Source organism: Ruditapes philippinarum, unplaced genomic scaffold (genome assembly GCF_026571515.1).
Source record: "Ruditapes philippinarum isolate M1 unplaced genomic scaffold, ASM2657151v2 ctg1595_1_1_1_1, whole genome shotgun sequence".
Lineage (NCBI taxonomy): Eukaryota > Metazoa > Mollusca > Bivalvia > Venerida > Veneridae > Ruditapes > Ruditapes philippinarum.
The window spans coordinates 88,462-145,207 of record NW_026854134.1 but is presented as its reverse complement, the minus strand read 5'-3'; the positions used below and the strand labels follow the sequence as shown (position 1 = coordinate 145,207).

Sequence of the window (56,746 nt, the reverse complement as noted above, 5' to 3'; positions counted from 1 at the left end):
CCCACAGTCTTCATATTTGGAATGGCGGTAAGTCATGATTATTAGACGACCCTTTTGATATTGAGGTCACTAGGTCAAAGGTCAAGATCACGGGAGCCTTGACTTCAAAAATTTGTCAGCCAAATAACTTAAGAATCAGTTGACCTACAGACTTCATTTTTTGCAAGGAGTTTGACCATGACCATTAGATGATCTCTATTGATTTTGAAGTCACCGGGTCAAAGGTCAAGGTCACAGGAGCGTTTGGTTAAAAAAGCTTGTCGGCTCAATTGCTTAAGAATGCCATGGTCAACAGTCTTCATATTTGGTATTGAGGTTGGTTATGACTAGTAGATGATCCCTATTGATTTTTAGGTGACTGTGTCAAATGTCAAGGTCACAGAGGCTTTTACTACAATAAGCTTGTCTGATCAAATGCTTAAGAATGCCCGCCCACAGTGTATTGACAGATCCCTACTCTGACCTTTCATTTGAATTACAGAAGATTTAACCACAAACATTGACATGTGCACAAATATGTTGTAGTGAAATTCTTATTGTATCCACTAATCCGATAATTAGAAATGGACAGGTCAGGGATCTATGCATTGATTTTGACATTTTCACATTTGTAACATATAATTATGTTCTCATATATTCATCATAAAACACCACAGGCAAAGCTACATGTATAGGGGGAGTGGGTATTCAAGACATGCAGTGGTAGTTTCAGTTTTGAGGTCAGTAGGTCAAAGGTAAAGGTCACTTTGATCTTTGCAACTAAAAACATGTAGAATACATAACTTAGCAATGCACTGGCTTACTACCCTCAGATTTAGCAGGGAGGTTGTCCTAGAACTCTAAATGACCACTGTTGATTCTTGCAAAGTGGTATGCGGGGGTTTTCACGCCTCTAGTTTCAATTGTCCCTTTAATGGGTCAACAGAACTATAAAAAAAAACTTATTCTACTGAACTAATTGATGGGTTATCACCAAACTTTGTTTGCAACATTTTATGGTAGTCTTTTATCAAGTTTGCTTATATTAATTTGATTGGCCCCTCTTAAGGGTCTTTAGAGCTAAATTAGAAAAAAACCTTCAAACATCTACTGAACTAATTGATGGATGATCACCAAACTTTGTCTGCAGCTATTTATATAATCTTTTCAAATTTGTTAATATTTATTTGATTGGCCCCTTGTAGAGGCTGCTAAAGCTAAAATAGAGAAAAAACTTCAAACATTTTCTACTGAATTAATTGATGGATGATCACCAGCTTTGTCTGTAACACTCTCATGTAGTGTTTTATCAAATTTGCACATATTAATTTGACTGGCCCGTGCTAAAGCTAGAAATAAAGAAAAATAAACATTTGATTTGCCTTTTTTAGTGACATGAAGAGTTGAAAATAGAAAAAAACCTTAAAACAAGTTCTTCAACTGAACATTTTGATGGATGATCACCAGCTTTGCTTGTAGCATTCTTATGTAGTCTTTTTATTAAAATTGCTCAAATTAATTTGATTGGCTCCTTTTAAGGGTCGCTAAAGCTAAAAAATTGGAAAAAATCTTCTACTGAACAAAATGATGGATGATCGCCAAACTTTGTCTGTAGCATTCTTAGACAGTCTTTTATCAAATTTGCTCATATTTATTTAATTGGCCCCTTTTTGGGGCCGATTAAGCTAAAAATGGAAAAACTCTTAACATCTACTTCTACTGAACTAATTGATGCAAGATTACCAAACTTCGTCTGTAGCATTCTTAGGTCTGTAGCATTCCAAAATTAACAAGTTATAATGGAGGGGGCGCGAAGCGAAAACATCTCCCTCGCTAATTAGCATGCTTTCGCTCTTTTATTTATATAAACTTCGCCCCGTGCTCCCGCTAATATGTGTGTTTTTGCTCCGCGTCACCGCCGTTTTATTTCTAAAATCTCGTCCCGCGACCCCTCGTGGGATATTTTATTCATTTAACTTTGCACCGTGCCCCTGATTATAAGCGTGTTTTCGCTCCGCGCCCCGCCATTTTAACTTGTTAATTCTCAACTCTTCGCTTGGCGGGGTCGCTGGGCGAAAACACGCTAATTAGCGGGGCGCGGGGCGAAGTTTTATTTAAAACTTCGCCCCGCGCCCTCGCTAATTAGCGTGTTTTCCCTTCGCTACCTTAGAGGTCAAGGTCACAGCATGACCATGCAGCAAAATCGTGTCCGACCCATAACTTCGTTAGTTGAAGTCAGATTTTCAACAATTTCACATAAACATCACCATATTAAGACGACGTGTCGCGGGCAGCATTTGGGTCGCTACCTTGAATGTTCACAGCATGACCTTGCAGCAAAATCCTGTCCGGCCTATAACTTCGTTATTTGAAGTTGAATTTTACAACAATTTCACAGAGCCATCACCATATTAGGACGACTTGTCGCGCGCACCATTTTGGTCCCTACCTTAAAGGTCAAGGTCACAGCATGACCTTGCAGCAAAACCGTGTCCGGCCCATAACTTCGTTATTTGAAGTCGGAATTTACAATCATTTTAACAGAAAAGATCACCATATTAAGATGACGTGTCGCGCGCAACTTTTAGGTCGCTACCTTGAAGGTAAAGTTCACAGCATGACCTTGCAGCAAAATCGTGTCCGGCCCGTAACTTCGTTATTTGAAGTCGGATTTTACAACAATTTCACAGAAACATCACCATATTAAGACGACTTGTCGCGCGCAACATTTATGTCGCTACTTTGAAGGTCAAGGTCACAGCATGACCTTGCAGCAAAATCGTGTCCGGCCCATAATTTTGTTATTTGAAATCGGATTTTAAAAATATTTCACAGAAATGATCAACATATTGAGACTTCGTGTCGCGGACAACATTTGGGTCGCTACTTTCGAGGTCAAGGTCACAGGATGACCTTGCAGGAAAATCGTGTCCGGCCCATAACTTCGTTATTTGAAGTCGGATTTTACAACAATTTCACAGAAACATCACGATATTAAGACGACTTGTCGCGCGCAACATTTGGGTCGCTACCTTGAAGGTCAAGGTCACAGCATGACCTTGCAGCAAAATCGTGTCCGGCCCATAACTTCGTTATTTGAAATCGGATTTTAAAAATATTTCACAGAAATGATCACCATATTGAGACTTTGTGTCGCGGACAACATTTGGGTCGCTACTTTCAAGGTCAAGGTCACAGCATGACCTTGCAGCAAAATCGTGTCCGGCCCATAACTTCGTTATTTGATGTCGGATTTTACAAAAATTTCATAGAAACATCACCATATTAAGACGACGTGTCGCGCGCAACATTTGGGTCGCTACTTTGAAGGTCAATGTCACAGCATGACCTTGCAGCAAAATCGTGTCCGGTCCATAACTTCGTTATTTGAAGTTGGATTTTAAAACTATTTCACAGAAATGACCACCATATTGAGACTACGTATCTGGGGCAGCATTTGGGTCACTACCTTGAATGTCAAGGTCACAGCATGAACTTGCAGCAAAATCGTGTCATGCCCATAACTTCGTTATTTGAAGTCGGATTTTACATCTATTTCACAGAAATGATCACCATATTAAGACGACTTGTTGCGCGCAACATTTGGGTCGCTACCTTAAAGGTCAAGGTCACAGCATGACCTTGCAGCAAAATCGTGTCCGGTCCATTACTTCGTTATTTGAAGTTGGATTTTACAACTATTTCACAGTAATGATCACCATATTAAGACGACGTGTCGCGCACAAAATTTTGGTCCCTACCTTAAAGGTCAAGGTCACAGCATGACCTTGCAGCAAAATCGTGTCCGGTCCATTACTTCGTTATTTGAAGTTGGATTTTACAACTATTTCACAGTAATGATCACCATATTAGGACGACGTGTCGCGCGCAACATTTGGGTCGCTACTTTGAAGGTCAAGGTCACAGGATGACCTTGCAACAAATTCGTGTCCGGCCCATAACTTCGTTTTTGAATTCGGATTTGACAACAATTTCATAGAAACATCACCATATTAAGACGACGTGTCGCGCGCAACATTTGGGTCGCTACCTTGAATGTCAAGGTCACAGCATGACCTTGCAGCAAAATCGTGTCCGGCCCATAACTTCGTTATTTGAAGTCGGATTTTACAACTATTTCACAGAAATGATCACCATATTAAGACGACGTGTCGCGCGCAAAATTTTGGTCGCTACCTTGAAGGTCAAGGTCACAGCATGAACGTGCAGAAAAATCGTGTTCGGCCCATAACTTTGTTATTTAAAGTCGGATTTTACAACTATTTCACAGTAATGATCACCATTTTGAGACGACGTGTTGCGCGCAACATTTGGGTCACTATCTTGAAGGTCAAGGTCACAGAATGACCTTGAAGCAAAATTGTGTCCGACCCAAAAACTTCGTTATTTTAGGTCGGATTTTACAACTATTTCATAGAAACATCACCATATTAAGACGACGTGTCGCGCGCAACCTTTTCGGTCGCTACCTTGAAGGTCAATATCACAGCATGACCTTGCAGCAAAATCGTGTCCGGTCCATAACTTCGTTATTTGAAGTCGGATTTTACAACAATTTCACAGTAACATCACCATATTGAGACAACGTGTCGCGCGCAAAATTTGGGTGGCTATCTTGAATGTCAAGGTCACAGCATGACCTTGCAGCAAAATCCTGTCCGGCCCATAACTTCGTTATTTGAAGTTGGATTTAACAAATATTTCACAGAAATGATAACCATATTAAGACGACGTGTCGCGCTCAAAATTTTGGTCCCTACCTGAAAGGTCAAGGTCACAGCATGACCTTGCAGCAAAATCGTGTCCGGTCCATTACTTCGTTATTTGAAGTTGGATTTTACAACAATTTCACAGAAATGATCACTATATTAAGACGACGTGTCGCGCGCAACATTTGGGTCGCTACTTTGAAGGTCAAGGTCACAGGATGACTTTGCAGCAAATTCGTGTCCGGCCCATAACTTCATTATTTGAAGTCGGATTTTACAACAATTTCATAGAAACATCACGATATTAAGACGACGTGTCGCGCGCAACATTTGGGTCGCTACCTTGAAGGTCAATGTCACAGCATGACCTTGCAGCAAAATCGTGTCCGGTCCATAACTTCGTTATATATTAAGACTACGTGTCGCGGACAGCATTTGGGTCGCTACCTTGAATGTCAATGTCACAGCATACCCTTGCAGCAAAATCGTGTCCGGCCCATAACTTCGTTATTTGGAATTCGGATTTTACAACTATTTCACAGAAATGATCACCATATTAAGACGACGTGTCGCGCGCAAAATTTGGGTCGCTACCTTAAAGGTCAAGGTCACAGCATGACCTTGCAGCAAAATAGTGTCCGGTCCATAACTTCGTTATTTGAAGTTGGATTTTACAACAATTTCACAGAAATGATGACCATATTGAGGCGACGTGTCGCGCGCAACATTTGGGTCGCTACCTTGAATGTCAAGGTCACAGCATGACCTTGCAGCAAAATCGTGTCCGGTCCATTACTTCTTTATTTGAAGTTGGATTTTACAACTATTTCACAGTAATGATCACCATATTAAGACGACGTGTCGCGCGCAACATTTGGGTCGCTACCTTAAAGGTCAATGTCACAGCATGACCTTGCAGCAAATTCGTGTCCGGTCCATAACTTCGTTATTTAAAGTTGGATTTTAAAACTTTTTCACAAAAATGACCAACATATTGAGACTACGTGTCGCGGGCAGCATTTGGGTCGCTACCTTGAAGGACAAGGTCACAGCATGACCTTGCAGCAAATTCGTGTCCGGCCCATAACTTCGTTATTTGAAGTCGGATTTTACAACTATTTCACAGAAATGATCAGCATATTGAGACGACGTGTCGAACTTTGTGACATTATTCTGACAATACACGAGGTATACCTACATCTGTTTCAAAAACCTATTCGGGGAGCATCACCCGGTTCAACCGGCTCTTGCTTATTATACTTCGCCCCGCGCCCCTGCTAATTATCGTGATTTTGCTCCGCGCACCCGCCATTTAAACTTTTTAATCGACTTTTTGCTTGGCGGGGTGGCGGTGCGAAAACATGAATGGCACAAATCAGACACCATCGTAAAGGGCTGAGGCATCAGAATTGCACTCGCCGTTATTGTGAGAGGCAACTAATTTAGTTCGAATAACTGAAGTCTATGCACTTCTTAGCTGAAACAGATTTGGTGCTTTTGACCCCTGGTGTTGCTTGAAATTTGTAACATCCGAGGTTAGCGAAAATCATCTTTCCTGTTTCGGCGCTATATGACCTAAATTGGTTGGTGCCTGAAAAATCAAACAACAATCATACAAATCTTCAAAAAAGGGCATTATAAATGGTGTCACGGTCCTACGTTTTGAGTTATAAGCCCTTAAAATTTCCGAAAACTAAAACGATTGAAATATCAATAAGCGGCCAAGAAAAAGAGCTTAATTTGACTTGTAGCATTGCCTTGTGGACCTCTAGAATATTTATTTAAATCATGCTCTTTAAGAAAAATGGTCCTGCCCAGCTGGGGATCATTTAATTACTTTTGATAGATTTATTTAGGATCATTTAATTACTTTACATAGATTTATATTTAGGAAAACGCATGTTTGAAATTATTTTCATTGACAAGCAGCATCATTTTGTGCTCCTGTACAAAAGTTGCACAAACCATACTTAGTTCCAAAATTAGCCCCGTCCACAAACCTTTGCATGGACTAAGTAGGAAAACGCATTCAAGTCTTTTTCTGAAATCAATGGTATTGGTTTTGCTCTCTGGTAACATTGACTTGTACACGAAACAGACTTAAAATGCCTTTTCTCAGAAACTTCAATGCCAAGAAAAGTTTAGATATTTTGCCTGAAGTATAACCTTATGGCCTTTACAAAACATATAATTTATACACCATGTCACAGGGTGAAAATTTGCCCCGCCCAGGTGTCATTTACTTTACATAGAATTATGAAGGATACTACATGTGAATCATATTCTTTGAAACTTCATGCCCTAGAACAGACATTTTTCGCTCAGACACTGGCTTATACATTTGGTATATTGATTCATATTTTCGCCCTCAAGTTATATGAAACCCATACTCTTGTCAAAATTGGTTCCGGCCTGGGGTCACTTGGTTTACGAGGCTTATGTAGGAAACACATTTAAATACTTTTCCTGTGAAATACATGGCAGTGAGCTTAGCTACCATTGTCTTGTGGACTTCTACAATAAAAGCGCAGAAGGCGCTGAATTTGTTTGGGTCTCAGAGTGTCAGAAAGGTGAAGGTTGTGAGATTATAAACCAATTTGTTTTTGTATAGTGCCACAAATGCTTTCCAATGTTTTAACTGTATTAAATTGGCTATAAGACTACTTGCAACACTGATATTCAATTCAATGTTTATTTGATTTAAACAATTTTAAAAAAACTGAGTTGCACTAATTTGGATTTGAATTCCAGACCACTCGATTCCTAAGAGAGTGTGCAAACCCCTCGGCCACGATGAAGTTATATGATAACGGCCTGAAGAAAACCATATTATTCTAAATTATGGTTTATTATTTCGACGCTAAACCTGTTGTTTAACACAGATGTAAATAATCATGGAGCTTACTATTAGCATATTTATAAAGAATAAAACAACATTAGAAATCTTCGACCATTCGGGAACTATGTTGCTTGAAAATTAATGCGCCTGTCATTTGACAATCTTTACGCAGTGATCGCCCCAGAATTTTTCGGCGTTAGTGTACGTATAAAGGGAAGTAACCGCTTCAAAAAAGCCGACTACTTTCGGCATTTGCAATTAACAGCACCAGGGTCTGAAATTTCGCTACCATTATTTGTTTGGTCTGACGACCCAAACAAATAAAAATGATATAAATCATGGCCCAAGGTCAAAAATGGAATTGCCAAAAATAGAATCCAACGAGTTATTGATTTTTTTTTCAGACCCCCCCCCCCCCCCAAAAAAAAAAAGTCAACACAATTCATTCCAAATAGATATAAATATTTTTATTTATTTATTTTTTTTGGGGGGGGGGGAGGGTGGTGTCATTCTGCACAATACAAATTATAATGGGGTGAGGGAATGACCTGCAAATTTTGACCCAAGTTATTGGTCTAGACTTACTTAAATTGATACACAAATCTCGGAAAAATAATTTAAGTCTCATCATGTCAAAAAAGTTAGTTAGGACCCTTTATGATAAACACTTGCAAAGGTACTTAGTGAAAATAAAATAGACAATAACACTCATATAATTATATAACATTATATGTACAAAATAGTTTACTTGTATTTGATTTTTGCCATATTAATCATCATTTGAATAAACTCAAAAACAACGAATATGTCATCGCGTATTCAATTCTTATAACACACAAAACATTACATTATTCAATTTCCAAAAACACTATATTTTGTGATCAAAATACTTTATCTAATATAAAAAAAAGATATTGATAGCATGTGATATATTGTATAAAAATAGATAATTTAACGTTTGACCCCCATATTATTCTCTGCAAAACTTGTTTTATTTACATTAATAAATTATGAGCGCCCTTGAAAACACTTTAAAGGGTATAAATCTGTATCTAATGAAATATTTTTATGAAATGTATTAACAGAATTATTATATTGTTACTATTATCTTATGGTAGATTCTCGAAGATTTTGTTACTCATGAATGTTATGCGTAAAAAGAATAAAATGTTCCGAAAAAAAATTATATGCTATGATTTCGTGCGTGAGCCATTCGCTTTTAATGCAATATAATACCATATCATTTTTAATACAAGCATTTTTGAAGTATTTTTTCGACAATTAAAAAAAATTTTGTTTTTTTCCTGCAAATATATAGTTTTATATACTTAAATCAATTTATGATAAAATAATAAAATAAGCGTTGCACATTATGAAAATGAAATGTTACTTGTTTTGGTAACATGACTGATATATCTAATGAAATTTAAACAAAATCTGATATCATTTACGAATTTACGAATCAATCGTATGGTATAGAGTTAGGATTTGGAAATTGACATATCAAGCATTTTAGCGATGGCTTCCATTTAGTAATTCTATCAAAATGATATCTTGCGCATTTAGTTCTTGTTCGTGAAAAAATGTTTGCCGTAAATGTCATTTTATATCTATCTCTTAACCTCTATTATCCATGGCATCGGTAAAGTAACTTTTCCATTTTTTTCATTTCAACTAATTTTTTACTGCATTCACCAAATTCATCCCTTATTAGATAAAAAAAAATCTAACTTTTCTAATCATCTGACAATTACAACTCAATGCACCCAATTTATAGCTTTACAATAATATCAAGAATTAAAGTTAATTTCCTCGTGCACTATACTTATGTTCACAGTTTAATTGAACTTTGATATCAGCTGACCTAGATTTTGATGAATTGGTCTACTTTCTTGTCCTTTGATGTACAACTATGAAATTTGGACCACGTGCACAGTTGTAGCTGGAAAAGTGAACTTTGGTATCAGGTGACCTAGATAAATTGATGGATGACCTACCTTCTTGTGTATAAAATTTGGAACATGTGCGCAGTTTCAGATATATAATTATATATTTGAATATCCCTCGTACATTTAGTACTTGCACTCTTTTCATATTTTTGTCTGTATCAAGGTCCACCTCAAACGTCTATATAGGAAAAGGGACAAAGCCTACAAACAGTACAAGGGCCATAACTCAAAAAAATCTAGAGAAAAATGTCTCAGCATTAAACATCTCTGCAGAAAAGAAACTAAGTTAGCCTATCAAAATTACTTAGAAGATATACTAAACATTAACAACATCTCTCAAGAACATGAACAAACACAAACCAGACCAAACACCAAAAAGCTATATTCGCTATTAAAACACTCAAAACAAGATTCTTTTGTCATTGACTCACCGAAAAAACACAATAAACTGTATACGTCAGATCAAGACAAGGCAACAGTACTAAATAAACAATTTCAATCAGTTTTCACTCCTAAATCCCCTGTTTCTCTTAAATTCCTGGCTGATATGAAGGTACAGAATCAGGCAGATACAGGTAGAGAGGTTCCCCACACATCATTTAGCCCCAATAACCCCATGCGTGATATTGATATCTCTGTAAAAGGTGTTGAGAAGCTTTTAAAAAAACCTCAACCCCCATAAGGCTGCAGTCCTGACCTAATCAAATTAGACCCATTGTGCTCAAAAATATCAGTAAAGATTTAGCCCCTATAGTGTCCAAACTTTTCCAGAAATCACTACAGTCCAGCACTCTACCAGACATCTGGAAAACGGCAAATGTCGCCCCTGTCTTTAAAGAAGGTAGCAAGTCAGACCCAGCCAACTATCGCCCTATCTCTCTTACCTGTATCTTGTGTAAAATCCTGTAACACATATATAGTCTCCTCCAGTATAACAAAGCACTTTACTAGATCAAACTTGTTCTATGAATTGCAGCATGGTTTCCGAGAAAAAAGGTCATGTCAATCCAAATTATTAATGCTTATAGATGATATCCTACAGTCATTAAATCAGAGAAGCCAAGTAAACTTAATCCTTCTTGACTAATCTAAGGCCTTTGATATGGTCAACCATGAAAAACGTCTGTATAAGCTGCATTTCTACGGTATTAGGGGTCAAACTCTTCAATGGATCAAAGGTTTTCTTAATAACAGGTCACAGTCCGTGGTGGTAAATGGCTCCACATCCAGCTCCATACCAGTCTCCTCCGGTGTTCCACAGGGCTCGGTCCTCGGACCTCTCTTATTTCTTATATACATCAATGACCTTCCTGAATATGTCCAGCCTATTTGCCGATGACACGGCCATCTATCTATCTCTGACTGTCGCTTCTCATTCTAGCTTACTGCAACATGACTTACACCAACTTGAACAATGGGAGACAAAATGGGACATTCAATTTAATCCATCAAAATGCCAGGTTATCCAAATCACAAAACGAAAAACAGTCATTCCAACACAATACCTCCTACATAACACCACATTAGAAACAGTTCCATCTGCAAAATACCTTGGCATTACAATATCAAATGATCTAACTAGGAACAAACACATAAACAACACCACAACAAAGGCGAATCAAACACTTGGTTTTCTACGCCGAAACATCAAAGTTCACCCAGAAAGGTTAAAGACAACCGCATACAAGATACTTGTCAGGCCCCAGCTCGAGTACAGCTCCACGGTCTGGTCCCCCTACACAGGAACTCTCATTGACCAGATAAAGTCTGTCCAGAGAAGGGCTGCTAGGTGGGCCAAATATGACTTCGGCCGTATGTCAAGTGTCACTGACATGCCTTGACCTTCGCCTGGTCATGTTTCACAACATCTTGCATGACCAGGTGGCTATCCCTTTCCCAAAGTATATCATCCCTCTTACAAGATCATCTAGAACATCCCATCTCTATGCATTCCAGCAAGTCCAAACTAAAACCAGAGACATAGATAATCTATATCTCTGCTAAAACTGATTACTATTAATATTCATTTTTCCCCAAGAACAATAGTCCACTGGAATGCTTTACCACCTGTTATCATAAACTTGTCTGGCCCTGAGTTCAGTCTGGCTGTAAGCCGGACTGAACATACGTCTCCCTAAAATACCTATTCTGTTTTAACCTGTCTTTAACAATATACTCATTTAATTCCATTACTTTTATATTCTTTTATTTCAACTCTTTAAATAATTAACATTCTTGTCAGTTGACGCGCGTCAAGACTATGTCCCCAGCAGGGGTTTGACGACAGATAGATATCCTTTTATTTATCAGGAATATCAAGATAGATTTCAAAGTAGATTGCCATTCTTAACCATGTATGGTCCGATTGCCCAATTAACGGCGCCTAATTGATAACAAGTTCTTTTGTTTTGTTTTGTTTTCTTTCTTTTGGACTGTATTTTCCTCACGTTGGGGTAGAAAGTCGAGTAATGTCCCTTTGCCGGTATTCTCCAGTAGGACAAGAAAAAGAAAAACAATTTATTTCGACTTTTAAAATGTAAGAATAACAATTCTAAATAAAAAAATTAACATTTTAATGTATATGAATAATTCTTTTTATCAAAGCACAAATCATGATGTGTCATTTTACTTGTTATACGATGGTAATAAATTAGATATTTGTCACATGTTTTCACGACTTAAAATATTTCTTAAAAAATTTATGCGCTTATATTCAACTATTTTACATAAGCTACAGTAAAACTCGCTTTTCTACCACCCGGATTTTGAGACCATCCCCATATAGGCCATAATAACATTTTTTTTTCAGACCCTAATATTGTCGGTCAAAAACGATACATAGCTTATGTATTGTGAAAGGAAGTGGCTAGCCATTTGTGAGTAACGTACGGCTAGCTAGGACACACTGTATTGGCTAGATGTACGGCACTTTTCAAAATTATATGAAAGTCGAAAATGCATATTTTATTTTATGAATTTTAGGGAGGATTTTAACAAAGAAACAGCAATTAGTGCCAGCCCTTAGTATGTTTACTTTCTAGAGATTAATTTGCCATGTTGGCTACAGTAAAGAAAGTACGAATATCGATCTTTGTCATCGCCAGATGGCGAGAAAAAAAGAGCGTTTGGTTGCAGTTGAATATCAAAATTGTGATAATTGTGATTATGGAAAGGAATTAATATAAGTGTTATGCTTGTTTTCCAATCCATATATATTGTGATGTAAAAATGTTACATGCTTGTAAAAATTGATGAATAAAATATGTTTAAACTAAAATTGTGATAATAATCCTGTTTTGTTTCAATAAGTTTAATTTTCAACTCATTTAAAAATGAAAAGCTTCGAAAATAATAGTTGCTGGGCTCTGATAATTGTGTCGGTAGCAAGACACTTCACCCCCAGACACTTCACCCCTTAAATTTTGGAAGACACTTTACCCCTCAAGACACTTCACCCCCCCCCCCCCCCCCCCCCCCCCCCCCCCCCCCCCCAAAAAAAATCAGTGAGACACTTCACCCCTCATTCAAACAACAGTGTGTCCTGGCTAGTCCTACGTGAGTCAAGTACGGCTAGAACTTTTGGCTAGCCGTACGGGCCTGTACGGCTAGCCACTTCCTTTGTGAAATGTTATATATATATATATACTGACAATAAATAAATTTTGATTTGATTTGATTTTGTGTTTCAATGATGGTAAATCCCAATAACCAAACTATCCTGTTATTTTAAGGGAAGTTGTGGCCTAGTGGTAAAGGTGTCTGCCTCTCTACCTAGGGATCATGGGTTTGAGCCCTAATCAGTTCACAATCATGTTTCTTCATAAGACACCAGTACTGGATGGTTCCAGGAAGTGGACACAAAAGTGATTAATATTAGTTGCAAGAACTTGTTTAGCAATCAAGCTTAAACCTAGTTCATTTAGTCTCGTTTTGTACATCATGTACATTTGTTAACAACTAAATACGACTTCAGGCTCTTTCTCATCTTGTTATGGATGTGCATGTGTATTGCTGAACGTGATGTAAACAGTTGTCCTATTATGACATTGTACCACATCCACTTTACATTTAAAATGAAGGTTAGTTTGTATAAAACGCGGGAATTGGTCGCTAATTGCTAATTGTTGTATTTCACGCCTTTAAATTCTTGATTGTTGGATTAGAATGATATATTAGTAATAGTCTAGAACGATGCTGAAATGATATTTTTATCTGATAATGCACAAGAATAAATTAGGAAAAGGATTATTGCAAATTAAAACAAGGCTTTACCAACATGTCTTAATCTTGTTAGGTTGCATAACATGTCTGATCCACAACTTTAATGCCGCATCAGATGAAAGTTATAAAGTTTTGGAAGACAAAACTATTAAACAATATTCCTGTTTGTTTAAACAAAATGACATATAACTGAACATAAACAATATAATTGTGCCGCGTCACAACAAAACCAACATAGTGCGTTTGCGACCAGCATGGATCCAGACCAGCCTGCGCATCCGCGCAGTCTGATCAGGATCCATGCTGTTCGCTTACCAACCCTATTACAAGTAGAGAAACTGATAGCAAACAGCATGGATCCTGATCAGACTGCACGGACGCACTATGTTGGTTTTGTTGTGACGCGGGACAATTATATCTGTAAAAATGAATTTTATCAAATCTTATTGACTTATATCTCCTGAAATACAGTTATGAAAATTCTTTTTTCCCCTAGTGATATCTCCAGTTTCTACTTGTTCAGGCCATAATCTAATTTATGTTTTAAGCAGTGGACATTACAAATATTGTTGTCAATCATATTATTGAGGGAAACAGGATTCTATTTTAGAATTTCAGATGCAGATTTACACCTAAAAGGCCATGGATAGGAGAAATCCAGAATGTCATCCACTATTTACACTAGAAGAGGTGTTGTCATGGCAACAAAATGAGGATAAATTATGTGTAGCTAGAATACCTAAAAGACAGAGAAAACCCCAAGACAAGCCAAAGTTACTTGTGTGTCATGACTTCAAAGGAGGTTATTTAGAAGACAGGTCTGTTTTATTTTCTCATGACTTCTGTTAATAATTTTAAATGACTCGTATCTGAAATTTACTATCTAGATATGCATTTTGATGGTTTCCTGAAAAGAAAAAACAACAACTTTTTTGAAGGTTAACTAAAACAAAAGTAACAACATCATTTAACTTGCATGTCACATGTTTGCCAGAAGAGAGTGACATAAAGAATGGTTGATGATCACTCTGCTTACAAGTAGTAGAGAGAGTTTTCATGTGTCTTATTGAAAGCAGCACGCCTCCAGATTTATGCCAATTTTCATGAAAATTTTGAAATGTGTTTAAAAGTATTATTTAGTGAAATAAGCAAAAGGAAGCAATTTACACATTATAAGTAAAGTGGCACTTACAACCCATGTAAATTACTAAAAAGAGGACGAAATATGCAAAAATAGCCCTTACTGCGTTAGTAACGCAGTGGAAATATAGTTATAAATACTGAAAAATCAGTCATTTATCGCACATAAGTTAACATGTAAATTATCACTTGAATCTTGAATTTTTTTACTTTTCCTTAAAAGTACATATTTCTCAAGTTTGATTTTATTGAAATATTTTTGCTCATCTGGAGGCATGCAGCTTTGAAACAATTGCTTCATGTCAAAAGTGATTAAATAACCTCAATAACATGATTATGAAATTTTTTAAATATTTATCAAGTTACAAGAAGTTAGTATAGTTATTTTTAGATCTTATAGATGTTATATTTTCTATATTATCTCCTTAGACTTGTACAAGGCTGTGGTAGACCTAATGCATATCGTTTCTATCACTGGCATCTGGTGGATACATTTGTGTACTTTAGTCATTACTTTGTAACAATACCTCCTCCAGCATGGACTAATGCCGGTCATCGACATGGTGTCACTGTACTAGGTTAGTTTATGTCATAACTTTTTGTCCCCCGCCTTTTCGAAGAAAAAAGGGGGATATAGAAATAGGCTCCGTCCGTCTGTCTGTCCGCACTCACAGGAGAGTAATTATGTGGCTAGAGGGACAATAGGTAACTGTTCTTTCTCTTTGATGTCATTCATTCCGTAATGCTTTTATGTGGCTATTTTCTTTTGTGTGGCTAAAAAGAACAATAGAGAGAACAATAGAGTAGCCACATAATTACTGTCCTGTGAGAACGTCCGTCTGTCCGTCCGTCCGTCACACTTTCGTGTCCGGTCCATAACTTTGTCATTTATGAAAGGAATTTGAAATAACTTGGCACAAATGTTTATTATAATAAGACGATGTGTCATGCGCAACAACCAGACCCCTACCTCCAGGGTCAAGGTCACACTTGCTCATTCAAGGTCAACATTGCCTATTTGAGTGTATATGTCGTGTCCGGTCCATAACTTTTTTATCTATGAAGGGATTTTGTAAATACTTGCCATAATTGTTCACAATAATCAGATGATGTGTCATGCGCAAAAACCAGTCACCTACCTTTAAGGTCAAGGTCACACTTGGAGGTCAAATATTAACATAGTCTGTTACAGGGTATATTTCGTGTCCGGTCTATAACTTTGTCATTTATGAAAGGAATTTGAAATAACTTGGCACAAATGTTTATTATAATAAGACGATGTGTCATGCGCAACAACCAGACCCCTACCTCCAGGGTCAAGGTCACACTTGCTCATTCAAGGTCAACATTGCCTATTTGAGGGTATATGTCGTGTCCGGTCCATAACTTTCTTATCTATGAAGGGATTTTGTAAATACTTGCCATAATTGTTCACAATAATCAGATGATGTGTCATGCGCAAAAACCAGTCACCTACCTTCAAGGTCAAGGTCACACTTGGAGGTTAAATATTAACATAGTCTGTTACAGGGTATATTTCGTGTCCGGTCCATAACTTTGTCATCAAAGGAATTTGAAATTACTTGGCACAAATGTTTGTTATAATAAGAGGATGTGTCATGCGCAACAACCAGATCCGTACCTTCAGGGTCAAGGTCGTACTTGCTCATTCAAGGTCAACATTGTCTATTTGAGGGTATATGTCGTGTCCAGTCCATAACTTTCTTATCAATGAAGGACTTTTGTAAATACTTGCCATAATTGTTCACAATAATCAGATGATGTGTCATGCGCAAAAACCGGTCACCTACCTCCAAGGTCAAGGTCACACTTGGAGGTCAAATACTTACATAGTCTGTTACAGGGTATATTTTGTGTCAGGTCTATAACTTTTTCATAGATCAAAGGATTTTGAAAATACTTCGCACAAATAATCACTATAATAAGAGGATGTGTCATGCGCAACACCTGCATCCCTACCTCCAAGGTCAAGGTCACACTTAGAGGTCAAAAATTAACATACTGTTATAGGATATTTTTTGTGTCGAATCTAGAACTTCTTCATAGTTCAAGGGATTTTGGAATAACTTGGCACAAATAGTCACAATAATAAGCCGATATGTCAGGTACAACACCTGCACCCCTACCTCTTAAGGTCAAGGTCACACTTAGAGGTCAAAGGTTAACAGAGTCTGTTATTTGGTATATTTTTTGTCCCGTCCATTACTTCTTCATAGATTAAGGGATTTTGAAAATACTTTGCACAAATAGTCACAATGATAGATGATATGTCATGCGTAACATCTGTGTCCCTACCTCCAAGGTCAAGGTCACACTTAGAGGTCAAAGATTTACATAGTCTGTTATAGGGTATATTTTGTGTCCAATCTATAACTTCTTCATAGTTCAAGGGATTTTGAAAAATACTTGGCACAAATAGTCTCAATAATAAGACGTTATGTCATGCACAACACCTGCTCCCCTACCTCCAAGGTCAAGGTCACACTTAGAGGTCAAAGCTTAACATGATAAATTTTTAAATTCCATGTTTCATTTTATTTTTTTAACAAATTTATTGTTACATTTGCAGATCTAGCATTGATCATAATTTTGGACTGAATGTCCTGAGATCCATACCTCAATCTTTTGAAATAGCACAATTTTATGCTTCATAGAAAACACCCGGGGCGGGGGACGTTGGTAACTCTGTTACAAATTCTTGTTATAAAGTTAAATCTATCATCTATGTGAGTTCAGGACAGGTGATGATGTGATATCTGTTTACGGTAACATTAGTATATATTGCTACAACTATGACTTGAAAGGTTATTGCTAATTAATTGTTATATATTTCAATATTTGAATAATGTTGGCTGATTCCTATGGTATATTTTTATTTCAAATGTAGCTCTAATATACTTCTCCTGATACGCTTTTAGAAATCTGTGACACAATGTTACTGCATATTTTCATCAACATAATTGTCACGTAGAAAAATTTCTGTAAGCATTATGAGAAAAGTAAGAGTTACAATTCAAAGTTAAGTTCCACTGGAATCGGCAAATATCTGCCTGGAAAATGTTATGTTTCTACTCACAAATTGAAAGATATAACAAAAAAGGCAAAAAAGTTAAGGGTGAAGCTATTAGCAGTGACCCAGTGAAATTAATATAAATCATGCCCCTTGGGTCAAAATTTGCTCACCCTGGGGTCTCTTGATTATAGGAAAACTCATTTAAGTCAACTACAAAGCTCAGAGCTTAGATATTTGGCATGGAGCAATAATTTGTAGATTTGTACATAAGTTATATTTCTAAATGACCTTGACCATCCAGGCCAAGTTTTCAAAATTAAGAAAATTCAACAAGAATATTATCGTTTATTAAAAGATTTAGGAAAGGGGCATTCATGACTTGTGTGAAGTATTCAATACCTTTGCCATTTTTATTATACTGGATTGATTTAATGCGGGTTATTGAAATAAAAAATTTTAAAACATATTCTCCTATTTGTAATAATTAAAAAAAAAATTCTTTACTACGTATGTACATGTTCAATGTTAAGGCACTGAAGGCATTGAAGATTTTATGTTGCAGGGACTGTAATTACGGAGTGGAATGATGGGAAAGCTCGTTGTGAGGAATTTTTGAAGACAGAGGACTCGTACAAACAATTTGCAGATCAGCTTGTTCAGATTTCAAAGTATTACGGTTTTGATGGCTGGCTCATCAATATAGAAAACAAGATTGAGGTTAAAAAAAGTTTTCTAAATATTTTTTTATTGTTTAAAAAGTTATAAAATATTTCTATAAAATCAATCAACAGTAAAATATTATTGTTTGCCTAATGTTATGGTCATGTCTGGAAAGAGTTGGCATAGAATGTCTCTGTTAACTTGATTAACACACATGAATACTGTACGTAAACAGATCAAAATGTTCCAGAACAAAATATTATTCTGCTATTGAAAGTAGATTTTTATCTGTTTAGCAATGATTTTGTGCATGCACCATTTGCTTAAAGGCAATTTACTACCATATTTCTTTCATACAAGCATGCTGGAAGTATTCTTTTTAAAAATTCAAACAAAAAGTTTTGCAGTATATATATACATCTAGCTTTATACACTTTAAACATAAAAACATTAAACGTTCTCTTGAGTTTTTAGGTAATAGAAAGGTAATACAATATATGGTATAAGTAAAAAATGCCAGAATATTTCAAAGATTGAACTTCTGAAAATCTGCACAAATCTGAAATTGGCCTTGGTTTATGTAGCTTGGTAGGGACATTGCTATGGTCTGTATATAACCCCCTAACATTTGAGGTCATTATGTCAAGGTTATAGGACACTTGATGAGAAATCCTTGTCTAATCAATAACTAGAGTTTTATTAGTCATATGTTAATAACTGTTATATTATATTTGACCTTTATGAATGTTTTAAAAGTATGTATATGCCTTCTTTATGTAAGGCAAGTGAAGCAAGGCATCAGTTTTATATAGACACATTCTAGTTTTTTTTCTTGTATAGACTGAAGAGCTTGTGAGAAACCTGACTGGCTTTATGGAATATTTGACGAAGGAACAGCACAAGCATGTACAAGGATCACAGATTATCTGGTATGACAGTGTACTAAATACAGGAGAGCTTGATTGGCAAAATGCTCTAAATGACAAAAACAGGTATGTTAGTATACACTATATCAAAAAACAAAACCTTCATGCCACAAACAGAATTTTAGTCCTTAAACTTACTAATGTACTGACCATACTTTACCTTTCTTACTTTACCTTATTTTACCTTACATTACCTCAACCCAGCTCAGATCACTGACTTATTTCCTTACCTTAGAAATGTATAAACTTACTGAAATACACTTTCTTTTACTTTCTCTCACTTTTTAGCTTTTGTGTTCTCTTTTCGTTCGGCGTGCGTTCGTCTGTCCATCCGTAAACTTTTACTTTAAATGACATCTCCTCATAACCGCTGAGCCAATTTCATCCAAACTTCACAGGAATGTTCCTTTGGTGGTCACCTTTAAAAATTGTTCAAAGAATTTAATTCCAGAACTCCGGTTGCCATGGCAACTGATAGAAAAAACTTAAAATATCTTCTTTTAAAAAAACCCATAAGGTAGAGCTTAGATATTTGGCATGAAACATCTTCTAGTGAGTGTCTATCACGTTTGTTCAAATAAAAGCCCTGGGGTCAAAATTGGCCCTGCCCCGGGGGTCATTGATTTTCCTTATATGCATATAGAAAAAACTTAAAAAATCTTCTTTTAAAGAACCCAAAGAGCTAGAGCTAAGATATTTAGCATGAAACATCTTCTAATGGGTGTCTACCAAGTTTGTTCAAATAAAAGCCCTGGGGTCAAAATTGGCCCCGCCCCGGGGGTCATTGATTTTCCCAATATGCTTATAGTAAAAACTTAAAAAATCTTCTTTGAAAAAACCCAAATAGCTAGAGTTTTAGTTACTTAGCATGAAACATCTTCTAGTGAGTGTCTACAAAGTTTGTTTAAATAAAAGCCCTAGGGTCAAAATTGGCCCTGCCCCGGGGGTCATTGATTTTCCTTATATGTTTATAGCAAAAACTTAAAAATTACTCTTTGAAAAAACCCAAATAGCTTGAGTTTAGATACTAAGCATGAAACATCTTCTAGTGAGTGTCTACCAAGTTTGTTCAAATAAAAGCCCTGGGGACAAAAATGGCCCTGCCCCAGGGAGTCATTGATTTTCCCTATATGCATATAGTAAAAACTTATAAAATCTTTTAAAAAACCCAAAGAGCTAGAGCTAAGATATTCAGCATGAAACATGTTCTAATGGGTGTCTACCAAATTTGTTCAAATAAAAGCCCTAGAGTCAAAATTGGCCCTGCCCTGGGGGACATTGATTTTCCTTATATGTGTATAGCAAAAACTTTAAAAAAATCTTCTTTGAAAAAACCTAAATAGCTAGAGTTTAGATATTAAGCATGAAACATCTTCTAGTGAATGTCTACAAAGTTTGTTCAAATAGAAGCCCTGGGGTCAAAACTTGCCCCAGGGGTGTCATTGCTTTTAACTAAATGTGTATAGTTAAAACTTAAAAAATCATTTTTTTTAAAACTCAACGAGCTAGACCTTAGATGTTTAGCATGAAACATCTTCTAATGGATGTCTAACAGGTTTGTTCAAATAAAAGCCCTGGGGTTTAAACTGGCCCGCTCTGGGGGCCTATATACAGGTGAGCGACTTCAGGGCCATCATGGCCCTCTTGTTACTTATTATTACTTACTGAACATTACATAACTTTACTTACTTCGTTTACTACCTTACTTTACATTATCTTACCTCACTTGAACTTACCTTACCATACTTCCAGTGTCAGCATAGCACTTTAACAAATGAAATGTAAACTAGAAATAAGACTAAAATGATCTCTCTTGCATCTGTTGATATGTATACAACATATGTTTCACTTATAACCTGTATATGTTATAGGAAAAGTATCCACTTTCTCTGATATTTACTACTACTATTTACAGACAATTTTTTGATGGTTGTGATGGGATATTCTTGAATTACTGTTGGAAAGATGAACATTTAGAGAGTTCTAGAGTTACAGCTGTAGAAGCAAAGAGACCGTTTGATGTGTATGTGGGGATAGACAGAGTTTGGAGAGGCTGTTGGTGTGGGGGTTTTTAAAAAAGGGGTTGTAAAAAAAAAATGATTCTTTATTTTTAAAATATTTTAATTTTTTCTCAAAATTTTTTATTCAATTTTTTTTCTTTTTATTGACAAAAACATGTAGGTTGTAACCCATTTTACAAAAAACTGAAATAAAATTAAAATTTGTTGACTAAAATTAAAAATGATTTTTACCTTGATATCATATAATAATGTTTACCTTTATTTTTTTTAATTGAAAAATTGTTAGGGCCTTTTAATCAGGTTTCTTTTCCCAAAATTTTTGTTAATGGGTTTGTTAATTTGGAAAATTGAAATAATTATGTAATATTTTAAATTTATTCGTTCCCTTTTTGTATTTAAAGGTGTTTATTGTTATTCTGGGTTTTAAATTTTAAAAATTGTTGTTTGTTTGGCAAAAATGCGGGAAAAAAAACAAAATTTGTCTGTAGCAATATTTGCTCCAGGATGGGTAATGGAGAAACATGAAGTTGAAAACTTTACACAAAATGAAAACAAGTAAGTGAAGTACACTAAATAGAGTATTTATAGGCATGGACAAGTTAGACTGTAATGCTAGCTTCTTTTTTGTATTACCTTGCTGACAGAGTGGCTAGCAGGACTGTGGCAGCTTTAGTTTATTATTGTTCATCTAGAAGTGTGTTGGGTATAAAATTTAAATTTTTTTTTAAATTTTTAGATGTCAACCGACATTGATTAAACTCGTGATATTCGTTTTTTTTTGGTTGTTTTTTTTTGCCCCCTTAAAATTCCGTTTTTTTGTTTAAAAAAACCTTTATTCTATGTGTTATACAGACACAGATAGGCACCTGAGTAGAACCACCAAACTTCTGGCAGCAAGCTAAATAGCTTCCTCATATGAATTTCTGATGGGATTCATATCAACTGCAGTAGGGGGCAAGTGATTTGAAGTCTGCAACCTTTACCAATAAATTTGGTATACTTTATTTATGATTTCAGATTTTGGCATCTGCTGCAGGATTTATGCTACCCTTGTACTTACACTACATTACCAATCAGTACCACTTTCTGTCAAGGTTTTGGAGAAAGGTTCTTTGATAATGGCGTTGTAAGTACCTCATAGATTTATTTCGGTTGGTAAGCTCCAGAAATGATTAAAAGCATTTGAATTAGACATGATAACTTCTTTTGATTGATTTGGTTTATGAAGAAATTTTTTGTACTGTAAACATTTTCTTTATACATGATTAAATGTATCAAATTGTGCAATTCCTGTGTATTTAATAAAGCAAACTAATATCAACAATGATATTCAGTTATAGAATAAATAGGTTTTAGTTAGAAAATAAATTTTTTTTCTGAGCTAATTGAAACAATGTTTGAAGCTTCTTGTCAAGAGAAAAAGTTTCACTCCATTCAGATTTTAGTCAAAATTTGCATAAGAGAATACTATTTACAATATTGTCTTTTAGGCTTTTTTTTGAAAAGCTTCCCCGTTTCCCCCGTCCAGTTCCCTCTGAAAAAAACCGTGTCTTCGTTGAGAAAAAAAATTGTTTTGGGGAAAAAATCCTTAAAAGCTCGAAAAGGCTTCTATTTTCTATACCTGTTGTGAAAGGATGGAACCAGACTAATCAAGCACCTGTTGAAGAGGAAACAGAACCAGTAATGGATATAAGTACAGATGATGCCTTTATTGGAGGCACTTGTCTAAGACTGGAAGCTGATGTTGTGCATAGCAACTTTATCAAATACAGGTAAACATTTTAGCTTGACAATGTAGAAAAGATGGCTTATATGAAATTAGGTGCTACCTATGATGTGGAAAGCTTTTATGATTAAATAACAAGCGTAACATTTTTAGTATGTAAACCAAATGTGTCTTGCACTTATAAAGAGTAGGAGATTTTTGTTGATTAAATCCAAAGTTTTCTTATACGTATGTAAGTTTTGCATTCAGTTACTTTTTAGCACAAAGTCAAATAAACAATCATATCCAGTAGAACTTAGGTAAGTTGAAGGAACTTACATAAAACTTTGACACATCCGGACTTTGACTCATGAAAAGTTTTGAAAAATATCTCTAGATCAAAGGACTTTGACACATTCATGGTAAAATTTTCTTAAATTACTCTATATGGACCATGTATAAACTTTGACACATAAAAATTCAACTTGTACAATTATCTTAATAAAAAAATATATAAGGGGGTGGGATTTGGGACTTTCATTTTACTTTGACATATAGAAAAAGACTACTACTATAATCGTAGTTTGACACATAAGAAGATCTATTGTGTGTAAAGATTTTTTAAGTTTCATTTTATAGGTGCATATTTGCTTTTCTTTTGTATATTGAAATGGTATAATTATATGCCCGAAAGAATTTCGGACATATTATGTTATACCCCTGGCGTCCGTCCGTCTGTCCGTCCGTCTGTCCGTCCGTCCGTTAGCAATTTGGTTTCCGGAGCATAACTTAAGTTCCATTTGGCCCACAATATTCAAACTTCATAGGATGATTGTCCATATTGGGTAGAAGACCCCTATTGATTTTGGGGTCATAAGGTCAAAAGTCAAGGTCACTATGACCTTAAAACTGAAAACGTTAGCAATTTGGTTTCCGGAGCATAACTTTAGTTCCATTTGGCCCACAATATTCAAACTTCATAGGATGATTGTCCATATTGGGTAGAAGACCCCTATCGATTTTGGGGTCATAAGGTCAAAGGTCAAGGTCACTATGACCTTAAAACTGAAAACAGTTTCCGGAGCATAACTTAAGTTCCATTTGGCACACAGTGTTCAAACTTCATAGGATGATTGACGATATTGGGTAGAAGACCCCTATTGATTTTGGGGTCACAAGGTCAAAGGTCAAGGTCACTATTACCTTAGAACTGAAAACAGTTTCCGGAGCATAACTTAAGTTCTATTTGGCCCACAGTGTTCAAACTTCATAGGATGATTGTCCATATTGGGTAGAAGACCCCTATTGATTTTGGGGTCACAAGGTCAAAGGTCAAGGTCACTATTACTTAGAAATTGAAAACAGTTTCTTGAGCATAACTTTAGTTCCATTTAGCCCACAATATTCAAACTTCATAGGATGATTGTCCATATTAGGTAGAAGACTCCTATTGATTTTGGGGTCACAAGGTCAAGGTCACTATTACCTTAAAACTGAAAACAGTTTTCGGAATATAACTTAAGTATCATTTGGCCTACTGTGTTTAAACTTCATAGTATGATTGTCCATATTGGGTAAAAGACCCCTAATGATTTTGGGGTCACAAGGTCAAAGGTCAAGGTCACTTTTACCTTAGAATTGAAAACAGTTTCTGGGACATAACTTAAAGTTCCATTTGGACCACAATATTGAAACTTCAAAGGAGGATTGTTATTTGAAGGAGGTAATACTTTATTTTAGTCCCATGTCTTACAAATGCTTCATCTTTACTAAAAAAAAAAAAACACTTTCGGGCATATAATGCTCCGCCTAGCGGTGCTCTTGTTTAACTTTATGTTGGAACTTTGACCTTCAAAGTAGGTTTTAAGGGCCATTGCCCATGTCATTATCAGATTTTTATTACAATATTAAGTAGGGCTTCTCATAGTGTTGAAGTTATGTGCCCTTAACATTATGAAAGCGAGTTTTTGAGTAATGGAACATTCTCTTGGAATTATAACAAACTGTTTCTCCTTTTAGACAATTGAGTGGTATTAAATTTTAAACATGCTTTGTGTATAATTTAGTACAGACCCAGGCTATACAACTGTGTTTTTACTTTCAGCCTTTTCTCACTTGATGTAGACTTAAAACAATACACTTCAGTGTATGTATCTGTGACATACAAGATTCTTCAGGACCCAGACTGTGATATTTTTCTAGAACTTCATCTTCAACATGATGACCAGTCTATTGTTCTGGTTCTCCTACCATTTCCTGATGGAGACAAGCCGGTTCCCACTTATGGCAAAGACAAAGCTTGCATGTATGTACATGCCTTGAGTACTGCCAGCCTGCCAAAATTGTTAAACCTCTCCAGCCCTCAGCCAAACAATACAAGATGGAAAACTAAGTAAGATTTTATGTTCCCACAAGACTAGGATTAAAATCTATAATTAGTAAAGACATTTTAAACTAGGTTTACAAAATAGCCACTTGGTCAAGTTCAGTGGTGATGTTCAAAATTGTTTCACAGTATTATTTGCAAATTACCACTTTGAGTATTATTTCATGTAAGTATGAAAAAAAGTTTGATAATTTTGACTAGTATTTTTTCTTTTCTTTTTTGGAAGCTAAAATTATCGCTGAATATTGAAACTTGATTTTTGTATTGTACCATGACAGTACTTGTTTGTTAGCAATTTGATATTTCATATTTTACCTTGCTTATTATTGACATATACTCATGATATTTCAGAATGTTTCCAGTGTACAGTTTGTATCTAAAATTCTGCAAACTAACACTAGTCAAAGTCGGCCTAACAACCACTGATCCACAGCCAAAAAAATGTATAGCTTTACTTGGAGATCTCAAGGTATAGTACTGGTAGTTGCATTTGTTTTGACCAGTATTTTATTCATAAACGAAGAGAAATTTGTACACTTAATAAAGTTAATATTTACACATTATAGGTAATACTTTTTCCATTAAGTGAACTTAAATTTTTGAAGTTTGTAATGAAATAAGCAAAATGTGATGACTATCAAAGGTGTGGATAAAGTTAATTTTTTGTCACTAACAGTCTCGGCCCATTTGATCTCTTTGGAGAAGTACATTGGTGGCTGTTTGTTGGAAAAATATTTTGAAAGTGACAGCTTTAGTCTTCTGCCATGTAAAGTGTGTAAAACTATATATCCGCTACAAATAAGTCTTTGATATGATTTTTCAGTGAAGTAACATCGTAAAGTGCTATATTGTGCTCCAAGCTTCAAATAGTCACCTTCAATATATAACATGTTAACACCACATATAACAAGAAGTTATGTGTACCTTTGGGCATGCAGTATGAAGTTAAGTTAAAACTTGAATTGCTGTATTAATGATAAGATGGTTATTTCAGATAATACCAGGTGATGCTTTACCTGAAGTGTTTCCATGTGCTGAATGTATCTCAGTGAAAACAGACACAGCTACCTCATACCCTCTCATTGATGTTGCTAAAAATAGCTTCAAACCTGATGAAGATGGTACACAGAAACATCCAAACTCTTTTGAATGGGGAGGTAAGACTTATCATCAAATCTGTCTTGAAACTTGGTGAAATAATCAAGAATTCATCCCTATCAAGTTTCTATATACATTTACTTAATTATATGATTGATTTTATTTAACCCTCCAACTGTATTAAACTTTGCAAACAACGTCACTAATATCCAAAAAAGTAGTGACATTGGTGGCCTAGTGTTTGTGTTATCTTTCTGGCACTACTGGGTTCAAGGGTTTGAATTCTATTAGAGTCACAAACGTTTTCCTTATATGACACTAGTACTGGTTAGCTCCAAGAAGCGAACTATTACTTGTTTAAATAATCATCAAACTTTCATCATAATTCAGCTAAAACAGGTATGTTCAAGTTAGTTTCAGGTATTTAGTTACTTTTGACTGATTATTTAAAGTAGCTAAATGTTACATGTATTTCAAATTACATACCACCCAGATTTTGAATTTATATTGTACTTTTCAATGTCAGAAAAATATCCATTTAGTTTTGAGGATGGTTCTTTAAAGTGATATAATACACATTGGATTTTTGTCCTTCCATAGTTTTATACATGTAAATATGTAAATTGACTTACAATCCTAAGTTATTGTAAGAATTAATTGTCATAATTTCTTACATAACATAATTTTTTAACATACATCATATTCTTCAGTTGATGCATATGGTAACCCGATAAACATCCCATACAATGAGCTAGACAAGATGCGCGTGTCATGTCACACATTGCGAGAGTTCCGGCCAGGTATAGGTGGCCAGTTATGTGAGGTGTTATACCAGCTTATTACTAGTCTTGACTGTTTTACACTCCACTGGAAAGCCGACAATCCTGATATAATAGACCACTACCGAGTATACCAAATAAAAATAGACTCAGGAGTAGCCAAACTTCTCGGACATGTTACTGAACCATACTTTAAAGTGACTTGGTTTGAAATTCCTGATTACGAAAAAGATGAATTGACTCACCATTTTAAGTTTGTTATCAGACCAGTTTTGAAAAATGGAATTGCCGTGCCTCTTGATTACAATTATTGTAAACTTTTTCATGTTGCTTCAAAGAAAGAAGTAGCTTCACTGGTGAAGGACTCGGGCACAGATATGCCTGAAGGAGAAAAAGAAGATGTAGATTCAAATGATACAGGAAATATTGTGAAGGAAGGACAAATATGTGATGGTGAAAATTGTGAAGCCATTAACAGCGATAAAGAAGGGAAAACTGAGAAAACTCATAGTGCCGGAAATATTGAAAATCTTACACAACAGCTTCATATTTCAGATGAATAAAGTACCTGTACTGTGACAGGAATCTGCATATACAATCTGCAGTTCTTTTAATATTTGGTCTTCAACTCAATGTTGTATACTTTATTTTATTTTTGCTTTTGTGTGGAATTCAAGTTTTAATGTACACAAAACTGGCAACACTCGGTGATTAAAATGTGACCTTTACAAATCAGTTTAAATGCACAAGTTAAATATTTTATTATTTTCATTCCTTGATGGTAAAAGTTTTTACTTAAAACAGCAGAAAAAATGAATTTTTTGTGTATAATATAATGGTTCATAATTTATACAGGACAGTTAAGTTTGTTGTAGACCTTACTTTGTGCATAGAGATCTAACCATTTTATACAATATGAAACTGACGCTGTTTTCAACATATATGATTAAGGAAAGATTTTGATTTCCGCCAGTAAACAATTACAGAACATAACATACATACAGCATTCAACAACAATAAAATAACAATATATCATGAAATGTAGTTAATTATTATTGCTAACACAGTAAACACTGTATGTAATTGACATGAAATGTAACGGAATTTCAAATGACACTGCGATCAAAAAAGTTAAGGTATAAGTGTCCAGAAAGACCAAATAGAAAAAAAAGTTGTCTCAAGCATGGGATTTCAACTGAAAATGACCTAACTGGAATATAACTCCAGAAGTTTCTTTAATAGGTTTTCTAACGAAAACTGGGGGTTGTCAGTCACACAGGTTTTAACTGTGAATTATATGAAATGTGCAGTGTAAACATATGTATGTGTTTTTTGTATACACATGTATGTGTTTTAAGTATACACATGTATGTGTTTTTGTATACACATATTTATGTATTCATGTGTTTGCCTATTGTTCACATATATACATTCTAATACAATTACAATACCTCAGGATATGATGATGTAGTCCCTGAACATTGTATGCAATATATTTATTTAATGTTGTGAAGTGATAAATTGGAATGATTGAGTCGATGAGTGAATTATATTTGAGCTGCGTCACGACAAAACCAACATAGTGTGTTTGCGACCAGCATGGATCCAGACCAGCCTGCGCATCTGCGCAGTCTGATCAGGATCCATGCTGTTTGCTATCAGTTTCTCTACTTGTAATAGAGTTGGTAAGCGAACAGCATGGATCATGATCAGACTGCCCGGATGCGCAGGCTGGTCTGGATCCATGCTGGTCGCAAACGCACTATGTTGGTTTTGTTGTGACGCGGCTCATTTTATGATATTAAATTGTATATGTTTGTAACAAGGATATTTTAGTATTAAAATTTGGAGGTTGATTTAAAAGAAAATTGTAAATTTAATTTATTATTTATATACAAATATAGGTTCATTGGTAAATTCCTGATAAATGATGAATTGTTTCCACTGTCAGAACTTAATAAGTGGTACAGTAAAATTGTTTTGGTGGTACAAATCTATTTCATTATCAACTGTGTTGTCATTTGATTATTTATTTCCCCTGTGTCTTTTATATACATGTACTGGTTGGGGACCACCAAAACCGGACAACCCCCAAACCCGGACAACCCCAAAAATGCTTAATTTAGTTTTTGTTCTTTTTTCATTGGTTGTCGATCTCTCAGACATTTTTTTAGGAACAATAAATGCATGTTTCTTCTATAAATAAGTAATCAAATTTATTTCAGCAGTGATATTTTAATGTCTATTTTGCAAGAATGCTGACGTTGAAAATTTGGGCATTAAGACTGCAATACCTGACCCGATATACCATATACAAAAAATATATAATCATTTGCAGAGTAAACAATAGAATATCCAAAACTGTAGCATTTGCTGCTGAAATATTGTTTATCATGTTAAAAATGAAAAATTAAAATACCCAAGCATTTAACAGAATTAAATCACATCATGTATATATCTGTCTGGACACATGGTACTGTAGTGTCGACAATTTAGGTAATTTTGATACCCTCCTTGATGAGCCTTAGATATAAGTGTCAATATAATCAGAAATAAACATACTAGCTTGTTAGTTAGGAGAAGAACCTAGCTGTACTGTGTCAAATTTTCAGGTCTCTAGGTTTGAAATTATGAAATCTGTATGAAAAAATGTTCAAAAAGTGTCTGGTTGATGGTCCCCAACCAGTACATGTATTAAAAATCTAATTAAGCTGATACTGAAAGTCAGATTTTTTTTATCAAGGAAACTAAAATTACACATACATTAAAAGAATTCATATCCCACTGTATAGAATATTACACATGATCATAGTTTTACCAGAATTTCATCATGTGTACATATTTTAGGCTTTATTTAAAACCCATTACAATGTATAAATGCTTGTTGACAAATATACTTGTTTTTTTTTGTGATTTTGTTTTTGTTTTGTAAGTGAATATAAATATAGAAAAAATATACAGGGTCAGATATCCATATCTGAGTTAAGATCTTATGTTTTTTAGGCAGAAACTGAATTAATTTGACTGGCAACACACCAAAAACGTATCGATAATTTTTAAACGACATGTAATGTATTTATTCATGTGTGTGTATTGTATGAATCTGTTTTCATTATGACAATAAAACCTACTTACTCACCTTCAGTTCTTTTCTCTTATTTCCTTTTACAACAATGTTAAGCTTATGGAAGAAATTTTAAATTAATCTTGAAAGAAAGGACAACACTCGAACAGTAATTCTAGGTTGTTGATTTTGGATGAAACGTCATTATCTATACAAAGTAAAGAGTCATTCAGATTTCAGATTTTTATTGACACAAGTTTACCTAAAATTATGTCCAATTGGTGGTATCTTCATATAGTGAGATTATATACAGTATTGACCATTCCTTTATGTATTACATCTCTACATTATACCCCCGGCAAACAAAGTTTGTGTGGGTATACAGGAGTAAAAATGTACAAGAGATATCAACTTCAAATTTTGTAACTAGATAGATCTGAATGAGTAGAAGTATGGAGCATAAGAACCTTAATCCTCCCCTTATTTTGCATTTTGTGCATTTTTACACTTTGAACTTTGTCCGGGACATAACTTGAGAACTATTAAAGGTATCAACTTAAACTTTGTACGTAGATAGATCTCACTGATTAGAAGTGCAGTGAATAAGAACCGTAACCCTCCCATCCCAAATTTTGGAATTAATGCCCTTTGTTCATTTTTACACTTTGAACTTTGGCACTTGTGGCAAGCTCTAGTTTTATTGTGTCCCTGCCAGACACAAAATGTAGTTACATCATCGTAACATGTCTTAAGATTTATCTGTCCCTTCATAATATGTCATTTAATAGTATAATACAATGTAACAATTGAACATAAGACATGTGGCACAAAAAAACCATAAGCTAGTTGATCTGCATGCTGAATATAGAATCTTCATGTTTAGTTAAAAACTAAGATATTTTCCTGATACTTAACACATGTCTTTGAGATCGTAACTATAGGTCAATGTCTAAGACCATTTCAATATTTACTGAGGTATTAAACTAAGTACTTTCCCAGTTCAATCTTTACAACCACTGAAAGTATTCACTTAAAATTTCATGTGTTTAAGGTATCCGATCCAGAGTCGAAATTCTAGCAGGTTTTACTGAACCATTCCTCTTTCTGAACTTAATTGTTCACATTCCACAGTAAAGAACAGAAAATAAACGAGCACACTGTCTAACTGGAATTTTACTTGTAGTTATTTCAAAGAAAAACAGCTAAACTAAATTTTTGAAAACTATTTGTTGATGCCCCAACCACATAAGGTTGAGGGTGCTATACTGGAATCACTAAAGCATGTCAGTTAGTGAACTGACCTGTCCGTCTCCATCCTCTATATACATCCTATACCTCTTGAGTGATTTACTTCAAACTCAATTGTTCGCCTAAACAAAAGGGAAATACAGAACCCAGTCATTTCCGTGCTGTCTTAAGGTCACCCTTGAAGGTCGAATGTCAGACAAGTTTGTCTGCTCTATAAATCTTACACCCCTCAAACTTAGCTTAAATATTCACCTCAATAAGGCATATGAAGAACCAATGTTGCTATTGCGCAGGCTGAAAGTCAAGGTCATCCTTGCAGGTCAAATGTCAAACAATTTACTGTCCATTTTATAAATCCTATACCCCATGAAGAATTTTCTTCAAATATGGCTCAAATATTTCCCTCATCAAGGCAATGTGCAGAACCATGCAGTCATGCAGTTTTAAACTCTTATATTTTCTTTAAAAATATAATGATAAATTGCACTAAAATGATAATATTTTGTGTCACATCAGGTAAGGGTATTCATCCCATCTGTGGCAGCTCTAGTTTTATCTAATGAGGCTTGCACTGAGGTAAAGTTTCAATTTACCATTATCTCATACTTTCAAGGGACTTCTGCCTGCAGAGCTAATGTTGTTGACACTAAATGTCACCTGATAGAGGTGAAAAGACCACAGTATCACCTCTATGTAATACTTCAGGCATTGAAGAGGACTGAACTAATGACCTTAGATAAGCTCCATGAAAATAAAGTATTCAACATCACTTGTGGGGTTCCGCGACAATGATCTTAATTCCAATATGATAAACAAACAACAAAAAAGTTGACTGAAAAGAGAATATATTTATAAATGCTACACAGTTAAAAACATTTTTCATATATCTTTAATTTATTACAAAGCATATTACATGAAATTGCATTTATAGATTTTACAAAATATATTAGTGACAATTAGGCATACTACATTTTGTGATGCAATCATTAACTAAATGAAAAAGAAAAATGAAAAACACTCAGTCAAATGAACCACCTGACAGAATCTTTGGTCTTGTATACCTCATATACACATTATTTGGTTATTAGGATTGAAACAAAATAAATTTCTTATTTAAAATCTCTAACCACTAACTAAATTTGTTTATATAGAATTTTGTTGTGTCAATAAAATAAATTATGTCCACTACGTTTAGCTATACATTGTACTTTTATATAAAAACTGCCAAAGAAAACTGTTGTTGATTAGATATGTTTTCTGTACAAAAAGGTCCATTCTAACCTACTCCAAACTTCATTGTCCTTAAAAAACAATACCACACTGACAGTCCCTTTTGTGACATTCAATGGTTGATTACTACATCATCTTGCACCTGCATAATGCTTTGAATCAGACTGTTTCTGTCAACTCAATTTTTTTTTTATTCTAAGAAATTGTTAGAATATCAAAAAAAAAACATTATACAACATGTAGTTCATCAAAGATTGACTGGAAAACTGGACATAAATTTTAACCTACTCCAAACTCCACTGTCCTTAAAAAAACAATACCACACTGACAGTCCCTTTTGTTATATTCAATGGTCAGACACACCTGTATAATGCTCCAAATCAGACTGTTTCTTTGTAGACTAAAATTTTATTTTTTTTTATTCTAAGAAATTGTTAGAATATCAAAAAAACATTGTAGCTCATCAAAGATTGGCTGGAGTACTTGACATAATTTTTAAAAATGTCTGAAGTTTTACTGTCTGGTTTGAGCCTGAAACAGGATAAATTTTGTTTGGGTGTCCAATTGAGATCATTTAGGAGAGAAAAAAACTTTATCCCGTTTTCATGACTAAACTAGGAAGTAAAACTTTTTTTTAAAAATTATATTATGTTCTCAAGACAATTATTGGTGCGCTACATTATTTTTTCATATCCTAACCATTTCTTACAATAAAAACAAATTTTAACTTCGAGTCAACAGGATGTTTACAAAAGAAACAGTTCGATTGGGAGCACTTTGCAGGTTGGGGATGACATAGTATTCTACCATTGATATTGCAACAAAAACGTTGTACTTTTACTTATAACAACAGTCAATATGAGTAGAGATTTGGAAGAACCAATCTATTTCATCAATTAATTAATGAAGTTTAAAGTGTATAAAGCTGTACCATAAGATATAAAATGTAAAATTAATAATTTGTAAAATGTTGTTGTTTCCATAGCCCAAATGGTTGATTCTTAAGAGAATTTGTACCATATAATGTCTCTGTTCCAGAACAAAATTCTATTTAATGTATAGACCCCCAAAATAGACCTTTCCGTGAAAATTTGTTTCCGCGAATTCAAATACAAGTACATTATTATTCTGCTATTTTAAGTACAGTATAAACCATATAGCTATGATTTTGTGCATGTGTCATTCTCTCTTAAGGACATATACAAACATATTTCCTACATACAAGTATTTTGGAATTATTCTTTATCAAAATTCAAACAATATGTCTGTAAACTACATGCAGCTGATATATAGCTTTATACACTAATGGAATGTTAAAATGGAAGACATATTTAAATCATTATACAATGTTAACCTACACATCTTGTAACAAATTCTAATTGTATGATATTGCATGGTATGTAGTTCTGATGCATAATAATGTGCTAAAATATTTTCAAGAGGGGTTCAATAAGGTTATAGCTTCCAACACAATCAAACTAAATAAATTAGTATAAACTAAAACTAAAACATTTATTATTTGAAAAGGAAAGAAAACTTTGTAACACATTCTTTTTGTGTATCAGTGAAGAACATATATCATGAATCCACACTGCCAATTTTCTTTGTCTATATAAGCAAATGTATTTCAATAATTTGTTGAATCAAAACTTTAAATATGCATAGGAGTAATATACTTATTGATGTTTGTTTCATTTTATAGAAATATATTTGTTAAATAAACATGGTAAAAGTAATTCCAGTGAAATTAGCACATAACATCAAACACTGATTATATGCAAAATAGAAGAATTTTTTTTTTAAATATGAAAAAAATGTTACAAAAAAATGATATGATTCAAATTAAGCAAAGAATAGAAATATATCTATTTATAAAAACAAAAAATGAAATACAAAAATACAAACAAGTTAAAGATATATTGTTTGAAAAAAGGTAAATAAATCATTATTCTATATTAAATTCATAAAGTTATAATAAATAATTATGAGAATTAATTTTTGTGTACATGTATAAAGATTTAAGTAATACAAAAAATACATGTTATTTTACATGAAACCATTCATAGTGTTGTTGCTGTGTAACCTGATTATCAAAGAAATCCTGCATGTCTGACCAATAGTATTTTGTCCATGGTCTTGATTATTAACGAAAATAATTATCATTTGGAAATGTATTTTACTCATAGAAATCTATCTTTAAAGTTTGCAATTAAAAACCCAAACAATCATTTACTATGGATGACTAACAAGATCAATATTATGACTGCCAACATGAGAAAACAGCTCTTTATGTCATTAACTTTTTTTTAACTTGACATACTAAAGTCACAAACAAATTCAATTCTATAGCTCTTGAAATAAATAAAAAAAACTTTTGAAATTTGCTTATTGTCTTTTATCTTTATCACATACCCTTGCGATTTTGCGACTCTGCAAATATGGTATTGCACGACCATGCATATATTTTGACATGACGTCATTTACGTTATATCCAAACATAGTGTAAAGACTTGCTAAATGTTAGCGTTACACTTTAGAGGCATCAATTTAAAAAATTATTCTTTTGCACTTTAAACAGTCCTAATTTTGGGTATGTGACAAATAGAATATTATATTTGTGTAAGTTCATTACTGAATTTATTGAACTTGTTGAATAATGTAATATTTTACTCACCAGAGGCTCGCATAATATAATTTTATTCAACTTGTTCAATAAATTCAGTATGAAACTTACACTCATTCAATATCCTCAATTTAACATTTCAATGGAAATTCACTTTTTTTATTTTTAACTTCAATGACAAGTTAAGGTCTTTTGACATCATTTGTAAAATGATGTTAAGGGTCATTTTCTCATGCAGGTGTTTAATTATACTAGGTTTCTAAACTACATGTGCGATGATACAGTACAGTATGTAGTCCGATAAATTATCATACAGTGAACCGTTATTGTATTGTGCATATTGTAATATGGTGATATACTGATTGTTATAAAACTTATTGTAAGCTACGGTTTATTATTGATATAATAACCAGTATTAATCTACAAGAAATATAATGCATCAGTGAGATAAATGATTACTGACATAGCTTGTTCTATAGCAAACGACATGTTGTGTCATCTCATATAGGTGTTTATATTTTCACAAAGTAACAGTGCTCAACATGGTCAAAATAAAAGTTATAATATAAGCTGTTTGTAATGGATGACACTGCAACATGATAAAAGTACATGTATATTGTTATACCAAAAAAACTATTACAGCACTATTTTAAACACTTGTAGAATTATATTGATCACATTTCTTCTATCTATAATAATAAAAAAATCCCAAAACTCCCAAACATTTCTTGAATGATATAAATGATGCTAAGTTTGATAAGAGTCATGTCCCTTCACCAGCTAGCAGTTATGTACATTTACTTTATCTAAAGCTCTAGTATTGCCAGTGAACTAATATCAAGTTTATTCCTTTTGCTAAACAAAACAATTTTGACACAAAAAATAGACCTAATCAGATGTGTAAAAGATATTTAGCAATAATCTGCTGGAATTAAAAGGGATTAGCTCTTTCTACCAGTACATAGCCAGGTTATACCAGACTTCAACAATGGAAGCATATATTTTGTATTTTGCCAATTCTCTAAATGGGCTGTTCAAAACTAAACAGTCAAAGTCGTTACACAGATTCAGCAGCTTATGGGTAGGAACAAAATTATTTAACAAACAAACATTGAGGGAATCCAGTCCCATAAAAAATATGGCACTGAAACAAGAAAATAATTTACATGTATAAAACATGTCACAGGAATGTTTTTATACCTTAATATGAACAAATTGTATAAGTAATAAAAATATATATACACTCAAAAGAAAAAAGGAAAGTAAAAAATTTCAGACCAGATGATTAAACTAGAGACCACATGTTGTGAATGATCATTTATCTCCAAGTTTGACCTTGACCTTGAAGATACAGACAGAGGCAATGAGCAAAACAGATAATCTCAAACTTTTGTGTCAAGTTTCTTTAAAACATTTCAAGTAAATAACTTCATCAATGTCCGGATAAGTTAATATTAGACACATACACACACTAAACTACTCTTCAACATTGTTGTACCCTTGCCAAGCACATTACAAATCATGCTCAGCCAATCATAAAAAAGAACAAGACAATTATATAGTCAATAGTAAATTCTGCGACTATCCATACAGCAGGATTAGATCTCTATATTCAGAATCATTGATTTATACTAAAATAAAGATTTATACAGTAGAAATGTCAAACATGAATATTTGCAGCACATGTTAAGAGGCATACTGTATATCACAAATGTCTTTGCAATTATAACATCTGTCTGTAACATCTTCATCGTCTATTCATCATTGAACACACTGAAATTATAAAACATATAAATTGTATGATATAAGTATTTTCTATATTCACATGTATACATTATCCAATGAATGTAAATTAGTATTTATCACACAATTATACAAAATTTAATATGGTAACTTTGTATAAGCACATCATACACATGTTGTGTACTCAGTTTCAGTTTATTTGGTTGGTTTCTTTTTTATGCCAACTTAAACTTATGTTTGGTCTTATGTCAGCAGTTGGTCCACCTAACTGGCTTTCCTCAACCAGTTACTATGAATTTCTCTACCCATGACAGTCTACTTATAACACATGATATATAAACCAAGTGACTTTTAGAATCACTATCTAAGATCAATTGTCATGGACAAGTTTAACTTGGCCTTAAAATCAAACCAGTGACCCCTGTATTACAAATCTGATGCTGCCCTAATGAGCTAGATGGGATGACTAGCTAGGTGGACGGACTAGCTAGGTGGGCGGACTAGCTAGATGGGCGGACCAGCTAGATGGGCAGACTAGCTAGGGTGGACTAGCTAGATGGGCGGACCAGCTAGGAGGGCGGACCAGCTAGATGGGCAGACTAGCTAGGGCGGACTAGCTAGATGGGCGGACCAGCTAGATGGGCAGACTAGCTAGGGCGGACTAGCTAGATGGGCGGACCAGCTAGGAGGGCGGACTAGCTAGATGGGCGGACCAGCTAGATGGGCAGACCAGCTAGATGGGCAGACTAGCTAGGGTGGACTAGCTAGATTGGTGGACTAGCTAGATGGGATGACTAGCTAGGTGGGCGGACTAGCTAGATGGGCAGACTAGCTAGGGTGGACTAGCTAGGTGGGCGGACCAGCTAGATGGGCAGACTAGCTAGGGTGGACTAGCTAGATGGGTGGACTAGCTAGATGGGATGACTAGCTAGGTGGGTGGACCAGCTAGATGGGCGGACTAGCTAGGGTGGACTAGCTAGATGGGAGGACCAGCTAGATGGGATGACTAGCTAGGTGGGCAGACTAATTAGATGGGCGGACCAGCTAGATGGGCAGACTAGCTAGGGCGGACTAGCTAGATGGGCGGACTAGCTAGATGGGCGGACCAGCTAGGTGGGCGGACTAGCTAGATGGGCAGACCAGCTAGATTGGCGGACCAGCTAGATGGGCAGACTAGCTAGATGGGAGGACCAGCTAGGTGGGCGGACTAGCTAGATGGGCGGACCAGCTAGATGGGCAGACTAGCTAGGGTGGACTAGCTAGATGGGCGGACCAGCTAGGAGGGCGGACTAGCTAGATGGGCGGACCAGCTAGATGGGCAGACCAGCTAGATGGGCAGACTAGCTAGGGTGGACTAGCTAGATTGGCGGACTAGCTAGATGGGATGACCAGCTAGGTGGGCGGACTAGCTAGATGGGCGGACCAGCTAGATTGGCGGACCAGCTAGATGGGCAGAACTAGCTAGATGGGGGGACCAGCTAGGTGGGCGGACTAGCTAGATGGGCGGACCAGCTAGATGGGCAGACCAGCTAGATGGGCAGACTAGCTAGGGTGGACTAGCTAGATTGGCGGACTAGCTAGATGGGATGACCAGCTAGGTGGGCGGACTAGCCTAGATGGGAGGACCAGCTAGGTGGGCAGACTAGCTAGATGGGAGGACCAGCTAGGTGGGCGGACTAGCTAGATGGGCGGACCAGCTAGATGGGCAGACTAGCTAGGGTGGACTAGCTAGATGGGCGGACCAGCTAGATGGGCTGACTAGCTAGGGCGGACTAGCTAAATGGGCGGACTAGCTAGGGCGGACTAGCTAAATGGGCTGACTAGCTAGGGCGGACTAGCTAGGGCGGACTAGCTAAATGGGCGGACTAGCTAGGGCGGACTAGCCAGGTGGACAGACTTTGATGCATCTGATCTAAAATTGCACATGAACCATGATATAATTATCATATACATCTACCAAAACACAACGTTAATTCATGGTTCAGCTTTCATATAGGAATCAGTTTTACTTTATGTTGAATCTCTTTACCTTTGTCTGAATATTGTACAGCAACTTATCTTTACAGAACTGGAAACATAACTTCATTTTCACATAAATAAATTAAGAAAATATTAATTTAATAAAATATCTCTTATGCATGGCATTTTATTTGATACATTAATTTCACATTTCACTTTTTATCTCAGATGTATCAACTATTTAGAAATAATATCAAGACATTAGTAACTTTCCAACCACCAACCTTCTATAAGCTACCTTCACAATTTTAAATCATGAACAAATTAACCCTATGTTGAAATAGAAACTGACATCTGTCAGAAAAGGTGACAATGACCTTAACAATTACAATAGATCAGTCCAATATAAATATATTTGCATAAGTTAATGTTAGAAATAGAATATCACAATAGTTATAGTGAATATTGTTGAAAGAAAAATAACTTTATAAATAGGTAATTAATGGTTATACATGTATACCATCAGAAGTGACCTCTGTTTAGAAGAGTATTTTATATGATAGTGCTGTCTCACCTTATTTTGAATAATTAGATCTCCTTTTAAAACCTAAATTGTCAATATGTCACAAATAATACCACAACGAAACATGAAACAAATTGTTAAACATAAAATAAAAGACAAACTTCTTCTGAAACCCTAGTTTATAGATGCTGACCTTTTCTAACATTACATCACAATGTACACATTATCAATTTTATGAAGAATAAATCACCTGGCACATTATAGTATAGCCTGAACAATCTGGTAGTTCCACATAAAAAGAGATTTCAGTTGGACAGAATAAAGTTATGGCCACTATGTATCTTAGCTAAACTGTTACACGTGGAAATCTTGAAATAAAATACAGCAGATGCTGAAATAAATGTTAGAAAATATCAACGTGAACAAGTATTACATACTTTTAATATCTTGTGGAGTTGGAGGATTAGTTATCACATTGGTCAGAGCTACAATCCACTTCTCCTTATCTTCAATACTCTCAGCCTTCAACTCAAACCCTCTCTCTGTCGTCTCTAGAACAAACTCTAGGATATCAGACTTGTTTTTTGTGCTATTGGCAACAGAGTATCCAGCATCTTTATGTCCTATGTATACTTCCCCTTTAGGAATCGGTGACTAAAACATAAACATATGAAGCATTATCAGTATTTTCAAATTCTACAAAATCAAAGGTTTTTACAATAACTTTTTATAATGAACATGTGTGTATTTAATGTCTCTAAAAGCTACGATACAATCTTTTTGTAAAGTTAGCCTTATCTAAGCTTATCTAAATGATTCACTAAACATTGGAGTTTATAATTGAACCGTGGCATGACAAAACCAACATAATGGGTTTGCGACCAGCATGGATCCAGACCAGCCTGCGCATTCGCGCAGTCTGATCATGATCCATGCTGTTCGCTTACAAACCCTATTACAAGTAGATAAACTGATAGCGAACAGCATGGATCCTGATCAGACTGCGCAGATGTTGGTTTTGTCATGGCGCGGCTCATATTAGTTTAGTTGTTAAGAAAGTTAAGACACTTACCAGAGGATCTGATAGGTACATAAGCTTCCTTCTGTCCAAGGTGAACCATCTTTTTTTATAAGGTTCATTGCGAGGTCCTTTCTTCCATAAAAACCCTTCACAGAGAAAATTTGAGGTCAAATCTTTACACAACTGAAATACAGGAAAGGAAAATTTATCAATGTTAAAAGTGTGCTAAAATAACATAATATTTTGTTAACAGACTTTTCACTCCATGCTTCTGTTAAACTGTCAAACAGAGATATTTGTATTAACTTTACATGTATAGTCAGAAATACAACTTAAATTACAAATCTGAACTATTACAAACAGAAACATAAGTTTGGTTAAGTATGATTTCGTGTTTATGATTCTTAAAGATATTTTGATGCAACAGTTCTGAACTTTTATTCAAATACGGCACAAACACTGTTAAACATGCTGATAATTTTATTAATTGAGAGTATAAATAAGTATACGAACATAATGTTCATTTCAGTTACATAAGCTTACAAACTTAAAATTAAGTCTTTATAACCAATTCATAATACTGCTATCTTTAATGACAAGAGCGATCAGTAATCACATGTGTCGCCTCATGATGGCCAATTTCATGTTGGGACAAATTTTGTGACAGACAGACAGACAAACAGTGCACAACTAAACATGGTACTGATCATTCCTGTAAAGTTTGGATAAAATTGCACCAGTAGTTTATGAGGAGTAGTCCGGACAAGCTTTTGCGTATCTGGCAACACACAGAAAAAAACACCTTTTTGTCAAAGGGCCATAACTCGGCCAAAAATCATTCAACCGGAAAACCTGTGCAATATGCACAAGGACTTGAGCTATAGATCAATCCTGTAAAGTTTCTTTGAAATTGCATTAGTGGTATAAGAGAAGTAGTCCGGACAAACTTTAAAATTAAAAATTATTAAAGGGCCATAACTCTGACAAAAATCATTGAACCGGAAAATGCTGACAATATGCACAACTAGACTTGGTACTGATCATTCCTGTAAAGTTTGGATGAAATTGCACCAGTAGTTTATGAGCAGTAGTCCGGACAAGTTTTGTGACGGACGGACGGACAGACGGACGGACAGACAGACGGACGAAGGAGAAGTGATCCCTATATGTCGCCACTACTCCGTAGAGGCGACACAAAAATAGACATAAATTCATAAATGGTGTGGTGGTGTTGGTAGTTTTCACTCCGGATCACAGCAGTAAACCACATTGAATTCAACAGAGCACAGTTCAGCCATCACATTGTTCCTGGGCAGGCTGTCAAGCAGTTTACCAGTACTAGTTGCCTTGACTGATAACTTTTGTACATGCCAGAGCAGAGGTACAGAAAAGAATTCATGATCAATCACAACAAAAGTGACCTGCAACATTCGGGACTCAAACCAGGATTACCCAATTCACAGTCTGACGCTCAATCTATTAAGTTAACTATATGGTGCCTTAATTCATAGATATGCAGCAGCAGTGTATATATATTGTACAATCATCATAATTATCCAATGAAAATCAACATTACAAACATGAACTATTAAAGAATTTAAATAATTATATACTAACAAAAATAATAATTATCAGTGTGTATGTCGCCAAAATACTGTTGGAAGTATATACAAGCAGTGCATAGACATGTCAACATGAATGTTTGTATATACAGGAGATGAAGAGAACAAGATAAATGTAAATAGTTTATACCTCATCTTCATTTCTATCAGGGAATGCTAACCGTCTTCTCTCTAATTTAGCACATCGTATTGCTGTAAACCAGTCTATAGCTTCCTAAATCATTAAATAACATGAATAAAATCAATAACTTACACAATATACTTTAGAAAAACACATACAGTATATATAGATATAATTGTTTGTCAAATATCTGTACAATGTAGAAATTAAATTCATTGATTCAACAGTGGTGCATTAAATGCCATGGTAATATATGCAGGAAAATTATTTGTTTCATTTTCAGACCAAAATTTATTTCACAGGGAGTACAGTAGATGCAGTATTTTCATGAATGGCAAAATTATGACAACTGATATTATTCACAAGTGACATATAATTTGATCTTACATAATGTTCTATTTACATTATGCTTTATTAATGATTTTGATTTTTATTGCATAATGTCATGAGCTTTGACACCATCAAATCATGACATCACAGTTTTCATGTTGAAAAATAATTCTGTAAAGAAACATGAATTCTGTTACAATCTAAATAATATGTGTATTTATCATCTTCTAGTTATCTTACTTTTTACTTATTCCATTCATTTATGATATTTGCTTTTCATTTGTATTCAAATTTACAACAGAGTTAAGCTGAATTATATTTTAATAATATCCCTGTGAAATTATCAAAATAAAACAAAAATCGCTAATAAGTTTGTAATAAATCACAATATTTGTGTTTACCTTAGAATCGTCACAGTAGAGGAAGAGATTTCTAGTTGTACCATTCTTCATATATGATATCTGAAAACCATTCGGGTTACCAATCTTCTCTGGTACAAACACAATGTTTATGTCATCTAGTGGTACTGTGTCTTTTGGTCCTTTAGGCTGAATAGAAAATATCTCATTTAAAAAAATAAATCTTGAAAAAAAAAATCAAACATAATTATCTAAATGACAAAAAGGTCAGAAGAAAAACTTAATGTGACCTGTTTAAGACCATCATTATTTATTATTACGCAAAGACAAAACTTTATTGAATTAAGGACCACAAGCCCAAACACACATAAAGAAATATAATACAAATATATTTATGGATGTTACAAATAAGACATATTTAGGACATAAAAAAACGTACAGCAAAATGACAGCATTTATCACAGAAATGGTATAGGATTCATCCAATAGTACTAATTAACTAAACACGAACAAAAATTGATCTTGTTCTCTAAGCGATACATATAGAAAAGTTGCTAATTTCCTAGTATCAATATGTTCAGATGACATCAGAATATAATATTTCATATATGAAGGATATTTCCAGAAATTATTTCCTGACATTCATTTATGTATAACATACTTGAAGCTCTTTAAACATCAGAAATCTGGTACACTGGAAACTCACAAAGTTTTCAAAATATCATATCCTTCTTAAATATGCAACAAGATAAACTGATTATATCATATAAAACAATGTGACAGCTGTTGTAAATGTGCACTAACAACTTTGTATGAGCTACATACTTCTAGAACATGGGGACACACTTTTGTTCAAAAAGTACCTGCATACTGGTATCAGAAAACATAATCTGACTGTTAATTTTTTTCCACCTGGCATCAACAGATTCTATCAGTATGTGACTAGTACAGACCAAGATCATGGTATACACTGTTTGTCATTCAGTCAGTATATATAATTATGCTTTTAAAAAAATTTCTTTAAAATGATGAATGGTTTTGCCGAGATGAAAAGATTGACAAGTCCACTTAAGATATACACTGTGGTAAAAATTATTAAAGGAAGCTATTGTCTTTTAAATTTTGGAAAAAGTTGTGAGACTTACTGATTCTTTGTTAAAATACTGCAGGCAGTTATCTTTGGAATTTATAATAAACCTCCTTGGGTTATATTTTTTATCGTGTTTGCCTTTCTTCATCAAATTTCCTTCCTTTGTATTTGAACTATACGGTGCTTGTTTGGCAGGATAAACAAATTCCATACGCTCATATTTAGCCCGTATAAACTGTGCCCTTAATATTCTGCAAGAGAATTATGTTCAATTACACAATTAATGTTCACTAAACCAATATCGAAGTGTTACCTATACCAAAACACAAAATAATAACGTCTTAAAGCAAGTCCTTAATTGCTTACAATGACTTAACATTTTCATCTCAAAATGTGTATATAAGCAAGTATGATCATCCATTAATAAACAGCTGACCTGTACCGGTTGTTTCACTGTAGAAAACTATTAATAATTACATAGTAACCAGTATTATTGTCAAAGGAAATATTCTGACATAGTTTCACAGTGATTGGATAAAGAATCTTGAATGTTGCTGCAGGTTTAAATGTAAACAGATATGACACAACAGCTCTACAACATCAGGACTTTATCTATTTAAATATCAAAATGATATAAAGTAACAATGAACCAGAAATGAATGCTCAAACACTATATTCATTTATTCTTCTTGTTTTTCAACAAAGCACCAAAATCTTTAATTGCTGAACACCTAAAGAATTAATGTATTTGTTTTAAAATTACAGTGCTTTTAACTCACTGAAATGTAAATAAAGTTTATGTACATTAGGTTTAACAGATATGATAAAACAGAAGTAACTTACTCCACATCATGTCTTGTTGGGCGCATGTAATACTTTGGTAAATGTTGCTCATACTTTTTGTTAACCACATCATTTCCTTTCTCTGACATTTTCTGAACAGAAATAAAGTGATTTAAAACATAATTTATTAAATAAAGAACTTTGTTTGGAAGATAGATGTAAAGCATAATTATAGCAATTAATCAATTAACAAAATATATTGACATAATTGCTGAATGTCTCTCAGAACACAATACATGGTCATGATGATAACAATAATTTGCACCGCCCCTTCCCCCTCCCCACATCCCTATATATAACTACATGAGTATGTCTTAAAACATAAGTTTGATAACAAAAATATTTACTAGTTCTAAATAACAACACACTGAAAAATCTTTCTTCCCTTGGCAGTATACTATAATATGTGAAAGAAAAAAAAACTTGACAAAAAGCAATGTTGATACAGAAGATGATTGTCACTTATAGATGATTATAACTTGTCCTACAGATTATTTTTATCATAATATTATAAAAGACCATACATAGACAAATGAGTTTTCACATTTTTGTTTGTACATACATTCATATACAATATTAATTTAAGGGAGAGAATTTCTCACCATGACCTGATCATCATCCCAGTTATCTAACTTGATAGATTTGACTCGGCTTGTATCTACCCCTAAACTTCTGTGAATCCCTGCACAGTCCTGACACAAAAATATACCAAGATTGCATGATGCCCATTCTACATTTTCTGTAAAAGAAAACAAAAATCACAATTAAATGATCCAGAATATTAATAAAAAAAGCTATCATTGTTTCCTGTAAAAATATATCATATTTCCACAACAATAGTGAACACTTCTGCAAAACAGTTTTAAAATACATCAAGGAAAGACATGAATCACACTGATGCTCTCATCTGTGACCTTGGCCTTGGAACAATTAACAGAACAACATTTTGCATGCAGCACATTGTCTCATTTTGTTTAACATTTTCTGCAAAGTGAAAAAGTTAAAACTTAACACAATCCATGCTAGAGTTATGTGCAGTTAAAAGTGACCTCTAATGATGATTCAGAAAACATGCATACATTTAAAATGTTTTTCAAGTGATTATTATCAGTGGTTTTGAAAATAAATCTTCACATTGAAACTTTAAACAAGGATATTTCTAAGTTCACAAAGGGCCATAATTCCGTCAAAATTAATGCTAGAGTTATGTGCTTTGGAAAATGAGCTATAATTATGATTTAAAATACATGTAAAGCAAATGTCTTTATTGATTGATGAGACAAGAATGATGCTGTACAAGAAAATACACATAATCTGTAACAAAAGTGTAATGCCCACACTGACACACAGGTGAGTCGGGAAGCCCCACTTTTATACTGGGTGATATTTAAACGCCACTATAATAGCTAGAGAACAAAGTATTTTGACAGCAAGATACATTTTAACTGTTTAAAATGCTTCAATGGTTTATAAGCACAGGTGGTGATTTGATTGATGTTTATCACATAAATGTGTTGCATCATTAATCATATGTATCTTTGTTAGGACATATAAATCATTCAACTGAATGAAATACAAAGGAACTATGAAATAGTCAAAATATAAAACCACAAAAATTCTTTTGTAACTCTCACTTTATAACCTTTATAATATATCAAATAACTGTGCAGACACCAATTATTTTTCAGAATTCTATAAATTCTATTATAATATTTTGTCTGACTTAATATTTTCCCAGTGTCACCAAAGGTCAGATTATCAGACCAATTCCCAATGGAAAATTTGCACATCTTCCCCCAATTTTTTCAAAAAAAAAATCTCAATTGAACTGAAACTTTCGATATCAAAACTGACAAATTTGAGTTCATTCCACTGTACAGACAAATGTTTCTGCACATTTCATTGTCAAATTTTAATGTATTTTTTTATGGTCTGAAAGATATTTGCATTGGTTGGAACAAACAATTTTGCACAATTCAAAATACTTTGCCAAATGAGCATGAAGGAGGTTACAAAAGGTACCAAATATTTTACCAATTAAGCAATTTTTCAACGCAAAATTTCCGAAACTGGGCAAGGTGCCTGATTAAAGTTAAACTGTTAATTGTCATAAATTAAACTTCCATAACAATTCAAAAATGTTTAGTTTAAATTTCATGAAAATACCAACACAGTGGAGTTAATTTAATGAAGTCCATAATCATGAATGGTCAAAAACACAAAAAACCTCAATGAATCACCTCGTAAAGTGGATCAGTATGTGCCATAAACACAAAGGATTTTATTTTTAATACCATTTGGAAACTTTTTAAAATTTTGACTGATAAAGACTATCAATTCATTCAGAAACTTTTTTTATGTATGTAAATGATTGTTAAACCTAATTTCTATATAGAATTTGTTATTATGACTGTTTCTTACAGACATCTGATGATTATAAGAAATCTTAACACTCTCAGTCTGACTATTGGGGGTGGGGGGGGGGGAGAAACATGTACTCATGCAACCAATGCCCTCCCAAAGCCCAATGCCCTCCTGCTAGTCTCTAAACTGTTGACTGATCTATTTTCTATTTTCTTCTCTCTTCTCATTATTCCCAAATATGATAATGGACAGATGCAAAAATGAAGCTGAACAAATCCATTTAAAAAACTGATCAAGTAAATGGTTAATAACTGTTCCATTACTAATGAGAACATATTACACCAATAATATTTATTGAAATTTATATAATGATAAATTTACTGTAAGAAGGAAGATTAATGTGAGATTAGCACACTTTTATATGTAGTTAACACTATAATGTTATCAATAATTTATATACAGTAATGTACTACTAGTGAAACTAGTGAAACTATATATCCCGGGTGATAGAAAAATGATAATTGGCAAACAGCCAAGTTGACAATTAAGTAACTGCTTCCTGATGATCTAATACATTTAAATGAAAATGATCTCTAAGACAACTGTAACCATTTCATTCAAATATAAATGTACATAAATTGTTAATTAACAGCATTTTTGAAAACTGAAATAACATTTTTATCTCTTGATTGATCTGTAAATTATGAAAGTTTGTGCTTTTTTTTACATTTTACACATTATGTTACAACCAGTAAAGTATTGTTAATTTCTGACAACAATTATATCCTCCTAAATAACCTTTATTTAACAAGGAAGACACACTAAATGAACAAGGAAGCTGCTCAACCTAGATAAAAATGAAACTATTTTTAATTGTTTTATTCACATCCTTCTTTAACTCTAGTTATCTTAAGTTTATCTTCTCAACCGACTGAGTAAATAATTGACCAAGTAAAGATATGACAATATAAGCTATTGTTAATTACAAGAAAAGAAAACAATAAGGAATATTTTCTTGGATAATCTAAACAATAATATTTATGCTTACAAAACAAAAACATACAAAAAATCAAGAGCTGTCAGAGGAAACAGCACGCTCGACTAATTAAATACTAGACGCAGTATAGGAAGATAAAAATCATGAAAAACAAAAATCAATTACAATATTAATATATTTCTGTATCAGTTCAAGAAAGCCCACAAAAGCTCTAATAAAAAAGACAATAATTTGAAATCTCAAGTTAATCTGCTTCAGAATCAACATTATGATTACCTGAGCAAGAAGTATGATATCATTTTTTAAAAGTAAAATTGCAAATTCAAAAAGAAACTCTTGAAAATAAAGATGCTAGAGTTATTAGCCTTGCCATGCATGATGTGAGTAATGGCAAAGAACAATTATCTTAAGTCTAGATACCATTTATAATAACATAGATATTACTTTAAAAAAAATATAGGAATTTTCCAATAAATTCCAAGTTCAAAAATTAAATTGAGATAATTCTGGAAATACAGATGCTAGCATTATAAATCTAACCACATAAGATAAAGGTGTTGATAACAAGCATAATGGCTCAGCGCAAAACTCAGCTAACACCATTTTTTGAAATTTTACAGGAGGGTGAAAAAACTGTCTAATTTTTTTCCCTACATGTATCTTTTAAATATTCTAATATTAATGAATCATGCTAAAGGCCTTGAAACTTATATGTTAAGTTATTTTATAGTGGAATTAATTCTTAATGGTTTAAATACAATATTTTTAGTTAGCATGGGTTTTGCACTGAAAATCAAAGACTTTCCTAAAAACAAGTTAGCGCAAAACTTGGATGAGTTTTGCACTTGCAAATGAATGATTTGTTGAAACTAAAGTTGTAAAATATGTGCTAAGTCAAGTTAACATAACATACAAATCTATTTGAACAAGCATTTGATAGTATTGCGGGCAATACAGTAGTCCCCTACCGGTCCCTCAAAAAGTTCTTTAATTGTCATACACTCCTGTGTATTGCCATTTATAATGAATTTGAGGATGAAGTCTGTATTTGAAAATATCAACCACAAAACATAATAAAATAAGTTTGTCTATATCACAGTAATGTGTTAAGTTTCCATGCTTAGTAAGGAAATTATGTTTATACAACCTTGTCATATTTATTACGATGTGGGATTTTTAAAGTAAATCCTATAAGGAATGAAGAAGTTGGAGTGAAAATACCAGTTTCTCGAAAAAAATCTAAGTTCAAGGGGGACATAATTCTGGAAATAGTCTTGCTAGAGTATTTAACCTTCTCAAAAATGTCGAGTGATAATAAGAAACATATATATGAAGTTTGAAGTAGATACATTAGGAAATAAAGAAGTTATTTAAAAAAGACAACATTTTTTCCCTAAAAAATCTAAGTTCAAGGGAGGTAATACTGATATTTTTTGTGCTAGAGTTATAAACCTTGTCACATATGATGTGGTTGATGACCAGAAACTTATATTTAAAGTTTGAAGTAAACACCTTAAGAAATAAAGAACATATAGTAAAAAAGCTGAAAAATTTAAATCAGAAATCTTGAAATTCAGGCTATTTGTTGCCATAGCAACCAGAATTTTCAACATAGGAAGAAAAGAAAAATATGTGCATAATCTCCAGACTGCCATCTACCCATATTTCAAGTTTCATAAAAATATTTTCAGTACTTTTTGAGTTATCACTGGATCCAGTTTATGTGTTAAATTTGCCATATTTTCAGACTATTTGTTGCCATAGCAACCAGAATTTTCAACATAGGAAGAAAAAAAAAAGACGTGCATAATCTCCATACTGCCATCTATCCATATATCAAGTTTCATAAAAATATTTTCAGTACTTTTTGCGTTATCGCGGGATCCAGTTTTGTGGACGGACGGACTGACGGACTGACAGACAGACAGACGGACAGACAGACAGACGGACAGACGGACGGAGGGTAAACCTAAAGTCCCCTCCGGTTAAACCGGTAGGGGACTAATTACATAATAAGAGGAAAAAATACATAAAATGAACATTCTGAAACAATTCAAATAATTTAATTGTCAAAATTGATATTTCTATTTCTCTATTAAATAGTTATTTAACAATGCAACTTAAATATGGCAATATTTGTAATTAGACTGAACATTATGTATTATACACTTGTAGTCTTATAAAATGGGAATGATGGGGATAAGGGATTATATCTGAAGTGAATATATAAATAAGACCTTTGTACACTTAATATGAAATGTAATTTTGGTAATTTTTGCACAAGCGATCAGAGCGCAATTTGAACTAAATCTTTGTGGTTCATTTTCTTCACATTGAATGTTTTTTGTTGTTTTTTTTTTTAAAGTGAGCTGCCTTTATACTTAACAAATATATTTGAGAAATTAGCTGATTCAATACTGGCATGGCACAAACTGTTTCTCATTTTAGTACAGGAGTATTTAATGTTTCTGTTCCTCTACACTAACAATAAATAGCATACCACATTATAGAAACAATGTTCTAATTTTGTTAAGCTTGGAAGTTATAATTATAGAGTACATATTGTTAATTCCCCCTTTTAAATGTTTCATCTTAAATATCAAAAGCTTAAATTGAAATTTCACTTGATCCAAATCTTTAAATGACTTATTCTTTGGGATGCAATAATATGATCAAATCCTTGTTGTTATGTACAGCAATACATTGTGAATTGCATTACATTGATTGCTATGAAAAAAATTAAAATGTTATTAAAAGCAGCTATGAACAGGTGTTTTCAATGTTTAAAGCTCTGCACCTTAATCATGTTTGAACTGTTTATATAATTATATAACATTAAAAGTTAAAACTTTATCAAACAATGAAAATATTTGGACTCATGACCTGGCTTATGTGATATTTACTGGTAGGAGTACGTAAAAGCCAGGTCCATAGACTTACTATTATATACTGTAAATTTAAAACAGAAACCTATGTATTATGAAATTCTACATTTGATAAATTTAAACAAATAAGAGTTATTGGACTTATGCCAATCATGTTAGATAATCACAGACAATAAGTGTGTAAAGTTTCAATCCATTCCTTTCAGTAGTTATGGAGATATCAGCTTTCATGCAAAAACTTAACCAAGAATTACTAAGTCAAAAGAATGGGGCATTATTATGCAAAAAAAAGCAAATCAGAGCTATGGGACTTGTGCCAATCATGTTAGATAATCACAGAGAACAAGTGTGTGAAGTTTCAATCCATTCCCTTCAGTAGTTATGGAGATTCCAGCTTACACCAAGAATTTCTAAGCATAAAAAAGAGGCATAATTATATCCAAAAATGCAAATCAGAGTTATGGGACTTGTGCCAATCATGTTAGATGATCACAAAAAACAAGTGTGTGGTACAAAATGAAGAAGTTAGTTTTTTTTAAAGGAAAATTCTAAGTTCAAAGGGAGATAATTCTAAATATATTGTTTGTAGAGATACAAACCTTTTCCCAGAAAATTTCAAACTTTTAATTTTAACACAACTGAGGGTATTAGAAATTATTACCCCTCACTTTTAATGTTAATTTTCCAAACTGTACCATGTGGCTAAGAAATTTGTATTGTTTATACATAGATAAAACTACTTTTTAACAGTAAAAATCTGGTCACATGGTTTATTTTTCAAAAAAAAAAAAAATTAAATGGCCTTCAATCATGATGGTGACCATATGGACTTAGTCGAACATGCATAAATTATGCTATTTTGTGCCTCATGATTTTGATTTGTTGTTTTATTTGTATGAAAGGTGATTTTTTGTTAATTAAGCACATGGATTGAATAAATAATAATCGGAGTGGAATAAATAAAAAGAACATTGAAAAAAAAAACGGTGAAAAGCAAAAATAATTGTATAATTTTCAAATACAGTAGATAAATATCAAACATAAAAGCGCAATCAATTAATAAGCCTTAATTAAAGCCTACCCAGGGACTGACAATAGAATGTTAAAATGCGTTTCACTTTCCTTAATGATGGACAAACTTCCATACCGTCGGTAATTGACGCAATTACTCAGGGACCAACAACAATACTTTTTCATTTTAAAGGTGTCGAAAATTAAACTTAATAAAAAAAAATCATCAAAACTTTGTTTTCTATTTCAACTGATGTTATTTGACTGCGACCAAACGCTATTTTTTCTTGGTCTTGAGATGACAAAGATCAATATTCGTACTTTTTTTAATGTAGCCAACACGGCGATTAATCTCTAAAAGTAAAAATCCTCGCTTAAAGTCATAAAATAACATATGCATTTTCGACTTCCATATAATTTTGAAAATGCCGTATGGCTAGCCAATACAGTTTGTCCTTGCTAGTCATATGTGACTCGCGTACGGCTAGAACTTTTAGCTAGCCGTACTGGCCCGTACAGCTAGCCACTTCCTTTAATAATTGGCATAAATAAATATCACTGTTTATCACCATCTTGTGCCGCGGTTTATGTAATAATGAGTGATTTGTTCAGAGACTTTAAAATACAATATTATATGTCTCTGGCTAGTTTAGCCCTAAAAAAAAGCCCTAAACTATAACAAGCCAGTAATGTCTGATAATTATTGGACAGTATGGCTTAAGTTAAGTTCTGGCCTCCAAAACTTTCTATTTCCTCATTTTCACATTTCTTCCTTTCGTCTATAATTTGTGACAGCAAAATTTTAATTGAACTTTCCTTAACATACACTTATTATAAGAAATTAATATAACTTGATATACGCTTTTTTGGAAAAAAATCATATTTCAACAATGTTTGAAGGATTCTTGCCATTCTCCACCCACTATGAATGCACAGGCGCTGTTACTCAACTGTAAAATATAGGTAAAATACCTTCACATTTGCAGTCAGCACAGCAACTATTTCCAGGCTTCTTTAAAAGTTCATTCAGAACTTGACGATTCCGCTCTGACATCTTACTATTTTGTATAATTCATGGATAATTATTTTACATTTATAAATCACAACACAACTTCCGCATTGAATAATGAAAAGCGACAAGATCATCCGAATGTACTTTACGCAGTACTGTTTTCAAATCATTTAAATACGTTGTAAATAGCTATTACTGCAACGGCTCCTCGATAGTATAGTGGTGAGTATCCCCGCCTGTCACGCGGGAGACCGGGGTTCAATTCCCCGTCGGGGAGGTGTCTTTTTTTCCCCTCCCCGTCAACCACTGTTTGTTGGCAAGGCAAGGAAATCTGTCTTTAATAATTTCATAAACATTCACTCAGGGCTCACGCTGTCGGTCGCCATAGTCGCCATTTGCGATTATTTTATAAGATTGGCGATTATTTTTGCATTTTGGCTACAAAATCTGGCGATTATTTTTTCTTCCAACAGTGTTTATATAAGGTGTAAAAATCGATAATGAATGCAGTAGACCCAATTAACACCAAGCGGGGTGCATTTAATTGAGTGTCAACTTTTTACCGGTCACGTGCGCTAACTATATTGCCCGAGGTGATAAATACATGCGAGATGTATAATTGTATAAGTACTATAAAAGATAGTGTCCAGCATTTATAATAATCGTAATAATTCTGACAAGATTTTGTTCAATAAACTTCGTAATGAGGTACAACGATCTATAAAATTGGCAAAATCTGAATACTTCAAAGGGCAAATATTAGATAATAAGAACGACAATAAGAAACTATGGCAGAATATCAAATCCCTTGGTTACAGTAACAATAAAAAAGAAAGTCCGAATATCGTTTTGTCGATTGATGGTGAAACTTATCACGATCCTTGTAGAGTTGCAAGTCATTTTAATAACTTCTTTACAAATATTGCATCTAATTTAGTACAGAAACTCCCGGCAGCAAAGAACTTTTATAGTGTGGCATCCGATACAATTAAGAATTATTATAGGAACATATCACAAAAAGAGTTTCACCTTCATCATGTAAGTGAGGAGTTTGTATATAAAGAATTATGTAGGCTTAATATAAGCAAAAGCACTGGATTAGATGGTATCCCTGCAAAATTTCTAAAAGATGGTGCTGATGTGTTAAAAATCCCTATAACTTATATTGTGAATTCTTCAATAACAGAGGGGGTTGTCCCAGATGATATGAAAAATTGCTAAAGTAAAACTCTACACAAAAAGAATAGTAAGCTAGATGTCGGGAATTACAGACCAGTTAGTATTTTATGTATTGTATCCAAGATTCTAGAACGGGCCGTGTATGTACAATTTGAGTCATTTTTAAGAACTAATAATCTAATTTACGAAACACCAGTCCGGGTTTCGGAAAATCTCATTCAACTGACACATGTCTTATTTACCTACTTGACTATATCCGTACAAATAGCTCCAAAGGGTTACTCACTGGTATGGTTATGATGGACTTACAAAAAGCTTTTGATACCGTCAATCATGATATTTTTGTGTGATAAATTAGATATATTAGGTGTCAAATCTATTTCTTGGTTTAAATCATACTTGTCAGGTAGGTATCAGAAAGTAAGTATTGGTAAAGTTTTTTCTGACTCAATTCCTATTACGTGTGGGGGGTCCCTCAGGGCAGTATTTTGGGTCCTCTTCTATTTCTCTGCTACGTTAATGACATGGTAACAAGTATCGATTCTGATTGCAAGTTAATTTTATATGCAGATGATAGCACAATATTATTTTCGCATAAGGATCCAAAAATTATAGCCCAAAAACTTGGAAAGGTATTGGAACGATGCTCAGATTGGGTTAGTTGATAATAAATTATCTCTACACCTGGGCAAGACTGAATGTATGCTATTTGGTTCTAAATCGAAAATTAATAAATTACAAAATTTTTCCATTTCATGTAATGATCAAACAATAAAGTCTTCGTCTGAAGTTAAATATCTTGGTTTGAATATCGATTGTTACCTATCAGGAGATAAAATTGTCAAGAGCATTCTTTCAAAGGTGAATGGAAGATTACATTTTCTATACCGTTACAAAAATTGTTTATCGAAGAAATAAAAAGAAACAGTTATGTCCTGCCCTTTTGCTGTGTCACTTTGATTATTCTTCATCTTCTTGGTACGAAGGACTGAGTAAGTCACTGAAGCACAAACTTCAAGTAGCTCAAAATAAGGTTGTGCGCTTTATAAAAGACTACACTCCTAGGGACTTCAGTGACAAATAAGGTTCTGTCCGATCTTAAATTATTAAATGTCAATGATAGAGTTAGACAGTTAAGACTCAACCACATTCATAAAGTTTATTACAACAAAAGCCCTTCCTATTTAAAGGAATTGTTTAAGGTTTGTAGAATATCCAATTTAAGATCCAGTAATTTTAATTTTGTTTTACCTCAAAATGATTCTTATGTTAAAAATACATTTTTCTACAATGCCATTAAAGACTGGAATTCTTTACCAGACAACATTAGATCAATTGACAATATCCAAACATTTAAAACGAAAGTAAAACTTTTTTTAAGTAATGAAAATGATAAACAAGTGAATAATATGTTTATTTATTATTAAATTGATGTGTAACTTATGATAAGGTTTTGAAACATGTTTATGTGTACTTTATATGTTTTAGTTTAAAAGAAACTTTTTTCATTTTGTTTGTGTACAATGTACTTGTGTTATTATATTGAAAAATGTGTTTTGATTATTGAAAATTGTCATTAAGTTTAACTTCTTTATAATTAATTTATCATTATGTAAGTTAGTGTAATAATTTTACAGAAAATGGACCCCATTGGAAATAAGCTTTTAGCTTAATGGGCAATCCTAGGGTTACATAGAACATACTTATTGATTAATCGTATAATTATTTTTGTGCATTTATGTGTGTGTTTTTATTTATATTCAAGTTGATATCTGTGATAAAATTGTATGTGTATACATGTATGTCTATTCCCTGAATAAATCGATAATAGCCATCAAATATCCGTCAATTAGCCACAAAAATCGTTTTAAAATTGATAAACTGGATATTGACTTACCCAAAATTTACCGTGAATTCCAGTAATTGCAAATTTTGATTTTTTTTTGTTTTAAGCTACTTGACTAAATCGCCAGTGGAAAACAATGGTAAAATATTTAAAAAGTATTAAATTCCAAACAACTATTTGCACAACAACCAAAATTGTGAATATTTCTT

The 56,746-nt window shown here is 33.8% G+C and overlaps 2 protein-coding genes and 1 non-coding gene across 4 annotated transcripts; 2 read left to right on the top strand and 1 right to left on the bottom strand.

Moving 5' to 3' along the window:
* The first annotated feature begins 11,956 nt into the window (after positions 1-11,956).
* On the top strand, positions 11,957-30,611 carry LOC132739066 (cytosolic endo-beta-N-acetylglucosaminidase-like). Its single transcript, XM_060726718.1, has 13 exons — positions 11,957-12,033; positions 14,329-14,536; positions 15,288-15,436; positions 18,455-18,609; positions 19,393-19,544; positions 21,394-21,533; positions 21,946-22,054; positions 22,517-22,625; positions 23,006-23,271; positions 25,309-25,596; positions 25,942-26,059; positions 26,585-26,747; positions 27,399-30,611. The coding sequence occupies exons 2-13, from the start codon at positions 14,361-14,363 to the stop codon at positions 28,028-28,030; spliced, it is 2,457 nt and encodes an 818-aa protein (XP_060582701.1). The 5' UTR covers positions 11,957-12,033; positions 14,329-14,360; the 3' UTR covers positions 28,031-30,611.
* A 1,996-nt stretch (positions 30,612-32,607) lies between these two features.
* LOC132739062 (arf-GAP with dual PH domain-containing protein 1-like) lies at positions 32,608-53,643 on the bottom strand. 2 transcript variants are annotated; one of them, XR_009626949.1, is made up of 10 exons: positions 53,473-53,643; positions 45,846-45,982; positions 45,244-45,335; positions 44,456-44,651; positions 43,353-43,499; positions 42,631-42,714; positions 40,930-41,061; positions 40,295-40,511; positions 33,294-37,405; positions 32,608-33,060 (listed from the first exon to the last, which is right to left on the bottom strand). XR_009626949.1 is itself a non-coding variant. In XM_060726714.1 (9 exons), the coding sequence occupies exons 1-9, from the start codon at positions 53,552-53,554 to the stop codon at positions 37,380-37,382; spliced, it is 1,113 nt and encodes a 370-aa protein (XP_060582697.1). In that variant the 5' UTR covers positions 53,555-53,643; the 3' UTR covers positions 32,608-37,379. The 2 variants fall into 2 exon arrangements, 1 of the variants encoding a protein (XP_060582697.1); XM_060726714.1 differs by having other exon boundaries at positions 32,608-37,405.
* A 74-nt stretch (positions 53,644-53,717) lies between these two features.
* Trnad-guc (transfer RNA aspartic acid (anticodon GUC)) lies at positions 53,718-53,789 on the top strand. Its single transcript has one exon. It is a non-coding gene; the product is annotated as a tRNA-Asp (tRNA).
* Positions 53,790-56,746: the final 2,957 nt, after the last annotated feature.

Coding starts and splice junctions, on each gene's coding strand:
- LOC132739062 (XM_060726714.1), bottom strand. CDS start 53,554: ATGTCAGAGCGGAATCGTCAAGTTCTGAATGAACTTTTAAAGAAGCCT. Junction 45,983..53,472: donor TGCTGACTGCAAATGTGAAG/GTATTTTACCTA, acceptor TTTCTTTTACAG/AAAATGTAGAATGGGCATCA. Junction 45,336..45,845: donor GGGATGATGATCAGGTCATG/GTGAGAAATTCT, acceptor ATTTCTGTTCAG/AAAATGTCAGAGAAAGGAAA.
- LOC132739066 (XM_060726718.1), top strand. CDS start 14,361: ATGGATAGGAGAAATCCAGAATGTCATCCACTATTTACACTAGAAGAG. Junction 14,537..15,287: donor GGAGGTTATTTAGAAGACAG/GTCTGTTTTATT, acceptor TTATCTCCTTAG/ACTTGTACAAGGCTGTGGTA. Junction 26,748..27,398: donor AAACTCTTTTGAATGGGGAG/GTAAGACTTATC, acceptor CATATTCTTCAG/TTGATGCATATGGTAACCCG.